Below are 55,036 nucleotides of genomic sequence, written 5' to 3'. Positions count from 1 at the left end.
GGGCCGCATCACCCATGCCACGGTAAACGCCAGGAAGCACTGAAACTCCTCTGAAGCTTCCTGGGCTGACACCGGGTCCCTGCACCCCTCATCCTGTAGCTCCACAGCCCCAGTCACTTCTCCCCCGCTGCTATGGGGCAAAGGAGCCCCCAGCCCTCCCCGCATGGCCCAGCTGAGCCGATGGGAAAGCCCCTGGGACTGGGGTGCGCAAACCTCTGCTCCCCCGCTCCCTGCCGACAGGAAACAGGCGCCGCCGGCCTGGCCCCAGTGCTTCCCCTCCCTGTACCCGGTGATGAGGGATGTGCAGGTCCCAGAGGCTGCGGGACCACATCCTGCCCCGGCCTGGCTGGGGAAGGGTGCTGGGTGACAGCAGGAACCGAGGATCCCAAGCCTCAGAAACCCGAGGAGAGGAGGCTCCTGCCCTGGGGAAGGGCTCAGGCTGCAGGAAGGAGGGAGGCTCGCACCATGCGGAAGGGCAGCTCCTGCCCTGGCACCGTACACATGGGGAGGGACAAACAAACAGCAGTGGTGATGCCAGCGGGGCAGAGGCTGCCCCTGCGCCCAGGGGACACAAACCAAACCCAGAGCTGTAGAAACCAGCACACATTTATCTGGAGAACACAAGCACCGAACGCATGGAGGCTGCAGCAGACGGGGGGCCGGGCCCCACACCCTAGCAGTCAGTTGGGGGTCAGGAGCTGCTGGCGCTGCTGCTCCAGGAGGGCTTCCAGGTGCGTGGCTCGCTGCACAGCCGCCTGCGAGAGAGCAGGGAAAGCTCACAGCACCCAGGGCTGAGCCCCAGCACCGGAGCAGCACCGGCCCCACACTCACCTCGTACTGCCTCCGGAGGCTGCTCACGCTCTCCTCCTTCCTCAGCACCGCTGTCTTCACCCTGAGCAGAGGCACACAGAGGGGCTGAGGAGCCCAGCACCAAGCACGGGCCGGCCCCGTGCCCCACAGGGGTGATTCCAGCACTGGGGAGTGCAACCCCTCTCCTGCAGGCACTGCAGGAAGCCAAAGAGCAGCAGCTTGGGCTATCATGCATTAGAAGCATCCTAATCCCCTTGTAGTTTGGATGGAGTCAGCTATAGGAAGAAGGGGACATCAGCCTCACAAGAGTGAATTAACAGCACCACGGGGAGGGGATTTTAAGTTTGTTCCCATTTCTCAAGGTTGCTGCCTCATGCGTGGACTCTTCCCCACAGCTCCCAGAGCACCAGGCTTTGTTTCAGCCTTTGCCAGGCTGCACACAAGGGATGGAAGCAGAGAGGGGATCCTTGTTATCTCACACTCAAGGTATGAGCTTGGCTCTCAGGGAGTGGGAATCCCTGAGCAGTATCCAGGAAGCCAGCGAGCTCCATGCGCTCTACAACAGCCTCCCTGCTAGAGCAGCTCTGCAGACAGTGCAGGAGGGAGGGCTCTGCACCACGCAGCTCCCGCAGGAGACATCGCACTTCCCCTTCCCATTCTCCTTTCACTTGCAAAATTCCTCCTCCGCAGGCAGACACGAGGGAAGAGGAAGCCTTATGTCAGTGCCTGCCACGGAGCCCGGCTCCCAGCACCATCTCCACACTGAGCACAGGATGGAGCCGAGCCCCACAGCACAGCCCTGCTCCCTACAGCCAACAGCCCCAGTGCACTCTGGGGGTGCCTCAGCACCCCTGAACCTCTGTGGCTGTGTGGTACCCACAGCAGAACCCTGCAGGAGCTGACCATGAGCCTGGCTGCTCGCAGTGCCCCTGCTAAAGAACCACCCCAAAGCTCCTCAGGCACACGAGGGAGCAGCCCTGGGGACAAGGCTGACCCAAGGAGCAGGCAGCTCGGGTGAGACCCATCCTGCCCTGGAAGCCAGGCCTGAGGATGCAGCGCTGCAGCCTCACCTCCTGTGAACCTCCTCCAGCTCTTTGTCCTTCTCCTGCACCAGCCTGTCCAGCTCCAGGCGCTGCCGGCTTCTCATCTCCGCCATCTCCGCCTTGAGCCGCTTGTTCTCCTCCTCCATCCCCACGAGCCTGTCGGTGAATTCCTGCCGGATCACTTCGGCCAGGCCGCCCCGCTCCTGGGCCAGCTCGTCCCTCATCTGCAGCAGGGGCAGAGGGGACGTGGAAGCACCGAGAGGGCAATGCAGGGGGACAGAGCCAGGCCAGGCTCTGCTCCACACTCACCTTGCGCATCTCCTCCACCTCCTGCTCCTTGTGCTTCAGCAGCCCCTGCAGCCGGATGCCGTCCCCCTCCAGCTCTGCCAGCCGCCCCTTCAGCTCATTGCAGCGCTCCTGCAGCTTCCGTTCGGATCTCTCCAGCTCCTGGAGCTCCATCTCGTACTTATCTCGGATCCTCTTAATCCTAATGGGAGGAAAATAGAGGCTCGGCCCGGTGCTGCCAGGAGCACCCCAGGCACCCTCATGGCTCACACCCAGAGCTCACTGGAGAGATGCTGTGGGGACAGGGGAGGGGATCACCCCCCTGAGGAGCTCCCTCTCACCGGTTCTCTGCTGCCCTCTCGCACTCCTCCTTGGCCAAGGACATGTCGGCCTCCAGGCGCTGGATCACCAGCTCGATCTCTTTGTCCCTCTCCTTCTTCACCTCCTCCCGCAGCTCCCGTTCCCGGGAGAGCAGCCAGGCTTCCTGGGAACAGAGATGGCAAACGCTGCCTCTATCCCTCTCAGAGCCCAAGGGTGGCACTGCTGGAGAAGGGCAGCCCTTGCCGTTACCTCCTTCTTCATGTAGCTCGCCTCCCAGGCCTGCTTCTCGATGTCCAGGCGCTCCTTCAGCTCCTTCACTTCTGCCTATGGAGACAAGAACAGCTCAGCCTGGAGCAGCCCCGGCACCATCCTGGGCGGACAGGGGGCTCAGTGGTGCCAGCATGGGTCACCACAGCCATGTGCTGGGGTTGGACTGCTCACACCCAGGCACAGCAACCCAGGGCCCAGAGGTGAGGGGAAGAGCAGACCTGGTGCTGCCTCTCCTGCTCCTCCTTCTCCTTGGCATACTTGTCCTTCAGCGCCCGGGTGAGGGCCGAGCTGCTCGCCTCCAGCTGCTGCCGCAGCTCCTCCACCTCTGCTCTCTGCCTGCCCACACACAGACCCAGCTCCCAGTGCCTGCAGCAGCCCAGCCTCACAGCCCCCTCCTCAGGCTGCTCCCCATGGCCAGCCCTCTTCCCACCAGGATAAAGCCACTCTCTCCATCCCTCTCACCTGGCTGCTTGCTGGCTCAGCCGCTCCTTCTCCTCGGCCACCTCTGCATAGAGCCGGCGGCGCTGCTGCTGCAGGGCCTGCTCCTCCTGCTCCAGCTGCTGCTCACATCTGTGGAGCAGAGCAGCCTCAGGGATGTGCCTGGCTTTGGGCATTCATTCACTCCCCATCTTGTCCCATCCACAGCTGACCCGGAGCTGCTCTGCTGCTGGAGGATGCCCCTGGTTCCTACCTCAGGCTGGTGGGGGAGAAAGGGGCTGCTCCCCTTGGGTATGAACTGCTGCAGAGAGCAGGAACAGGGGTGCTGGACACGGGTGCGATGCTGTGAGCCCCAGGACCCTGCAGGGACTCACCTCTGCCGGGCCCGCTCCCGCTCCCGCTGGCTCTGCTCCTCCTTCTCCCGCTCCAGCAGCCCCCGCAGCTCCTCTGCCTGCCGCCCATAGCGCTGGGCTGCCCGCTGGTCCGACTGCAGCAGCTCGGCCTCGTGCAGCATCTTCAGCTTCCTGATGTCCTGCTTGTGCTTGGCTATGAGCTTCTGGATCTCCGGCTCCAGCCCTGCGGCAGCAGGAGGCACAGTTACTGCTCAGCACTGTCCGGAGGCCCGCACCGGGGCCCTTGGGCAGCTGGGGAGCAGGCTGCAAGCATCAGCTCAGCACAGAGGGGCTGCTGCAAGGGGAGGATGAGCATGCAGGGGTTTCCTTGCCCTCTGCAGACATGGACCAGCACGGGTGTGACTCCGGCAGCAGCCCAGCTCCAGCCACCAAGGGATCGCGCTCGTACCTCTCACAGTGATTTCTTTGATCTTTTTGGTTTTCTCATCAATCCACTTCTCCCTCCTGATCTTCTCGGTTGCGCTCATCAGCTCCTTCAGCTTCTTGATCTCCTGTGGAAGCAAAGCAGAGAACAGCAGTGACAAGCTGGGGGAGGCGAGCCCGGCTGGCGAGGAGGAGGTTGCAGGCAGGAGCAGGCAGCCTGAGCTGTACAGAAGAGCCAGGCAAGTTCTCCCAGTCCAGAGACGCAGCCGTAAGCTCTCCTTATGCCCTCTCCTGTCATGGGATGGAGCTGCTGCTGCCACAGACCTTGAGCATGGGGGAAAAGAGCAAAACCCCTGGGAAAGCAGGGGCTGGCCAGGACATGAGAGCACCTATGGAGAGGAGAACCTGGGGCTGCTGACAGGCTCTGTGTGCAGGGCAGCCTGGCTGTGAGCAGATACTGGATAACGGGTGAAGATGCCTTCTCCTCCAGCCTTCCCTCTCCCTGCCATGGAAGACCCTCTGAGAGCAGAACAGACAGACAGGGACCCCCAGCACCACGGTACCACCACAGACCAAGCTCCTGCATGACCCAAAGGCTGCACAGCTCTGGCTGTCACTTCCTCCTCTGCTGCATGTACCTCCTCCGCTCTCCTCTCCAGCAGCAGAGCTGCAGGCACACTCAAGCCCTGCTGCCCACATTGCTCTTCCCCAGTGTTCCCATCAGCAAAAGCAAAGCACTCAACCACGTATTTCTGTGCTGGGGTTTCTAGTGAGAAAGGCCAATGGAAGCAGCAGCTTGGCTCTGTTTCAGCATGGGCAGTGATGTCTGCATGCAGGACATGGGACACGTCACAGTGCCAGAGGACTGGGTAGCTGGACACCCAGGAGCTGGTTACCTGGCCACTGTGCAGAGAGGAGCAGGAAATGGCAGAGGGGTGCCCATTAGGGGGAAAAAAGGCAGTAAATCAGCACAGGAAGGCTGGGACAGGCTGAAGGCAGCAGCTGAGCATGTGGCCTGGGGAGATGGGGCTCCTGCATGGACTGATCCTGCTGCTGAGTGCGGAGCTCCCAGCTCAGCCCTGCTGCCCGCAGGCACCTGCAGAGCTGCAGGGGGTCAGGGTGTGAGAGCAGAAGCACAAAACCACAGCAAAGACCACATTTACCTGGGAAAAGGGGCCCAAAGTGCGCCAGACCTGGGGAGAAAGAAAGGAGGGGATGGAGAGAGAAGGGGAATCACAGAGCATGAGGGAGAGGGGAGATGGGAGAGAAGCAAAGCCAAGCAGCCGGTGTATGAGAGAGCCACAGGCAAGGTGGATGAGGGGCAGGGAGCCCATGCATGGTCAGGAGCCTGCCCTGGGGACTAGGGGCCCTTACAGGAACAAACATCCCCACCCTAGAGAGGAGGCAGGGAGCCATATGGCAGAGCCAGGAACAGGGACAATGAAGGGGCCACAGAGCAAAGAGGGGTCCTGGGCTGCTCCCAGCGCTGCTGCCCTACTGTGAGTGGGAGTGAATGAGGCACCTCCTCTGCCCCTGCAGGGGCTGCAGAGCCAGCTGCTGCAGCAGAACCAGCCCTGAGCAGCTGTGGGAAGGGGCCCCTTCAGGCATCCAGCACACGGTGCTGCCTTCTAACCCTTGGCTGGGCTCAGCAAGGCCAAGCGAGCCCTGGCTGTGTTTGCACGAATGTGTCTCTGAACAGGCTCAGACCAATGCAAACACTGCAGAGCCACGGGCACGAATTCTGCTGCAAGGCCAAGAGGGAGCAGGATGAGCCCAGGGCTGAACTGGGAGCCAGAGGTGCTGCCTCCCTGCCAGGGCACAGGGCGAGCTGAGCTGTGTCTGTGGGAGCTTTCTGCATGCTCCCCAGTTTGGGAGTGGGTCAGAAAACAGCCTAGCAAACCCAGAGTGCTGTTACTGTTGCTTGTACATCCCATGTTCCCTTATCCTCGTTCAGCTCTGAGAGCATCCCTGTTCCCAGCTAAGGAAGATGTGGACAGAGCTACAGATTCCTTGGTGGAATCGGGTTTGTGCCAGTGCCTGCTTCCACCTCTGCCAAAGCGAGGTGCCCGGAGCAACCCCCAGCCAGGAGGGAGCTCTGCCCACAGCAGGATGGGGGGGAAGGGTCTTCCCAAGCAGAGCCCCTCCTAGCCCCACACATCTGGCATCGGGTGGCAGTGTCAGCAGCCTCCTGGGGAGCCAAGGGAGAGCTCTGTGGGTGACACAGACCTTCTGTGCACAGAGAAAGGCTCTCCAGAACAAGGGGACCCCAACAAGGTGGCCAAGACCACACAGCTCTGGGACAGACCCCGTCTGAGTGAAACCAACCAACGCTGGCCATGGCACATCTCTCCCTGCTCCCCTCCTTCCCCATCCCCTCACCAGCTCGTGCTGCTCCTGCATCTGGGTGATCTTCTTGCTGTACTTCTGGTCCACTTGTTTCAGCTCAGCTACCACGGCCTCACACTTCTCACTCAGCACCTTCTTATCTTCAATGAGCTGCACAGGGTGAAAAGGCATCAGCAGGGGGGCAGGGTAAGAGCCACATGAGCTTCTGGCCCAAGAAGCATGACTCGGAGTTGGGATGAAGGATTACCTGGTCGATGAAGGCCAGGTGCCTCTGGATAGCTGCCTCATACTGCTCCCTCTGCAGCCTGAGCTGGTGGCCAAGCTCCTTCTCGGTCTGTTTGACATGCTGGACAGTGAGTTCCCTCTGCTGAGCCTTTTGGATGCAAGGAAGGGACACAAGACATTAGAAGGAGAAGTTACACCCACCCCATGGGCACAGAAGATATTTCTTGAGCCTGGAAGGCACTGCTGGGCCAAAACAAGGAGGAAGAGAGCTAAATCCAAGTCTGGCACTCACACCTCCTGCCTGCTGTCAGCAGCAGCTCCAGGGGCCAGAGGAGCAGGGAGCTCAGCCCAGGAGCACTGCAGAACTTCACTGGGGACACACAGGGGAAGCCCTGTTCAGAGCCCTGAGCTTGTGCTTGGAAGCCACTGCCCTAGGAAACGTGTGCCGAGGGCTCCGAGCCCTCGCTCGGGGGCAGGCACATGAGGCTCACGCACCAGGGCAGTCTGCAGCAGGCTCATGGCTCGCTTCTTCTCCTCCACTTCCAGCTTCAGCCTCATGATGGAGCTGGTGACCTCTGTGGCAACAGCCGATGCCTGCTCCAGGTGAGCCAGATCCTCCTCGGAGAGGAGGCCCTGCCACAGCCAACAAAGGGATTAAAACAGGGTGGGCACCACCTGGACCAGGACAAGGATGCAGGAGATCCCCCCAGGGTCCTGACCCCATCCAACACAGATGGGCTCTTGCTCCAGTGCTCACCTCCCGCTGAGTGGCCGAGGCAGCCGACCTGGGTCTCTCCTGCTCCGACTTCTCCATCTCATCCAGGAAGCTGATGATGCTTTGGAGCTTGGCCTCCGAGAGCAGGGCCCCGTCCTCCGGGACCCCCGGGGAGTGGTTCAGCTTCCCAAACTTCTCCAGGTTATCCGCAGTCAGGGAATTGGAGCTGGGCTCCTGCAGGGCAGACACAGCTCCGAACGAGCACCCCAGTAACCAGCCCTGCCCTCTGTGCTAACCCCAGTCCCACCACAGCCCTCGCATGGTTCTGCTTCTCCTTGTAAAGACCCAAGCCCCGGCTGCACAAAACCGAACACCTCCAGCACCTCCTCTGGCACTGACCCCACTGTGTCTCCCCCTCCACCACACAGCAGTGCTGGAGGAGGCAGCCCATGGGGAACCTGCCCTCACCGGGCAGCGCTGCTGCCCAAGGCTGGATGTAACCAGGCTGAGCCCTCTGCTCACCCCATCGAGCCAGGCGTATCTGTCCTTCTTGAAGAGCTTCGGTGGGGGCAGCAGCTCGGGCTCCTCCTCCAGCAGCCTGAGCGTGTCCAGCAGCTCCTTGAGAGTGACTCTGGAGTGAGACCTGCTGGCAGCAGCCACCACCATCCCCAGGCCATCAGCACCCATCTCCCTGGAGCTCACATCCTGGGGACAGGACCACACCTGCACTGAGTTTGATAGATCTTTCTAGCAGTCAATGGAGGCTCCAAAGCTGCCCCAGGAGCAAAGGCAAAGCCAGACCCACCTGCAGCTTCTCCTCAGGCCCTGGGTCCTGTGAGGGCACAGAGACAAGGTCTGTGGGGCTGCTTTCTTCTGGCTCTGCAGCTCCTGGATGGAAATTGACCTCTGCAGGAACCAGACTGTTCTCAGGCACGTGCAACACTCAGCCCCTTTGAAGCAGCTCCTGGAGAGCTGCTCCTCCATCCTCTCCCCTCACATCACACACGGCTCCAAAGCATCTGAGACCTGCAGCAGGGACTCACCAGCATTGTTGGCTTTGGTGACACTGCTGGCTGGGCTGATGTTCCTTGCAGAAGCAGGCTTGGCTGCCTTCTTCTTTGCTACCCTTCTGCTCTCCTTCACCAGCGCAAGCTCTTCTTCTGCCAAGCGCTTTGCATCCAAAGCATCTTGGGCCCTTTGCTGGTGCAGCTCCTGCAGGGACACATGAGCCATCAGCATCCTGCCCAGCACAGGCTGTGCTTCCACACACACCTGCACTGCTCCAAGCACCAGCAAGCGAGAAGCAGGAACCCACTCTGCTGCTGTGAAGGGTTAACAAGGACAGCTCTATGGAAGGGAGAGCACAGCAACAGCTCTGCCGGCTCCACATGTGAACAAGGGCTGCTCACAGGCCCCTGTACAGTGACCTCTCCTGCTCCATGGAGCCTCCAGATCCCCAGGGGCAAGCACTGCATGGCCCAGCGCTGCCGCAGGGCCCCCAGGGCTGCCGCAGCCGAGCCTTGGGAAGTGCATCCAGGCACAAGCACGTGTGTGAATGCTGCTGGAGCGCTCTGCTCTCCTCCAGCTGCTCCCCACGGCCCCACTCAAACACCATTCCATTTAGGGCAAAGAGAAACTGGGGTTGAAAACCTCTTGGGCTGTATGAGGAGCCAACAGGGAACAGCCCAGGGGCCGTGCCAGCCCCCATCTGCACCCCGGCAGCACCAGCCCTTCCCTGCCGCAAGGACATGGCGCAGATGGCGAGGGGCTCCCTGCCAACAGCACAGAGCAGCCTCAGCCCACCCCGAGGGACCCTGCTCCCGAGGAGCATCCCTTTCCCAGCCGCTCCAAGGGGCTGCAGTCCCAGTGTCCCTGTTCCACAGAGTCACCCTTTCCCCAGCAGCTGCATGGAAACCAGCAAGCTGCGAAGGAGCTGCCGAGGCTCCGCAGGAGCTGCTCTACAGCACCTCCATCTCCATAGGGAGCACTCCATTTCCAAGGCTGCCTCTACTCCTGCTCTGTGCCCAGCGCACAGGGATGCAGGGCAGAGGCCCTCGCGCTGCCTCACCAACACACAGTCCCCTGCAGCCACAGGGTCCTTGCCTCGTCCCCACCTGGATGGCAGCGCGTCGGGCCAGGCGCGCCTTCTCCTCTCGGATCTTCCGGCGCTCCTCGTCCTTCCTCTGCTGCAGATCCAGGATATTCCCTTCCTCCATGTGCTGCTGCCTTTCCTTCCACACAGGAGGATCACAAACGGTTACTGAGAGCTCTCAGCACCCACCACCATCAGCAGAGGAGTGGGGAAGGGCCCAAAGCACCTGAGGTCACCCCACATCCAGGCTTCCCATCCCCACAACCCCCCCCTCGATGCAGGTGAAGAGCCCTCAGGAAAGCTTTGCTTTAGAGCAGCTTATTTTCTATAGAGTCTAAATGCAATTATTAGTCATCTGGGTCTGAAACTATGGAGGAGACAAGGCCTAAAAATAGACTCTCACATGCAAGAGCTACAGAACTTTTTGGTATTGGGATAAATAATTAAACACAAAGAAACACAAATAGCTGCGGATGTCATCACTCCCGAAGGAGCCAACCGGTTCTGGGTCACTGGGATGAGCCCAGACAGGGCTTCCCTCCTCTGGCCACCAGCATGCCTGAGGCAATAAGAGTTCAGCACATCTGTGCTGCTGGTGCCAAGTACCTGCCTGCTTGTGGCTGAGGGAGCTGCAGAATGGGGCTGTGTGGTGCTGAGCCCGGCCTGAGCTCCCCATGGAGCCAAAGCCAGGCTGGGCCCTAAAGCACCAGCACATCTCTGCAGGGACAGGACCCTCCTGCTCTGGTGTGCAAGGGGCTGGCTACATGCAAAGCCAAACCCCTCATTGGGATGGCTCAGGTCTCTGACAGAGGGACTCAGACCCCCCAGCATGAGGCAAGGGGACAGGGGTGTCAGCAGGATCCATGCATCAGACAGGACTCACCTCCCTTTGGGAAGCCAGCAGCCGCCCCAGCGCCGCGGCTGCCGCCCTGTGCCGCTGCGAGTGGCGCCGGTACCAGCGCTGGATGGTGACAGCAGCCAGGTTCACCTGCTCGATGAACCTGTGGGGAGGAGGAGGCTCAGCACAGCCCCAGGTCCTGCCCGGCATCAGCCCCCATCCTGCTGCAGCACAGCACCGCTGCTCACCCGCTGCACCGGGACTTCGGTCCCGGCTCCACATGGGCTGACGTGGGGGCGGCAGGAATGTGGGCCTTGGATGACAAGGCTCAAGGAGCAGGGGATGGGGAGGGTAAAGCGGCCCCTGCGGCCGCTCTCAGAGGGCCCCTTCCTGAACCTGGAGCCGCACAGGGCACAACCAAACCAGTTCCAGCTGCCCTGGGCTCGCTCTCTGCCTGGCACCGTCCCCTGCCTGCTCCCAGGGCTGCTGCCTCTGCCTCACCTCTCTGCCTCCTCCTCGGTCACCTCCCTCCTCCGGGCCAGGCTGCTGCTGCTGCTGCTGCTGTTGTTGTTGCGGGTCATGATGTTGTTGCTGGAGAAGTTCTTCTGCGACTTCACGAGGCTGCTTTCACCATCCTCATTGGAGGTGGCTTTGACAACATTGCTAAGGCACAACACCAAGTGATGTGGCACCATCCTGCCCCATCCCATGGCACATGAGCAGGGGTCAGCACAGCCTCCCAGCCTGGACCCCCCCACACTTACTTGAGGGAGCTGGGTGCCTGGTTGGAGCTCTTGGGCGCAGGGCCCTTCTCGGTGGTGGAGTAGTTGTTGTGCACCATGGTGGTGACACAGTTGCCCATCGTGCCCTTGTTGCTCCTGTTGTGGGAAGCAGAGGAGGAGCTGGGACTCGCTGGATGCAGAAGGAACATCATGCACTAGCAATGCATGCTTTCTCCACTGTATCCCTCAACCCACCCGTGACCATCTGGAGCATCTCCCATGGTGGGGAGCAGGCTCCCCAGGGCTCACTACTTGGTAGCTGTTACCCGATGCACAGACACAGCCCAAGCTGTGACCTAAGAGCCGGCTCTTTGGGCTCTTTCACACTTCGCCTTGGCTCAAGTCTCTCCTGGCCCCGAAGGGTCCCTCTCTTACCTGTTGTTTGCAGTGAAGTTGGCTGCCAGGAGCATGGTGGCCTCTTTCCTCCTCATGCCCACTGGTGGCTCAGTGCTGCGGGCACCAGAGGGGCCTGGGAACGCTCGTGGTTGATCGTCCTGCATGGAGCCAGCAGGAGGTAAGTGCAGGCAAAGCACCAGCCCCACATCCTCAAACACCTCCTCCCTCACAGCCCACTTTCCCCCCACAAAAACCTCCATTCCAAGCACAGCAGCCTCCAGGCTTCGCCTCCCTCTGCCAGAAGCATGGAGGTGATGGGACAAAGGCCCTGGGGCCCAGCAAGGCCAGCACAGGCTGAAGCAGCAGCTGAGCACTTTGGCCATTCAAACAGTACCAGCTCTGAGCACAGGCTGAGGCAGGACCAGCCTGGCCACCACGGATGCACCACCCCATCCTTGGGTCTGGGGAAACCCCCCCACTCCTCCAGCAACCCAACCCAACCCAAACCAGCTCCCCGGTGAGCAGAGCCGCTGCAGCCACCGTCCTCACCAGGATGTTCCACGTGGTTCTCTTCTCCGGGCCGGTTTTGCTCAGACTCGACCCTTTCCTTCTGCCCCCAGGACTGCCCTCGAGGAAGGGCAGGAGGTCTCCTGCCTGCTCGGAGCTTCAGCACAAACCCAGGGAAGGCAGAGGAGAGAACACAAGTGCTGGAGTTACCACCGCACACACAGAGGGGCAGGACAGGGCTCTCATCCCACACAGGGTCACCCACGGTACCTGCGCGCGCTGTTCCCCCGCTGGTTGACCTGCGTGGTGCTGTTGGACCTCCGAAGGTTGTTCATTGCCCGGGATCCCACATCTTCCTGTGGGGAGAGAGCCGAGCTCAGCAGCGCTGCTGCCAAACGGGGCCTGGGCACCTCCCCTGTGAGTCAGGCACAGCCACAACATGATGCTCCGGTACCCCCAGCTCAGCCGGAGGCAGTGTCCAACACCACCTCGGTAGGGAGCCTGCAGCACCCACCACAAGAGGACCAGGAATTTCCAGAAGGAAATCAGTGCAGGATGGTGGAGGGCAAGGAAGGGAAAAGAGCAAAACCCGATGCTTCCCTGCTTGCTCTTTTGCATGCATTAAGTCATTGAGAAGAAACCCAACAAGCAGCTTATGGTTGAGGGTGACCAGACCGGGGGGGAGCACAGCTCCGCAGCACCCAGAGCTGCAGCTTCACCCTAGAGCAGCACAGTTCTCCTCTCCCAAAGCTCCCCATGAACACACGGGTGTGCTGCACACTTCCAAGGGAAGCCAGGACCCCCATTGCCACCTGCGACCCCCGGCTCAGCCCGGCTGCAGGCAGAACAGGGACCCATGGAGGCCTCTGGGGCCCGAGCAGTACGGGATGAAGGCCTCACCAGAGCGTTCCTCGTGGCTTTGCCGTCGGCAGTGACCGAGATGGAGCGCGCCATGTGCTTGGCGGGGCATGCGCTGCTGGGGCGCCGTGACACCGGCGCGGGGACACCGGTGAGGCTCAGACCCACACCTCCGGCACCAGCGCCATGGGACGAGGAGCTGCTGCGGGCGCTCCTCATGCTGCAGCAGGAAGGAGCCTGGAAGCAAAAGCAGACAGAGGAGTGAAGGTGTGGGGCGAGCTCCCCACTGCTCACATGGAGCTGGAACCGCTTCCCAACGGGACCAACCCCTCCCTGTGCGCTCCCCCCCACCAGAGCCCTGAGCACAGCCTGCGGGTGCTGCCGGTGAGCTCCGCACTGCTCTGACCCAACACCCCCGGCCCATGGCAGTGATGGGCACAAGGACAAGGGCTCCTGCACCCCATGCAGGCCACGGCTGCAGGATCCCGTGAGCCCAGCACATCCTCCCCTGCTGAAGCCGCTGCCCCAGTGCCCTGCACTGCGCAGGATCCTGGAAGCATCATCCTGGGGGATGCTGCCCGCACCGAACAATCCGGTCCGTGCCAAGAGCCCGTCCAGAGGCAGGCACAGGGACAGCGGAGCCCCAGCTCAGGGGCACCACGCTCCTGCCTTCACCCCCTGCCCCTCCGCGGCAGCGCTGACCGGGGGCTGCCACCGCCCCAGGCGAACCCCGCTCCCACCCGGAGGCTGCAGCGGAGCCTCTCCCAGGCCCCCGGCCGCTCTGCCCGCGGCTCCGGTTCCACCCCCCCCGGAGGCCTCGGCAATGCCGCGGCTCCGGCAACCCCGTAAACAAAAGGCTCCCAATGGAAACCAGCGGGAAGCAGGGCCCGGCACAGGGCTCCGGCTCAGGGCTCCGGCTCAGGGCTCCGGCACAGGGCTCCGGCTCAGGGCTCCGGCTCAGGGCCCCGGCTCAGGGCTCCGGCACAGGGCTCCGGCGCAGGGCCCAGCCCCGGGCACGCAGCCCCGCGCCCGGACCCCAAGGATGCAGCCCCCGGGGCCATGCCCAGGCCCCAGGCCGAGGCCCCGGTACCCCCAGTGCCCCGGACCGCAGCTCCCCGGGCCCCACGGGCGAAGGGCTCCAGGGAGGGAACAGGCCCCGGGGCTGCGGCCCGAACCTCACCCGCTCCCGGCTCCGGTACCCTCCGGACCCCGAGCCCAGCACCCGCTCCTGCCGCCGCCACGCGCCCCGCCCCGGCCTTTGGGGGCGGTGGCAGCCAATGGGAAGAGAGGGGCGGGGCGAGGAGGAAAGTGGGGATAGGCTGAGGAGGAAAAGGGGCCGGGAGAAGGTGGGAGGATTGAGGCGTGGCCTAGCGAGAGAGAGCCAATGTGATTGGAGAAGGGGCGGGGCTTATGCAAGAAGGGCGGGGCTTGCCCCTAGGCGCATGGGGGACTGCAGGGCAGGAGCTGTGGGGCAGGGGGCCCATGGGGCACTGCAGGGCAGGAGCTGTGGGGCATGGGCCCATGGGGCAGAAGAAGCTCGGGTCGGGCTCCAGCAACGGCGCAAGAAGAGTCAGGAACTCCCAGACCCACGTGTGGGGTTTATTGGTGGGTCCCGGCCCCACTGCTTCGGTGCCTTCTCCCACCCCAGCCCCACGGCTGCCCGGGCTGGAGCTGGGGGAGGCAGGGGGGCACCCAGGAGCACCCCAGAGGCATCCTGGGGTCCCTAAACCCCCCCCCCCCCGGTGAGGCCCAGTGAGCTCTGGCACATCTCCAGCCCAGTGCCAGCACCATTCCCCTCTGCCAGCCCAAAACGGGGGCTTTTGGCAACAACAGCAGCTCAACAGACATCATAACCTGACCAAAGCCCTGGCCCCCATGGCCATAGCGCACTGTGTGTGTGTCCCCGCAGCCCCTGTCCCTCATTCCTGTGCACAGGGCACACAGGGCTGTGCTTTGCTTCTCCCCAGGGTGCCACGGTGGAATTCGGGGGCTTGAGCCCCCTTCCCACCAATCCCCTAAGGCCATAGCACAAGAGGCCCCACAGGGAGGGAGGGCAAAGCCCCCGCAGCCCCCTGGGAGCCCCACAGCAGCTACATGTTGAGGAAGGCAAAGGCCGACGGCTGCTGCTCACTCCCTTTGTCCATGTGAGGCTGGGACGGTGCCCATGGCTCTGCCGAGGGAGAGTCCTGGTGCAGCACAGCACCGGCACCGGGAGGAGCCACCAGCTCCATGCCAGCAAAGAGGGACAGGCTGCGGGACAGTGCAGGGGCACCCACCACGTCCCCTGGCCCCCTGCTCACCGCCTCCTGCCCGCAGGGCCTGGCTGGCACCGCAGCACTGGGCTGCCCACAGGTCTCTGCTTCCACCCCTGCCTCTCGGCTGCAGGCACCGGGCAGTGGGGCTGCGCTCAGCGGGGTGAGGATGCTCTCACCGGGGACAGGGGGGATGTCGAGCAGCAGATCCCCGGGGCACGGGGCTGAGCCAGCGGGGAGGGCAGAAGGGTCCGAGGTCAGGCGGGTGCCCTTTGGGGAGGGGTGGCCCCTGCAGAGAGCCTCGAACTGCCGCAGGATCTGCAAGGAGAAGAGTGGGATGGGTTGGAGTGAGAATGGCATCGGGAGGAGGATACAGCCCCAGCCCCTTTCCCAGCAGAGACTGATCTGAGGTCCAGACCTGGCTCTTGAGGATCACATCCTCCAGGCTCCCCGCTCCTGGGGGATATGGACAATTCCCACCCCTCTGGGACACACATGGAACCATTCCTGAGGGCTGGGAAAGCCAGGCCCCGGAAGCTGCCCTGGGGAGGGGACATGGGGACACCCCACGAGTCACCTTCATTGCTCGGTTGGCGACAGGGCCGGGGCTGCCCTGGCTGAGCTGCTGCAGCTGCAGCCGCGTCACGGCAAAGATCTGGTCCAGGGAGAGCAGATCCGAGCACATGAGGGAGGAGATGGCACCCATGGACCTCTGCAGGAGGAGAGTGCGGCTGAGCCGGGGTGGGCAGCACCCGGCACCCTGTGGGGCACAGTGGGGCTGCACCATGCTCACCATGCGGACGCTGTCACTGGGGTCCTGCAGTGCCCGGCTCAGCAGCTCCAGCACCACCTCGCAGTTCAGGAGCCCACATCTGGCCATGGTACACGGGTTATGGTTATGGCTGCCCCGGGACCTGTCCCCCTCCTGCATTTCAGCCCCAAGGCCCATGCCAAGGGGGTGAGAAGGGCTCAGGCTGTTCCTGGAAGCCCCTGCAGTGCTCCCCATTCAGCCCCACAGCACCCATGGGCCTCTCGGGGCACTTACTCCTTGACGAAGTGCTGTGCTTCCTCCCTGGTGAGGAAGACTCTGTCGCCGCGGGTCAGTGCTGCCACCAGGCTCACCTCCCGCACGCAGTCACCCAGGCTGTCAGTGTCCACTCTGCACCAGGACATGCCATGGTGGGGACAGGAGCCAGCCCTGCTCCCTCCTGGGGTTCAGTGCAGACCCCCTGTGGGCTGGAACCCCCCAGCACCTCCCCTGCCCCTGGCTCCGCACACGCAAGGATGAGGCCCAACATCCCTGAGGAACAGAGCAGAGCCTCTGCATTGACGGGGTGGAAAATGAGGGCACCGCTCCTGGCGACGAGGGGAGCGCCTCAGAGGGCCCCAGGGAAGGGACCCCCGTGTCCGTGTCCCGCTCCCACCTCTCGGCCGCGTGGCTCAGCTCCCGGATGGCTCCGCAGTGGCCGTCGCTGCCCGATTTGCTGCAGGAGTCTGAGGTGCGGCTCAGGTCCCCGATGCCCTGCGAGGAGTCCTGGGAGCTGTGGCCGCTGTCGGCCTCCTCCCAGCCGCCTCCGGCCAGCCCCGGCTGGTGCCTCGCTGCAGGGACACAGCAGGGAGTGCTGACCCCACACAGCCCCGCACGGGGACACACTGACCCCACACAGCCCCGCACGGGGACACACTGACCCCACACAGCCCCACACGGGGACCCACTGACCCCACACAGCCCCACACGGGGACGCGCTGACCCCACACAGCCCCACACAGGGACCCACTGACCCCACACAGCCCCACACGGGGACCCCGACTGAGCCCCCCAGGAGCTGCCCCAGCCCAGCCGGTACCTACCCCGGGTGCCGTGCGTGGTGGTGGCTGCCGGTGGCTTCCCAGCCTCGGTGGGGCTCCGGGGAGGGGATGGGGCTCTCACGGGCTCATAGGTGTCCTCGTGCAGGTCCCTGTGGGGCGGCCGGTGCCCCCCCGGGGACGGGAGCACAGCGTGGGCCACAGCCTCGGCTGCGCGCTGGATGGTGCTGAGCAGGGCTTCCCCTGCGGAACCTGCGGATGGCCAAGGCCGGGGGTGATTCCCAGGAGCCCAGCATAGCCCCAGGGCACCCAGTACCCTGCAGGGGAGCAGTCCCCCTGGCACAGACCAGACTTGTGGCTGGATATGGAAGGGTGCTACCGGGATGTGCCACAGGGACAAGCCAGTGTCCCAGCACCCTGTCACACCCCCCCAGCAGGGAATGGCACAGCAGAGCCACCCATAACTACCCACCGAGAGCCGGTAACCACACCGGTGTCACCGGATGCTGGGAGCCTGCTCTGAGCCCAGGCAGGACCCAGGGCTGCAGCAGGGCCCGGGCGGGGGACGCACATGGGGCAGCAGCAGGACTTACCAGAGCTTTTCTCCGTGCTGTAGCCAAATCCCTGCAAGGAGCCGCAGGGGCTGGAGCTGGAGCCCATGCCTGGAGGAGCCATAAAGCACATTCAGGGTCACCCTCGGCCACTGTTCCCCCCTTTGGGCAGGAGCTGGTGCAGGGCAGTGCCCCTTTGCTTCCCCACACAGGCTCTGGCCAGAGCTGTGGGACACCCCCAGATGAGGGCTGGGGCACCGTCCTCACCCCAGCAGCCCCCCCGGCCAGGGGCCCTCTGCACACCGGCGGCTCCAGCCAAAGGGACTGTGCCCATGGGGCTGGCAGGGCCGTGGGGCTGCACTCACCCGCGGGATGGGCAGAGGGGGCAGCGGGAGGGGGCAGCGGCGCATCCGAGAACAGGACTGTGGCCAAGTCCTGGCAGGAGAGAGGAGGGAGGGCTGAGGAGTGGCAGGGACCCTGGGGGCAGAGCTGCCCCACAGCCGCAGACAGAGCCCGTGCAGCGCAGCCGGCACACGGGAGCAGGGACCCTGGGGGCAGAGCTGCCCCACAGCCCCGCACAGAGCCCGTGCAGCGCAGCCGGCACACGGGAGCAGGGTGATGCTCACCTGCGCGGCCGCACGGACCTTCTGGTTCAGGCTGTTGCCGTGCAGGGGGTCTGGGGGTCCGGTGAACGCTGCAAGGAGCCGGGGGGCAGCGCTGGGGGTGACCCCGCTCCCGGCACGGGGCATGACCCGGGCCAGGGCTCAGGCTCCGGCCCCCCCTTACCTGCGGCCTCGCGGATGCAGCAGGCGCTGCCCTGCAGCTGCAGCAGGAAGTGTGGGGAGCCGCGGCTGCAGGTGTGCAGCAGGATCCTCAGCACCTGCGGGGACAGCGCGGTCACGGCTGCCCCGGCGGCGCCCCCCGGCCCCGGCCTCAGCACCCCCGCACCTTCAGCTTCACGTGGCAGGAGCCGCTCCGCAGCCGGCCCAGCAGGAACTCCAGCAGACACCGGCTGCTGCCGGCGGACTCGTGCGAGATCTCTGCGCCCGGTGAAGGATCAGCTCCCCACGGCTGACACCACCGCCCCCCGTCCCCCCCCAGACCTCCCGGCCCCCCCCGGCCCCGGCCCGGGCCCCCCGAGCCCCACAAGGATACTCGCGATCTCCTCGAGCAGGTACCCGGGGCACGGCGCGTCCTCGTCCGCGGTGCCCCTGAGCAGCACCGGCAGCTGCGGGAGGAGCGGGAGGGTGAGGGGCGGTGGCACCGGGACCGGAACCCCCCCCGCCCCCCCCCGCCCTGCTCCCGGCCCCGGCCCGTACCCGGCTCAGAAAGCTCAACCGGTCCCGCAGCGGCGACGCCATGACAGCCCCGCCGCCGGTCCCTGCCCGGCCTCGCGGCTCCGCCCCCCGAGGGGCGCCCAACACCAATGAGAGTGCGAGAAGCTGCGGCTCGGACCAATCAGCGGCGAGGAAGGGCAGAGCTCCGGGAGGAAGTGGCTCAGCAGACTGATGCCGGCGGGGAGAGGGCGGGAGATAGGACGTAAACAACCGGCATATGAACCAATCGGGAGCGGCTCGGGAGGCGGGCGCCGCGCTTGACCAATCCGCGCTTGCGGGAAGCCGATCTGTCCAACCCGAGGAGGGCGAGGGGACGACCTTCCCGCAGCACACAATCAGAGATCTAGAGAGCTTTGATTGGCTCACCATTCTCCTATCAGCGAGCTGGAGGGGCGGGCGTTCGTCGTTACCCAATCAGAAAGCTCATCGCTGTGACGAGCAGGTCAAGTAGCCAATCGCTGCTGCACCACTATGGCGGCGCCCAGGCCCTGAGGCGGCGGCGGCGGCAGCCATGTCGGGCCGGGGCGTGTGGCTGCGGGCGCGGGCGCGGCTGCGGCGCTTCCCGGTGCTGCTGTCGGGCTGCGGGGAGCAGGTGGGGCCGGGGGGGGGGCCCGGGGCCGGTCTCGGTGCGGGGGGGGGCCCGGGGCCGGTCTCGGTGAGGGGCCCGGTGAGAGCCGTTCGGTGTCGGTCTCTGCAGGCGGCCGCCTACGGGCGGTGCGTGGCGGCGGCGGCGGCGGGGCCGGCGGAGCTGCGGAGGGACACGTGTCTGGAGGAGTTCCGGGCGCTGCGGGACTGCTTCACGCGGGCGGTGGGTCCGGTCCCGTTCCCTCCCTCCCGCTGCGGGGCTCGGCCCGCTCTGAACCGCGGCTCTTTGCAGGCGAAGGCGACGCCGAAGTGAGGCGGAGCCGCCCCCCCCGCGCACCGGACACAGACCCGGCCCGGTTCTTCCGGCACCGGAGCTGCCGCTCCCCGGAGCCCCTTCGGCTCCAGCCGGGATCCAGCCCCGGTCCCGGCTCCGGGTGAGCGCCGGCTCCACTCAACAGCCACGACCCCCGCGGCCCCCCCCGCTCCCGGCCCCGCCGCTGTTCTCTGGTCAATGAGAGCGTTCAGATCAAACTGTGTCAGCTGACTTTATTACCGGCTCCCCCCCCCCCCGCCCATCCCACGTGAGCGGTTCTTGGGGGTCAGGATCCCATCCGGCTTCGGATGCCCGTGGGAATGTCGGGAGCATCTTTGGTCCTTTGTGTGCACGGCAACAGACACAGCAGCGCTGACCCTCACCCTGCCCACAGGGGCCGATCCGGATCCAGCTCCCCATGGAGCGGCACTGGATGCGGCTGCGTTGCTTGTGCTTTGGGCCAGGGTCACAGAGAAGCAACTTTGTACCACAGGGACAGCCCTGAGGGTTAAGGCCATGGGAGTCACGGGGAAGCAGCCGGGGAGGGACCCCCAAATCTGTGGCTGTTGCCCTGTGGCTCTGTTGTGTTAATGGGAATTAAGACAAGATCCTTCCAGCAACAGGCACGCGGCAGCAGCATTCCCGAGTGCCCAGAGCCGAGCGTCCATAACCCCCCATCCCGGCTCCCTGTGGTCCCATCGGACACAAGTGACTGGACCCAGGACACTTTGAGATGCAGCTATAAAAACCAGCACAGTGATGAGGTCTGTAGGCTCCAGGCTGGGAAATCTCAGCCATTCCAGGGAGAGCTTTGGGATTTGATCTCTTACATTCACAAGTCAGGATGTGAAACCAAACCAAACCTCCCCCACCAAAGGGATGAAGCGCTGTGAGCCTGAACCCAACCGGGGCTCCCAGAGCAGCTCCTCCCTTCCTGGCTCCTCAAACGCATTTCTAGGGGCAGAGCACTGACATCTATGGATGGCAAACAGAGGGGAGGGGCTGGAAGAACGCACAAACCACACTGTGCTGCAGAGAGAAGAGGTAGGTAGGGTTCAGCTGACCCCCGTGGCTGCCCTTCCAAGCCATTTGTTCCCAAACGAGTCATTTCTTGCAGAAAGAGGAAGGGGGAGCAGGAATGTGCAGCCCCCGGGCTGAGCTTCCTAATGCACTTTGGACAGGAGGAGTCAAGCTTGAGAGCAGAGTTGAGCATCTGGGGAGGGGGGAAAGCAAAGCTCTGGGTTATTGCTAGTGTGTGGCCCAGCCGCGTCCCTGGGAGAAGAGGCAGCACAACAGCCGTGTTTGTGCCCGTTTAAGGCAGAGTTCCTACTAAACTGGGTTCCTAAACCACAGCTGTCTCCTACACACACAGGATTAACAGCTCCCGTTTGAGGAGAAACACCGAGGCAATTGGCTGAGCTGGTCCTCACCTTGTGCCTTGGTGCTTCCTCCTCCCCAAGAGGAGCAAGCCCCTGGTTCCCCTCCGCCTGCAGCCCCTGCACTCTGCCCCACAGCCTCGGTGATGGAGCCCAAGCAGGCAGGGGAACCTCACGGATGCCACCTCGGTAACAAAAGGGGAGCTGGGAGCTGGATGGAGAAGGCAATTTGATACGGAGGAGATGCTGACAAGGTCCTTGAGGGCCGGCAGGGAACGGGGTGGACGGCAGGCGCTGAAAGGCAGCAGAGAGCAGCTCTGCTCTCACGGCTGCCGCCTCCTCGGCTGCCTGCAGGAACACACAGGGAGGTGCCACCAGGAAGCCGCCGGTGCTCACAGCTCCAAGGAGACCCCATGGGCTGCATCCGGCAGAGACCAAGCACCGCCAACAGCAGCCAAACCCCACCTGGTTCCCTTGGCCCCCGGAGCTCCAGGCACCCACCGAGCGCAGCTGCCCCTCACGCCGCGTCCGGCCCCGGCACCTGCTGGATCCGGCGGCTGTGCAGCACCTGCGGAGCCCCCTCCACGTGCAGCCGCGTCTCCAGCGCGCTCCGCAGGTCGTTCACCTTCAGGTCGGGCAGCGGGTTCAGGCCGATCAGGACCCCGGCGCCCCGCGCAGCCTCCCCATCCTCCTCCTCCTCCTCGGGAGGCAGCAGCTCCCGGCGCCGACGCCGCAGGTCCAGCTCCGCCTGCAGCTTCAGCTCCCGGTTGGGTTTGATGTCGTGGTCCAGCCTCTGCTCCCCCGGGGCAGCTCCTTGCTCCGGCTTTGGGGCGGGAGCGTTCTCAAGGGCTGCTTTCTTCTCCCCATCATTTGAGGCTCCTGTATCCCCATGCCTCTGCTTGCTCCGCAGCCCATCCTGCGGGTCCTGGGCCGCATCCAACACCTTATCCCGAGGAGCTTCTTCCTGCACGTCCCCTCTGGCAGCTGGGTCCTGCTGCCGCCTGCCACCGCCCTCAGCTCCCGCAGCATGTGCAGCTCTCGGGTGGTGCTGCTCCCTCTCTGCCACACTCCTCTTGCTGGAGGAGTCCTCGGCCTCCACCTGACTCAGTGCTTTGGCTTTAAGGTCTCTTCCTGAGTCTCTTTCCAGACTCTTTCCTGCTGCTCCCTGAACTTTGGCAGCCCCGAGCTGCTCTCTTTGGATCGGAGCTGTCACTACTTCCACGGCTTTCAGGGAATTATTCTTGTTGTGGATGTCTCTTGCAGCTTTGGCTTCGTGTTCTCCTCCCAAATCCTCCACCAACTGCTTCTTTTCTGGGTGGCTTCTGGCTGCTGGGACGTGTTGGGTATCCCTGTGCAGGGGATCCCTGTTCTCCGCAGGATTTTTAGCACCTTTGTCCTTCTCCTGTGGCAGCACCTTCCGCTCCTTGGGAGGCACCTCTGGAATGCCACGGCTCTTCCCAGCCTCCTCCTGCTTCCCCACAGTCCTCCTGTGCTGCTCAGTGGAGTCAGGCTCCCTGCCCGGGCCTGGCGCTGGCTGCTCCGGCAGCTTCTTGCTCAGCACCTTTGCAGCAGGGTCCTGCTTGATGCCGAGGCCCTCGTCCTCCCTGCTCCTGGAGAGGGGCACAGCAAGCTCCTGCTGCGCCTCCGCTGCAGAAGGAAAGGACATGTCCGAGCTTTATCTTACAAGTGTGAGATTCCCACCTCCTGCCACAATGGGACACCATCAATGGCCATGTGGGAGAAGGAGGGGAGCAGGGGGGAAAGCGTTATCCCTGGGCACAGGGGTTGGGAACCCCACCACAGGCATGGGAATGGCTTTTGTGTGACTCTGCCATATGTCAAAGGGATTGGGATTTCTCTTGGTCAGATTGCCTACAAGAAACCTGGAGAGGGGCTTGGGACAAGGGCCTGTAGGGACAGGCCAAGGGGAATGGCTTGAACCTGCCCGAGGGGAGACTGAGCTGAGCTCTTAGGCAGAAGCTATTCCCTGTGAGGGTGCTGAGGCGCTGGCACAGGGTGCCCAGAGAAGCTGTGGCTGCCCCATCCCTGGCAGTGCTCAAGGCCAGGTTGGACACAGGGGCTTGGAGCAGCTGCTCCAGTGGAAGGGGTCCCTGCCTGTGGCAGGGGTTGGAGCTGGAGGAGCTTTAAGGTCCCTCCAACACAAACCAGGCTGGGATTCTGTGATGTTACAGCTGCTTTGAGCAGGGATCCACCCGTGGAGGGGCTGTGTTCTTTGACAATGTCCTTACCTTGCTTTGGCTTCTCCTCTCCTCCCTCCTCCTGCCGTTGCTGGTGGATCTCCTTGTGCTGCTCCTCAATGACAGCCAGCAGCTTTGCCTGGTGGTCAAGCAGCTGCTTGTGCTGTACCTGCTGTTCTTTGATCACCTGCAGCAGCACGGCATGGTCCAGCAGCTTCGCCTGCCCAGCGTCTAGAAAAGGAGGGGAGAAAGATGTAAAGCAAACAGAAGTATTTCCAGCCCACCCCAGGGCCCCTGGAATTCCTTCTCTGCTCCACTGGGTTTTGAAGGGGGTTTGGTCACTCCAAGAGAGCAACTGACTGCTTGAGATGTGTTTATTCTCTGCACTTTGCTCACGATAAGCAAGCAAACAGAAGGCATTCCCACCATCCTGCTCCCGGACACTGCCAGGCCCGGCTCAGCATGGGAATGTTTGGGATGAACACCCAGCAGGCAAAGGTTGAATCCCAAGATCAAAGCATTGCTGCAGAGAGCTCTGCAGACACGTGCACCTCCTGCAGCACCCCTCTTCCCCACACACAACAGGTGATGCTATCTCCCACCTTCTCCTTTGATCCTGGGGAAACAGGCCTCAGCCAGCGCCCTGGCTGGATGTGAATGGGCACTCTTCACCAAACCCATGGGAACCCACTATAAACTCTATGTACCTGAGTTCCTGCGGCCCAGGGCAGCCACAGCAACAGTGGCCCCACTGGGGCAGCTGTCTGCAGAGCACCCATGCAGCACTGTGCCCTCTGCCTTGCTCCTGTGACACCTTCCCAGCCTCTGGGTACAAAGCTTAGCACGGAGCAGAGGAGCAGAACAGGCTCAGGGCATGTCCTTCATGGGAGAGCATCCCCAGCAAGCCCCACATAGACTGAGATGGAAAACCCTACAGGAGCTCAGGTCCCTTCATAGCCCTTGAAACATGATGAGCCCTTGTAGTCCCTATCACCACTAACTTCTTATACTCAGTTTTTAAAGACCCACTGCAACACAGAATAGAAAGGAAAGCAGTGGGAACCCAAGAGGTAACCACCATAAAAGGAGAAGATCGGGATATGTCCCCCAGGAGCAGAGCCTGGCCCATGTGCTACAGCCTGGGCCTGTGGGGTGATGCTCCCCCCACTCCCCACTGTGCTGCCAGCTCCCTCCGCTTCACACCAGCCAAACAGCTTCGTTCCAGTCTCACTTGTGCCGCTGAAGCCGGGAGCAGCTGGGCCCTGGAGCCAGCGTGACTCAGGGCTGCCCCATGGGACACATCCTGCCGGCTGGCACAGGAGGTGACTGCAGCCCAAAGCTATGCGCTGGCAGAGCCAAGAGCAGCGCCGGCTGGCACCGTGCGGCAGAGGAGCCCTGAATCCTGCTCTCCCAGCCCTGGCTCCAGCGCCTTCCCCTCGCTGCACAGCCCAGGGTCACACTCACCCTCCCGCTTGCTCTCCACATTCTCCTGTTGCTTCTGCTCCGTGTTTCGGACCTGCTTTGGCTCCAGCTGATCCGCTCTGTCCGGAGGGGGCAGCTCCTGCTTCTCACCTGCAGACCAACAGACCCTTTGCTGTCAGGAAGGACACTGCAGCAGCAGATGCTCCCTCAAGCGGCTCCGCATCCCGGTGTCCCTCCCTGCCCGAGCCCGCAGGGTTTACATCCAACCCCACAACTGCAAGGGAAGCAATAAAACCTCTTTAACAACGCAGGAGGGTGGCAGGGAGCCAGCCCAGCCACCTCAGCCAATTCAGATGCAAGCACGGTTCTAAGGAGCTTTTCCCCGGACACTCAGCAATGTGTTACCTGTCAAGCTCTCCCAGCTGGGTGTCCCCAGAGCCAGCCTGGCACCTGACACTGCCTGGGCTACAAACAACTGTGACAGATAGCACAGGAGCTGTCAAAGCCGCCAGATTCCCCCTCTCCCCCAGCAGACGGGGGCTGTGCAGCTCACGTGCTAATCCATTGAAACCAGACGGCAGCACTGGGATGGAGGCAGCAATAACCACACTGCCCAGTCTCTGGAGGGGGATTACAGACCAAGAGCAGTTTGTGCAGTGGAAGGTGCTTACCAGGCTCCGTTTCCTTCTCCATGGTCTTTGCGGCCTCCTCTGCTTTCCTGGTGAGCTGGAGCTTTGTTTTCTCGCTGTCACCTGCAGCCTCAGCTTCCTTCTCACCGGCCGGCGCAGCAGCTCGCGCCTTGGCTTCCAGCGCCTGTTTGTCTGCCTCCAGCTCCTCGTATGGCAGCCTGCCACCCGGCGCCACCCCCTCCAGGACGTTCCTTGGATGCTGAGTCCCTCCCTGCAGTTGGTTCCCAGCAATCGCTTCCTTCCCTTGGCTCAGGCCAAGGGCTCCTTCCTGGGGACTGAGCCCTGCTGCCTCCCCCGGCACTGGCTGAGCCGCACGGTCACTGCCTCCTCCAGGAACAGCCTTGTTCTCGTTCGATTCCTCCCGCTCCCGCCCCATGTCCACAACCACTTCATCGTGTGGGATGGGCGGCTCGTGGCGATGGGCTTCCCCCACGGGCAGGGCAATCCCTAGAGTGGGAGACAGGCAGGGTTGGGGGGCTTGAGACCCAGGGGAGACAGTGAGAGGCAGCAGTTCGCAGTACACCCAGAACCCTTTGTCCATCCTTCCTCCTCAAGAGGCTGCATTCCTAATGAGACTCAAGAGCATCAAATACTAAATCACCTTTAGTCCACCAGGCAATGAGGGGAGATCAGGATCTTTAGCTGAAATAGGTGTACAACCCACACCAAAGCTGGCATCACCTCCCCAGGCTCCCCGTTACCTTGATCTGGACGGTCAAGCTGCACTTTCTCCTCCAGCTTTCCTCTCTCCTCCTCCTCTTCTCTCTTGGGTACCTGCATGGGCACCTTGATTTGTGGCTGCTCCATCTCCTCCTTCTCATCCAGCAGCTTGGGTTTATCACGGTCATCCTCTGCCTCCTCCACGGCCGGGTTCTGGTCTGCAGGACAGTTCATTGCCCGTGGTTACACGCACCTGCCTTGTCAGCATGGAGCAGTCGCTTTGCTGCAGCCCCTCCACCGCCACAAGCCGAGCTGCCCGTGTCCCTCCAGCGTTGCTGGGGAAGGGCCGGGGCTTTTGTTCGGGGTTGTTTGTGCTCCCTGTGCTGGGTTTCATGGAGCTGCTGGGGTGGAAGCTCGGGGGCTGGGATGCAGGCGGCTGCCGCTGCCGCCAGATGGTAGCATCCTCCCGGCTGGCCGGACCCCCGAGGATTGCAGGCACCGAGCTGCGGTCCACACCGAGCTGTGGTCCACACCGAGCTCCAAAGCCGCTCAAACCCGCTCTTATTTCTCGTTTTTCCTCCTTTTTTTTTGCCCCCAAGTGTTTCCCAGCCCTCTGAATGCCGCTCAGACAGCGGGGGGAGGAGAGCTGCAGGACCCCGTGTTGAGGAATGGGCTTAAACAGGCGTTAGGGGAACCTCCTGAGGGATGCAGGGGACCCTCCCCATCTCCCTTGGAGATGGGATGTTTCTGAGAGACACATCCCAGTCAAACCAGTTACTGAGTTAGCGCTGGAGGAACCACGTGGAATCCATGGCATGTCCCATGGGCCGGGAACGGCCCTTTCCAACCCCAGGCGGGCAGAGGACAACCCACGCAGCACACACAGGGAGTGAACCTTCCTCAGAGGAGGAGCTCGGGTTGTTTCCCAGCACTGAAGCTGCTCTGCAGACTTCTTTCCGTCCAACAAACTCCGAGAAACAACAACAACAAAAACCTCTCTTCTGTAACCGAAACATTCCCAACTCTTCCCCCCCATCCGCCCTCCCCCAGGCGATTTCCTTTGGGGAATGAATCCCATAAACATCTCTCACTCTCCTCCTCCCCCTCCGCAGGGCTGGTGCGATTTATGACGAGATGAACTCATGGGAAAGAGATTGCCACAGCTTCAGCTGCGTGGGCCTTACCCCAGCGCGGGGGGGACCCAGAGCAACACCAGCACAAGATCCTGGCCCGGGGGGGTCCGTGCCAGAAGGACCCAATGCCTCTCCAGAAACCTGGAGCTCCACACCCCGCTAAGGGGACGTGCGCTGGGGCTGGCACGACTTCAACCTGGGTTTGGGAGGAGAAAAGGGCTTGGATGTTGTGAGAACTGAGCCTGGTACCCACGGGTCCCTTCTCTCCATTGGGGGACTTCCCAGGGTTCAGCAAGTCAGGGCAGGACGCTCCTCCTTGCAGGAACCCGTGCCCAGCCCTGGACGGGGGCCCTGGGAAGCAGGAGGCTGAGGCCGGGGAGGGGAGCGCTGGGCCCGGCTGCGGATGTTCCCAGCTCAATCCTGGCCCCTCTGCAAGGAAACGTTATTGACTCCACTGGAGGAAAGTTCTGTGTTAATTGGTTCATGAAGCTGGGGACGGCTGCGCTTGGAGCCTGTCCCGGCGCTTCTGGAAGCCACAGATCCGGAGAACTGCGGCACAGGCGGTGACATCCCCGATGCAGAAGGGAGCAATGACCCAAAGGGAGACTGAGCAACCTGGGCTAGCGAAGGGTTCGAACTGGATGAGCTTTAAGGTCCAGTTCAAACCATCCCATGACTAGTGCTCAAGAGGGGAAATTAAAGGGAAAATAGGGGGAAGCTTCCCACACAAGTGGGAAATGGGGGAGTTAAAGGCAGAATTACCCCTGTGTGCATGGCAGGGTTTGACCAGGGGACCCTGCAGCAGGTGAACCCCCTCCATGGGCCCAGGACACCCTGAGGGGCTGCGGGAGGCCCCGCTGCTGGGAGAAGCATCAGTTGTAAATCAAGAGGCAGCTGCATGTTCCCCATTCCTGCAAACAATGCAAAGAGGAAGACCAAAACAAACACAGACAAGAGCACAAGTCTCCACGCCATAATAAGACAAAGTTGCCTCGAAGCCATCATTTGCTCAGCAGGAAACAAAATTAAGTTCATCATCAGGGCGTGAATTAACGACCTCTCACGCTGCATGGAAATCTATAAGGGGCTCGATGTGGTTTGCAGAGAACAGTTTTGCTCAGGATGTGTAATAATCGCTCTAAACGGTCTCGTCGCCCTCCAGTCCCTTTGGAGAGCGTTCCAGTAATGCTGCGCCTCTTAATGTTTTATGAGCGGCGTTGGACTTTACAGGCAGAGGCCTGAGAGGCTGTAAAAGCTTTTTGGCTCCCACCCGCAGGCCCTGGGCAGCACCGGAGGCTTCGCTCTGCCCCGGTGCTCCCGGTGCTGTGCGGCAGCTCCGCTCACACGAGGGGAGCTGGGGCTTTGTGCTTGCCCGTGTGTTGTGGTTCACCAGCAGCCTCTCCGGGCTGCAATAAAATGTTGTGATCAACGAGCTAAAAGCTTCCCTCCCTCCTGCTCCTGGTTCCGACAGGAGCAGTGGTCCCAGGAGGGCGTTCAGCCCCTCCTCACACACAGCTTTCCTACGGCTGTCGTCCACCGCAGCAACAGCCGTGGCCACGAGTGGTGTCTGCACACAGAGCTGCTGAGATGGACCCCTGTGCAAGGCCTGAGCTGAGGGTAACCTGGGAAGGCGCAGGGATACATGGGAAGCTCCATGATGCTGAGTGATGCCCAAGCATCATCCGAGGCTGATGAGGGACACAGGGTTCAGGACCTGCTGGTGCTGGTCCAGCTCCGAGCAGTGAAACTGAGCGAGAGCCAAGAGCTCGTGCTAAGGAAAACGAAGCAGAACAAGCAGGGCAGAGGGAAGGGGGCAAAGGCTGCCCCTGACCATGCTGAGTGGGGCAGGGATGAGCCATCCCTGGGGAGCCCCACACAGCCCCCCCGGCCCAGCTGTGCTGCCAAGAGCCCCCCCGTTCCCCTGAACCGGTTACAGATTTCACAAGGTTATCGAATGGCATCACTGAAATTAGTTCACAGTTGTCTCCTGACGCACCCGCAGTAAAAACGAACCCAAATTACAAGAGCTGAGAGTTCCTTTCTGTGTCACAGGCACTATTAAAAGCTCGCTCGCACAAAGCACCAGGGAGAGCGGCTCCTGCAGCTCCAGGCGCGGTGCAGAACCCACGGCTCACACACGCCGGTGGGACACAGCCTGCAGCCACAGAGCTCTTTCTGGGGGCAAACCCGCAGCTCACACAGGGGGGGATGGAGGAGCCCTCAGCACCGGGAGCCAGCCCCAGCCCCGAGTTTCACCCATGGAACACGGAGCACCACTTGGCAGGGCCGGAGCAGGGTCCCCAGCCCATGGGCTCCTCGGAGCACAGGGCAAGGGCACTCTTGCACAAGGAGAGTGAATCGGGTCTTTGTTACCCAACGTTGCACAACACCAGAGTGAGAAAATGCAGCGGCAGCGATGGAGTAAGGAGCTGAAAAATATGAGAGAGTGTGAGTGCAGCCCCGGCCCCGGGGGGTGCTCTCCAACACAGGAATTGCCTCATTAGCTTCTTCCCTTCTTTTTTTTAAATGGATAATTGCCTTCATGAGCTTTCACAGGCAGCTTAGCAACCTTTTAACACAGGCGCACACGCGGCAGGAGCGGCAGAGCCCCTCTGAAAGGGGTTTTATACCTTTCCCGAGGAGCTGCTGACAGTAAACCTCAAGCAATACAAGCAGGGGCTGTAATGGGCACTTGGGTGTCGTTAGTAAAAACACTGCTCCGAGTTTGCTGGTCAATACGTGTTCACATAAAAGGGCAATGTTCTAATATTCATAATCCCAGGGCCCACAGGGCAGGGTTTTAATGAAAGTCTGTACAGTTCTGGTCTGCGCAACATCAAAGAGCCCAATAAAGCTCCTCTCGCATGCTGACAGGCCAAAGGCCCCGCGCAGCCCCCGGCTCTGCCGCGACCGGGGGGGGGAATGGGCACGGAAGCTCCGGCCACCCGGGAGGGGGCATGGAGGCACCAAGGGAGACTCCATGTGCTCCTGGTGGAGCCCCACGGGAGGGATGTGACCCAGATGTGTGGGATGAGGGCACCCAGGTGATGGGGGCAGGCACATCCTGCACACCCTCAATGGCAGGATGCAGCTGCTGCCGTGTTTTCCAGGCTGCAGGCTCCTGCCTCGGCTAAACAAGGCAGTGAGGATGAGGGGGGAGCAGCGGAGCGGGAAGAAGGGCACCATTTAACGCCTCTCATTGCTAGTCAGGCCGACATCCTGCAGAGGCACAGGGAGGCACTGGTCCAAGGCACGGGGCAGCCCCACGTCTACCACCCTGCAGTCATAGAACCCCAGCCTGGTTTGGATTGGGATGAAGGGACCTTAAAGCTCCTCCAGCTCCAACCCCTGCCACTGGAGCAGCTGCTCCAAGCCCCTGTGTCCAACCTGGCCTTGAGCACTGCCAGGGATGGGGCAGCCACAGCTTCTCTGGGCACCCTGTGCCAGCGCCTCAGCACCCTCACAGGGAACAGCTTCTGCCTCAGAGCTCAGCTCAGTCTCCCCTCGGGCAGGTTCAAGCCATTCCCCTTGGCCTGTCCCTACATCCCTTGTCCCAAGCCCCTCTCCAGGTTTCCTGCAGCCCCTTTAGGCACTGGAGCTGCTCTCAGGTCTCCCCTTCTCTTGTCCAGGCTGCCCCAGCCCAGCTCTCAGCCTGGCTCCAGAGCAGAGCTGCTCCAGCCCTCGCAGCATCCCCATGGCCTCCTCTGGACTCATTTTAGGAGGTCCTTGTCCCCCATTCTCTGCCTGACTCCACCACCCCCTGCACCATCCTGCTCCCTGTTCCCAGGGGACATGACACCCAGTCCAGAGCCAGCAGCCCCAGCTACAAAAGGCACCAAAGGCAGCAGACACTGGGCACACGAGGAGCTGCACAGCTCCTCCCTGGGAAGTTTACAACCCAAGAGCACTAAAACCACCTTCCTCCCTTCATCCAGCAGCAAGTCCCAGGCAACAAGGGTAATGCTGACGAGCTCCAGGCGCACACGGTGGGGACGGCAGGGTTGCTGCACCACACGATCATTAGACATTGGCATCCTGCTCTGCCAACCTGGCTCACACGGGGAAGAGATTTAGCAAACTCCAGCGGGCACCATCCTTTATGGGACTCCTTTATCCCCCCCACCACATGTACACGTGTCATTAGTGACTCCTCCTGAAACAAGCAGCTGCTCTTTGGCCATTACTGCTCCAAAATTAACCAAGATGGAAGAATTCAATTGCATCCCTCCTCCCAGCCCTGCTGAGCCTGCTCGATTAAGGGATTGAGAGCATCTTTTGCTCCAGAGTTCACGGGCATCCCAGTGCCTCCGAAGACGCACACGCCTCGTGTAAACCGTGAGCACCAAGGCATAAAAGCCCCTGCAGTGCCAGGGACGGAGCAGCCCAGGAGTGAATGTTATCGGCGGCAGCACCGGTATCTCGGCAGGAGCACAGCCAGCAAGCAGGAGGGAGGATAATCCCCAGGAGAGACGGCCCCTTTCTCCCTTCCGTTCCCAATCACTGCGAGGATATTCCAAGGCCCCCAAAGAACAAAACCAGCAAAAGCAAAGCAGGAGCAGACCCAAAGAACAATGAACTAAAGAGCAGGAGAGAGCCCTGTGCGAGGGGAGAGAGGGGTCAGGAGACACCTGCCAGCAGTGGCCTTGCTGGGAGCCTGCAGCTGGGCAAGGGAGGGATCGCCCATAATTCCATCAATGCTCCCGGCAAACAAACAATAAATAACTGGGACCAGTAAAGAGAGCTGAGGCGCAATCACAGCCCTTGTCAGGGCCAAATTTATATCCTCAGCACCAAAAAACACAGGCACTTCCCATAAATTTACATACCCCTGAGCGCAGTGAGTGGCTGTGATTGGAATGGTGCAGAACGCGCCGGCAGGAAGAGGGAAAGCAGCCCTGGGTGGGCACTCGGAACCAGGGAATGGGTTGGGTTGGAAGGGACCTTGAAGCTCCTCCATCCCCAACCCCTGCCACAGGCAGGGACCCCTTCCACTGGAGCAGCTGCTCCAAGCCCCTGTGTCCAACCTGGCCTTGAGCACTGCCAGGGATGGGGCAGCCACAGCTTCTCTGGGCACCCTGTGCCAGCGCCTCAGCACCCTCACAGGGAACAGCTTCTGCCTCAGAGCTGAATTATTACCCCCAGCAGGGAGATCGATGCTCACCCACAGTGGGGACATCAGCCCCTGCACCCCCCTTTCCCATTCCTAAAGAACAACTCCCACAAGGTACCATGGGAGCCTTCCCAGAAAGCAAAACTGCAGCCATTCTTGGGAAAAGTCCCCAGGATGTTTGAAGATGCACAAAGCTGCCTGGAATTGACCCTGCTTCCATCACGAGCTTTTTTTTATGTATATATATATAAAATATACACATCTAAATTGAAGAGGTGGAGCTGGGAGCAGTGCTGGGAAGCACAACTCAAGCAGACACATACCTGGGATTTTGATCAAATCCTGGTCTATTCCATTCTCCTCTCCATCCAGGTGCTCCAAGCCCATCGCCTCTGTCTTCACAGGGGGGTCCTCTGTGGCAGACAAGGTGGTGTAGGTACTAATAACCAGTATTCCCAGGCCAATCCACAGGATAATCTGCACAATGAGCAGAGCTTTGGTTAACACAGTGACACAACCAGGAGTGCTCTCTGCAGCATTCTACATGCCAGCAGGGTCTCCAAACAGTTCCAAGCTTGATGCAGTTACACACATCAATACAAGGGAGAGGAGGGACAATTAAGAGGCCTACAAGAGAAAACCAGTGGCTTTCAGCTGAGGTTTGTATTTGGATGTGAGGATTTACAAATGGAAGTTTCAGATGCTGGAAGCTGTTGAAAAGGCAACTCCTTTATCAGAGAGGCTCAAAGCAAGCAGGCAGATGTGAGGATGGGCTAATGCATGTGGCAGACACGAGTCCAGCTGCAAAACCTCATTCCCTGGTATTTCCCCATTAGAAGAGCATGAGATCAGGTCTGGCTGAGAACAGAGGTGCCCGACCTGTTTACAGCCCAGAGAGGTTTCCAAGGAGCTGTTTAAAACTTCTCAGCTTTTCAAAGCAAGGCGGAGATGCCCACACACGAGTCCTGGAGCTCAAGAGCAGCAGGAAGGAACTCACTGACTTCCAGAGAGCTGGGACCAGGCAGAAGAGAACAGAATGCCAGGATCTGGGTCCTGCAGGGGGAAGGGCTCCATGAGCAGAGCAACACCCAGAGTGCTGCTGCTCCTGCCTTGGGCTGTCATACCAGGAGAGGACCACAGCCTGGGGGACTCAGCCTCTTCCCCCCAACTCCTTACCCCACAGCGCTTACTCCAGGATGCCCAAACAGCACAACAAAAGGATGCTGCTCAGTGGGAGGAGAAGCAGGAACGGCCACAGGGGAGCATTGCTACAGAGGCTGAAAACAGAAAATAAAGGAGAGAAGTGAAACTGAAAGGAGAATTGTGGAATCACGGAATGGGTTGGGTTGGAAGGGAACCTAAAGCTCATCCAGTTCCACCCCCTGCCATGCGCAGGGACACCTTCCAGGACAGCAGCTTGCTCCAAGGCCTATCCCAGTTAAAACACTGCCACATCCCGGGGCGGAGGAGAGGTGAACGCTCTCCTCTCCTTGCTCCTTTTCATCTCCTTCCCTGTGCTGAGGGAGATCCCCCAGAAGCCAGGTCAGTGCTTTGGGACCAGGAGACCCCATTCCCAGCACAGCCCTGCAGACAGACAGATGCCTCCAGAAGGAAAAGGCAGGCAGGATGTGAAGCAGCTCCGGGCAAGGGGGAGCAGAGGCCGGCCCTTAGGGACGCTGCAGAGGAACCCCAAGTGGAGCGTGGTCCCTGCCTCGCCGTGGGGGTGCACAGAGAGCAGATACCTGCCACCCTCTGGGGCCAGCAGCACGCTCAGCAGGTCCCTGCCACGGCTGCCCTCGCCTTGGAGCTTGGCCACTTCCTCCCCTCACACAGTCCAGAGCCCGGCAGGAACGGGTCTGGGGCTGTTCTGGCCTCTTCCAGCAACAGGAGCGGAGAGGAAGAGTGCTTCCACCAAGAGGATCCATTCTGGTGCCACAGGAACAGGGAGAGAATGGGGCAGAGGAGGGAGCTGAAGGAAATGCCTGAAAACAGTAAATGTCTGAAAGGGTTTGTGTTGCTTCTTGTCCTAGTGAGGAACCCCAGGCTCGAACACCTTCGACTCAACCCCTTGGATTGCTTTACGTTTGGAGCTCATCTCCAAATGGGTATGGGTGGATGTGGCAGGCAGACAGGCTGGGGTGTCCCTGAACCTTCATCCCTACATCAGAACAGCTCCTCCTCACCCACTATCAGCAGCTGACAAGAAGGAGGTCCACAACGTGGCTTAATTTCCTTGAAACACTTATGGAACACCAGGCAGCTGTAATCCAGGGACCACCAAAGCTAAAGGAATGGAAATTGGGCTGCAGGAGGTGGTGGCTCAAGGAGCCGGTGGCAGGCAGAGGAGGCACCTACCCCCAAAGTGTTCAGCTGGAGAGCTGAGAACCCATAGATCTTAGAGCAGCTCCTGAGGGGGCTGCAGGAAACCTGGAGAGGGGCTTGGGACAAGGGATGTAGGGACAGGCCAAGGGGAATGGCTTGAACCTGCCCGAGGGGAGACTGAGCTGAGCTCTGAGGCAGAAGCTGTTCCCTGTGAGGGTGCTGAGGCGCTGGCACAGGGTGCCCAGAGAAGCTGTGGCTGCCCCATCCCTGGCAGTGCTCAAGGCCAGGTTGGACACAGGGGCTTGGAGCAGCTGCTCCAGTGGAAGGGGTCCCTGCCCGTGGCAGGGGTTGGGAATGGAGGAGCTTTAAGGTCCCTTCATCCCAACCCAGGCTGGGATTCTCTCTCGATGCGGACGTGCTGCAGCCTCCCCAGCAGGCAGGGCCGTGTCCCGAGAGGAGCGCTCCGAGCACGGACAGGAACTCAGCAGAGGAAGTTTACGCGGCTGTTTCCTCTGCTGGTTCCTCTCCCTCAGCTCCTCTTCCTCCCGGCAGACAGCTCCAGCTCTGCCCAGCAGCATCCCCAGCTCCCACCGGCCCCGCGGACCACGAACCCTGCAGTAGTGTGGAGTGATGACGCCCTCCAAACTGGGCTGCTTTGGCCTCGGAGCTGGGCTGGACACGGAGTCATGGGGAAGGAATGCAGAGCCCCGGTCACTGCTGGGCTGTCACAGAGGTGCTGTGTTTGAAGGTGCATTGGCCACGGCTCTACCAGCGGAGGGCAGAGGGGAATCACTTTTCCATCCGCACAGGAGCGAGACCCGGGGGTCATTTCCTGACCTGGAGCAGCCTCTCCACAGCTCCTCTTCCCCAACTGGGACAAGAGCCACTCCGGCCTCTCTAGGAGGGGCCTCTCGGACAGCCTTGTGTCAACACTGGGAAGCCAACACCTTCCCGTTGGGAGTTAAACGCTGTTTACAGACCTCGAGGCGACCTTCAGCAGCTCCCTGCCAAACCTCTGTCCCCCCTGCTCGAGGCTCCCGAGGGCAGCAGGACACCAACCGGCACCTTTACGGGAACACACTCTGTGCTTAACCCTAGAAAGGGAATGCTCTCCCCACATTCACAGCACTGCCTGCCTCGCTTCAGCCTTTTTAACTGCTCTGTCACCAGATCATCCTCCCAGAGCAGCAAGACTTTGAACCCAGTCGGCCCCCAGCCTGGCCGCTGCAATGAGTAACCACTGGGGCTGCCCATATCCCTCCCCCTGGAGCCCTTTTCACTACTTTTAGTGCTACTTTCCTGTTTACAGCCCCACCTGCACCACCCTCCCAGCTCGGTAAATCGGAGCTCCCCATCTCACCAGCCCTGTAAGCTGCTCGACACGGGACTTTGCTTTAGCCTGATAAGAGCAGCTGGTTCTCAGAAGCAGCACCATAACAGACAAGATAGTTCAGGCAAGCGTAAAAGCTGGCCTTGAGAAGGTCTGCTGCTTTGCAAAGAGCTAAAGATGATGGAGGGATGGAGGGAGAACACACATGTATGTTGTTTAGAATGGGAAAGGCAGGGAGGGACAGCTATGCCCAGGGCTAGTTTCTTCTCCCCCTTGACTGCCCCGTTTCACAGGAGCACAGCTTGATGGAGTGGAACACCTGATCAAAGCAAAGCAGGAATGAAGGAAGGAGGAGACCAAAGACAGAGCTTCAGGGAAAAAATAAATGAGTCTTTGCTGAAGACCTGGGGGAAAGAGGAGGTGGGTTCTGAATCCAGCTCCGGAGGTGCTGTGCAGCACAGCGTGCTCCCCAAGGCAACTGTGCCCTGGGTGCAGCACTTCAGAGCATCGGCCAGAGCAAGTATGCAAACCTGACAGGCAATGGATCATTCAAGAGAAGGCTGAAGAGCTTGCAGTGCCAGGGTAACATAGGGAGCGATGCTTTAGATAAGCCCTTACCCCTCTGTGGGGCTTCCTGCGGGACAAACATCTTCAGCAGCCTCGTGACAGCCTTCAGGTCACACACACTGAATGCACCAGTGTCCAAGCCCGGGCAGCTGACGGTCGCCTCGGGGTGGTCAGCCCAAGAGCTCAGCACATCCCAATGCAGTTTTCAAGGCACTGCAGAGGAACATTCTGGCTGAGCCGGAATAGAAAGCGCTTCTTGAAAGTGCCCTTTGTTTCCCTGCAAGCTCCAGGCTGGCATTTTGGCTCCGGCCTGGGGGTTCAGTCAAAGAACTTGGGAGCAAAGTGTCAGAATTCCGAGGGAGAGCTGGAAAGTTGGACTCTTTCCTTGTGTCACAGAAAGCATGGGGAAGAGAAAACACACACCCTGCTCCAAACCTGCACCTACGTTTGCAAAGCCACAAGTCATTAAAGACAGAAAAAGCCATTAGCTCCGGAGGACCCACAAGAATGTCCTGCTCTCCCCCTGCTGACTCGGCACTTTGCTGCAAACCTTATTCCCAGCCCAGGGCTGCCGTGCCTGGTAACAGTGCTAAAAGGCAGTGGATTAAGTTATTGTTAGAAACAACAACCCCAAAACACGCTCATTTCAGCCCCACAAAGCACTGCATTTGCAGTAGAAGAGAGAGCAAGCGCAGCAAAGAACCACTTTGTTTCGGTCCCCGAGGAGCCTGACTCGAACTGGAGCAAAAGGCAAAGCTGAATTTCCACCAGGCTCCCAACGAGCCCGATTTTGTACAGATCCTGGAGCAACACCTCCGTGTGTGTTCCCTTTTATTAGCACTTTGGTTCAAAGCAGAGCTGAGGGTCAGCAGCACAAACCGCACCGCTGAGAAGCGGTGTTTGCTTTACCCAGCCCAGGCAGGCTGGGATGTTAAGGCCCGGCAAGGTTTTATAGGCTGCCTGGATTTCCCATTCTGTGGGTACAGAACCTGAAGCCCACCAGAAGCAGCATTTTATGCACCAAATGAATGCTTCACTTTGCTGCTGGAGGGACAAAAAGAGCCGGTGTTTTCAGCACAAGGCACACACACTGGGGCCAGCACCTCCTCTGCTGTCTGCACACCCTCTAGTCCTGGGGGAATGCTTGGACTTGATGATCTTAAAGGCCTTTTCCAACCTAAAGGATTCCATAAGTGACACAGCTGAGAGCAGCTGACCAGAACAGCTCCCACCTGGACTGGGCAGACTGGAGGGGGAGGCTGGAGGAGGTGCTGAGCAGCCAAATTACCTACATTCCCAGGCTCTGCAGAGGGCTGCGGGGGATGGCAAGCAGCATCAGCACTGACCTGTGAACAAAGTGCATTCTTGTGGACCTTCTTGTAAATAAGAGCCGGGCAGATAAAACAAATGAGGCTTCCCATCGTAGCACCCGTCAGGCCCAGGACGGTTTCCACTGGTGAGGAAGAGGAGAAGTCAGCAAAGGTCCCTTCCAGCCCGGCCACCCCAGCAGAAGAGCAGAGAACACAGCCAGCACAACCTGTCCCCAGCTCCTCACTCACCATTCGGGATCATGATGCCTCCTACCATGGTTCCAAACACAACAGCCAGTGTCAGGGCCTTGAACCGCAGGGGGGGCATGTAACCCCCCGCAGCGAAGGTGCCGTCCTTCTGCTGGAAGAGTGCGAGAGGGAAACTGAGTTGAGCTCCTGCATCACAACCCCAGCTCCTACACAGTTACCCCAGCAGCTTCACCACCTCCATGCTGTGGCCTCCACAGAGTGTGTGTGTGGGGCAGGCAGACATGGCTGGGTAGTTTTAACATGCAACTGCACTTGAACCTTCCATATGAGAGTCATGGGGGGCACAGAGCCAAAGCTGCTGCTCCCATCCTGCCCCAGATGTGACCTGTGCAGCTGTATCCCAGTCCCTGTGCCAGTGCCCAGCCTCATCCGGCCACCCCAAGGCCAAGGGCATGAGAAAGCAGCTGAGGAGGCAGGAGGGAGAGCGGTCACAGGGCTTTGCTATGGCAAAGTATCCCCCAGCACCACCACGTCACACCACAGGTACCAGCTTGATGGATGGCAGAGAGGAGGACGGGTGCTGCTGGGGAGCTGCTGATGCCGGAGGGTTTCCAGGTGGCCTGAGCTTCCCATCCCATCCCCACACTCCAAGTGGGAAGTGCAGAGGACCCAGCAAACACAGGCCCTGGGGAACAGGGGGTACCCACTCTCCTGGCTGCACAGATGGGAGAGGAAAGCAGAAGTGACACGTTCAGAGCCCAAGGAGCAAGGAGCTGAACCCAGGCAAGAACCAAATCCTTCCCCAGCATTTCCAATGCTCGCTGCTCTGCACCCACCGGCTTCCATCGATCCAGCTTCCCCCATCCTCAGGCCCTCCTGATGTGAGAAAAGAGCCGGGGGCTTCTCACAGGCAGAAGTGGCAGGATTTAGAGCTATAAATTGCTCAAGTTTTATTTCCTGCCCTAAGAGGTTTCTATTTATGCAGATACACAAAGGCCTCAGAACATTCCCACAATCTCTTACTGTTATTTACTGAATACCATCGGCATGCTTAGTGCCGTACAATACACAGAGGAGAACACGCTACTGCCACAAGGGACTTACAGTCTAAATCAGACAGACCAACTATAGTCACAAAGGCTGTCTGAGGATCTGACCCTGGGAAAGGTGAACGTGTGGGAGAGGGCTGTATTCTATCATCAGCTTCGGCACCAAACAGCCAGGGCAGGCACGGGAGGAAGGGAACACCTGAACCCAGAGGGGAGAAGGATGCTCAGGGGGCTCCTGACAGAGGTGCAAGGATGAGAGTAGTAATTACAGAGCAGAAACGAGCAGGCACACACAGAAGCAAGAAGAAATGAGGCTGGGCTGAGCTCTGAGGCCAGGAACAGAAGCTTAAGCTAAATGCAAAGCAAGATCGAGTTGGCCAGCTAAAGGATGCCAGCTGGAGCAGCAGGAAATAAGGAGGCTCCTCTGTTTCCAAAAGCACATTTCTCCCTCTTTCTGGGAGGGAGAAGCACCTCGGCTCTGAACTGTGTCACATTTCTGCACGAGAGCCAAACCCCCACTGCAGAAGGGAAGCAGCAGCTATGGGACCTGGGGAGCAGCAGAGCAAGAGCAGGCACCAGACTCACAACTCCAGCACTGCTGCCCATGAATTCCACTGCAGAGAGGACAAGGATCTCAAGTACCAGAGATTCACCATTCTGCAGAGCAGGAGTCACACAGTGCCACAGGGCTCCTGCTGCACGGTTACCACACAGCAGGCACCTATGATCTTGGTGTGAGTTGAGGGTTTGTCCCTCTGCACAGCAAGTACCTACCACAAGTCAGACAAGGGCAGTTGTCAGTCTCTCACAGAACCAAAGCACGTTTGTAGCCCAGGTCAGCAGCAGAAGGCAGAGTCACAAAGCAAGTTTCAGAGGTGCACACCAAGCTGCTCCTGGTCAAGCAGGAGGCTCTTACCTGCTGCTCAAAGAGAAGGGTGTTCAGCGCCTGTCTGCACGGCAGGATCATCATGGGAAACCCCACAGCTACCGACATCATGAATCCCACTCGGATCATCTCCGTCACGAGGTTGGAAGGGAAGTTCATTAGGACGTTCCCAGCAATGGCTTCAGTGTAACTCACGTAGCCAAAGAAGCCCACCTGTGTGGCAGGAGGGCAGGTGAGTCAATGGGGTTTGACTCCAAAGCACATTCATATCTGCCCTACCAAGGCTGGAAGACAGTGACATCCCCTAGGTTAGGACCAGCCAGTCAAGGAGGGAGCATGGGGCCACATCCTTGGGCAACCTGCTGCAGCACCCCCAAACAGCTGATGAATGGTGGGGCCTTCCTAAAAGCAGAGGCAAGTTTCTCACCAAATACAGGGGACTTTCACAGAGGATGCTGCAGTGAGGGAGCACTGCTCAGTGGCAGGACAACGAACCAGCCCCCTCCAACAAGGAAGGGGCTGCAATGATTCCCCACAGCCAGCCCAGCTCACCAGGCGAGGCTCTTCTCAGGGATTAACCTCCATTTGATTAACTGGTGCTTTATGAGGCATAACTTCCTTCACATCTTTCTAACTGCAATGGGATGAAAAAGAAGCTCTCCTGAACTCTGGGCAGCACCTCCAGCTCCAGGCTGGAAGGCAGACAATGGACTGATGTCCATGGAGGAGCTGGGTTTCCACTCCACCTCCACTGAAGGAAATGTGCCACGCTGAAAATGTGGAGCCTCCAAATGCCTCCAGCACTGTTTGGTTCCTCATCTCCCATCTAACTTTGCTCTCAGCAAAACAACTTGTCTTTCAGAATAAATACAGATAAGCAGAAACCAGCCCCAACTGAAGATAAATCATCATCCCCATTGCCTCTCCAGAGTGTGACTTCTGGCAAGGAAAGAGAAGGGGAAGGTTCTTACCGCGATGTAAAAGGTGGTGACCACGTTTAGGGAAGAAGCAAAGATGGAGCTCATGATTTTAACAGATGGCTCATCCAAGCTGTCATAGGTAGGCAAGACCTGACTGTAGAAAAGGGTAAATTATTTAAGGAAGCCTTCTGCAGAAAGAGAGAGAAACAAACCCAACTCCAGCACATCCTGCCTCAGCCCAGCAGCAATGAATCCCCGACACCTTCCCCCTATGGAGCATAAACACTCGCTGCTATGCCACAATTTATACTGCTAATGCCAAGAGATTTCAGAACACTCATAACTTTAAGTGTTGCAAAAATACTCCTGCTCTCCCCACCCCACCACGTGGAGCTGAACGTGTGATGTAAACATTTTGCTTCAAAAGTGTTGCACAATGAATGACCGTTTATTCCAGTGAAACACCAGTGGCTCCAGGCCAGGCAGAGCATTGGAGATTATTGTTCTTGGAGCTCTCCAGGCTGATAATTAAAGCAATGCAGTGTTTACAGAGTAAAAGCAGGAAGAAGGTTAGAGCATCACCGTGTCTAAAAGAGAAGTTAAACAAACAGACGGAAATGCTGCGCCTGTCGTGCTTCAGCGCTGCTGCTGCTGCTGCTGCTGGGGCTGCGTTCATAGGAAGATGGAAGCGCCCATCATCCGAGATCTGGGGTGTCCACGTGCTTGGAATGTGCTTTGTGACATCAAGTGTACATTTTAGCAACTCATTAATCTCTTACTACTTTAATTCTAGTTGCTTTGTGTTAGTGAAGGAACTCTGAGGAAGGGGGAGTGCCCAGGTTGACGGGAAGGGGTATCCCCAACTCCAGTGGGCACCAAAGCCATTAACAGAGAGTGGCAAACTGAGGCCAAGCACAAAAATCCTTAAACCTTAATCCCTTCGTGTCAGAGGGTTCTGTACAAAGGAAAACTGCCCTGCAAAGCCTCCTGCAACCACCTGACCATGACCTCGCTCCAGGCAGAGCGAGAGGACAAGTGTGCAACAGGCAGCATGTCCCGGCATGCCCAGGGCTCATTCTTCAGCACAATGACTGCAGGGAAGGATCAGGGATCCCTCCTCCTGTTATCTGCTGCACTGCACCTCCAAGAGGGCACAAGCAGGGAGCAGACAAGTCAGCACAAGTGTTGGAGGCAGCCTGGCTTCAGAGATGACCAGAGCTAACTCAGAGCTGCTGTCCTGCTCCTCCACTGTCAGGCCCGAGGTGTGCAGGCTCCCCGAGCCCAGCACTAACCCAGCCTCCAGGGAACTGATGCTTCAGAACCATGAACAACAGCCGACTTTTATTGTTCAGTGGTTTTGCACCAGAAGAGCCATCTCCAGAAATAAGTTTTCTCCTGGAAAGCTCTAGGATGCCTCCTCTTTCATTAGAGGCATCAGTGGCTTGAGCAAGGTCACACAAGTGGACTGCAGCAGAGGTAACCGTGGAGCCCCCATGTTCCCAGCTCCACAGCAGATTTCCATGCTACATAACTGTAAAAGAGTGACCTACTTTGCAACTTCAGCAACAACAGGATAGCTTTTAAAAGGTATTGTACTCACAAGTAAAGCAGGGTCAAGTTTTTCAAGCTAGAAGCACAGTGCTAGAATCAAATGTATGCTGCGTTTATGTGCTGGAGGAAAAGGGTTCCTGCTTTATGATAGAACTATTCCTCTTTCAAAAAGGTGGTTCAGAGGTTAGCAAAATTAAACCTACCTAGCTGAGAATAACCTGCTTAGAGAGCTTGCCTGGGCTGGGGACACTGTATTGTCACGATGCTTGGAAAAACCATATAGCTTTAGGTCCAGCTTCCCAGAGAAGTGCTGTAGTAGAGCCCGTATGGAGGTAAGTGCACACTGGTCCAGACCTAACTCTTACCCTGCATTTCCAGCTCCCAGCAAAACTGTGCTGGGCACTGTGTGGCTCCCGTCGGGAAAAACAACAGTGGAATTTACAAACTCTAAAATGTTAACAAGGTAAAGCCGCAAATGAACACAATTCCCTTCGCCAGTTGTAATGGAGACATTAAACAGCAAGACTGGAGCGTGTTCGGGTAGGAACCAAGCTGCCAAGAGAGCCAATAAGTGGAAAATGATGATTTGGAACTCGCATGTGGGTGTAAACACAGCAGTCTGAGCAAATTTTATCTGTCACATTCATTTACTGTTGGCAATGCTACCTCTTTGCTAGAGCTACAGGGGGGAGAGCCCAACTCTGCCAGCCTTCCAAACGAGGATGCTCTTTTCCCTGCTCACATTTGGAGTTACTTTTCTATTTCAAGTGTGGCACTGTTCCGGCCAGGCACGGTTTGCTCTCTTGCCATTTTGGGGTGGAAGGTAATGCCTGCTCTGCCACCACAGCCCTCTACCCACCACTGGAAGCCCTCATTAAAAGCAGGTAAGTGGAAACACATGATCAAGTCTCCAAAGTCAACGTCTGTGTGATCTGAGGTCTCTCAGAGACTGGGGGAGCAGAGAGCAGGCAGGAGCACACACTGCCCTGCAGGGACACAGCCCCACTGCCTGGCCTGGTACTAAATCATCGCCTTTGAGGAACAAGGGAAATTCATCCCTTCTGCAGCTGCACCAGAAGCAATGTGTGTTACACCGGGGATCTGCCTCTCAAATACAGTAACTCCCAAGGGAAACATAACTCCCTCCCCATGCAGGTAACACACGGGTAACAACTGAACGAGATGCTGTACCTCAGCGGGCTGTAAGAGATTCTGATTAAAATACAGGAGGAAACCAGATGGTATCAATCCTGGTGCCCCTCTGCCCTCCCAAACCTCAGTGTGCAGGAGCAGGAGCAGCAGGTACTTACGACTGACAGGCAAAGGACATGCCAAAGATGGGGATGCAGCGGAAAATGCCCTCCCAGCGCGTGTAGCTCACTCGCTGCAGCCACTGCCCGCTGAAGAGGCCATGCTTGAAGGATGAGAGCACAATCTGCAGCCAGAGAAGGAAAGGGGGGTAAGAGCCAACCCCAAACCACCTCCCAGCAGTGGTGATGAGGAGCAGCTCACACTGCCCACCACCACACAGCCCCATCCCTGCAGCCAAACTCCCACCCCCCCACAGGCTTAATGAAAGCTCCCAGCAAGCCCCAAGGGCCCCCTGCCACCCAGGGTCCTGCTGGTGGATTTAGGAGATCTATGACATTCCCTGCCTTGTTTGCTGCCGTCAGACATCCCAGCACACACCAGGCTGGGACCATCTCCACAGACACATTTCACTGGGAGAACTGTGTTGCTCCCAGCCCTTTCTTTTGCACTTTATGAAACAAGTTTTTAAATCCTAACGGGAAGTTAAATCCTAACATCTGCCTTGGAGAATCCTGTGCAGAGGAGGGAGACACAGGTCCCTACAACAGAGCCCCACCTGCACACTGTTGCTCCAGAGCTGTTTAACACCAGCAGCTCACCAAAAGCAAGGATAAACTGCAGGAAAAGAGGGGGAGCGAGGCACCCAGGCGAGGCCAGGGCAGCTCCTTTGCCATTGACAGGGAAACTGGCCAGCACCGGGCTGCACAGGAAACAGAAGGTAAATATGTCTGAATGCCTGTTTATAATATCCCCTGAATGGGGGTTTCTAATCCCCAGAGATTACGCTTTCATGCAGCCAACCCTGTTCACAAAGTGCTGTGGTTTTCTGAAAGGCAGCAGTCCTGAACACAGCTCTTGTGTGAACACCCAGCACCACTGCAGCCCCCCCAGGGCAGCGCAGGAGCACGACCCAGCACAACCTGCTAAGGAAAAGTGAAGGGGAAAGGATTTCCACTCCTCCCTTTGCTTCCCTTTGCTGCAGCCATCCCAGTCCTGAAAGCTGGGAGAGACAGGGCTGGGGCTCCACAGGCAAAGCACATGTGCAAGGTGAGGCTTGAAGCCATTAAAAAGCAAATGAGAGTCTCCAGCTCCCAATAAATGCTGCTGTGCAATGGGGCCTGGCCAAGCTAAACGGGGCTGGCTTTGGGTAACATTCACCTTCCCTTACTTAACCTAACTGGTCAAGAATCCTTCACCTCAGCAATAAAACCCTTTTCTAGATGCATCCAAGCACAAGCCTATGCCACGTACCAGACTGCAGGCTTTATGAAGCACTCAGTGCTCAAGAAAGAGAAGTGCTGGTGTCTAACATCAAATTTGCAGCCTGAAAGCCATTAACCATCAGCTGCAAAGAAGCATGCAAAATACACGTTTGAGTCCTTAACAAGAGCTGCCTTCCCCCTAACCATCAGAAGCACTGAGGTTTTCAAGGCCAAACACTAACACATGATGAAAGTCCTTCTGGTTCCAGGCACTCTTCCCCACATCTTCCATCCTTTGATTCCAAGTTCAGAGCCTTAAATTATAAGACACCAACAAGCAGAACAAACCACAACTCAATTTGTGGCTTCTTATTATTTGTGCCACCGCAGTGTAACAGCTTACAGGCCCCCTGGCCAGCTCCTGCAGGCTGCACCTCCCCACCTCCATCACCTCAGGGGCACCCCAATAATCACTTGTGATACCCAGCACCAGCAGCACTCATTATCAGAAAGGACATTTTAAACTTGAGGCTGGCACCTACAGGCTGCTCCAGTGGGAATATCTGTGTTCAAACACCAGGAAAACAGCATTCCCAACGTCAATACTGACCACAAACATGAACACCGTGTAGAAGATGAGAGCCATGGCACTGAAGGACTGTATGGAGGCCATCATGTTCCTTTGGAGGCTCAATGGAAGCACAATGCAGAGGGAGACAGCAAAGAGCAGGATTATCCGGAAACTGCCTGACACCTGGAAAAGGAACCTGTGTGAAGAACTGGGGCACGGGGGACACTCAAAACACCCCCCAAGCCCCAACACGGTTGATCCTTCCGGTGTGAGGAGCAATGCAAAGCCAGGGTGGATTCCAAACGTGAGGTTCTGCTTCTGTAGGTACTGAAAGACTCAGTGCTGCCGTTTCCTTGCTAGGTCTGTGATTAGCTCACACAGTCACTGGGTGCCACTGTTGCTCTGCACAGTGCCTGACAGGTCATTGAATCACACATTGTTTAGGTTGGAAAAGACCTTAAAGAGGCCAACCATTAACCCAGCACTGCCCAGCCCACCACTAACCCATGTACCCAGGCACCACATCTACATCATCTGTTAAATCCCTCCAGGGATGGTGGCTCCAGCACTGGCCCAGGCAGCCTGTTCCAGTGCTTGACAGCCCTTTAGTGAAGATGCTCTTCCCAATCTCCAACCTAAACCTCCCCTGGCACAACCTGAGGCCATTTCCTCTCATCCTATCACTTGTGACGTGGGAGAAGAGACCGACCCAACTGCACTGCAACCTCCTGTCATGTAGTGGCAGAGAACATTAAGGTCTCCCCTAAGCCTCCTTTCCTCCAGGCTGAACAACCCCAGTTTCTTCAGCTGCTCATCACAGGACTTGTGCTCCAGGCCCTGCACCAGCTCTGCTGCCCTTCTCTGGCCCTGCTCCAGCCCCTCAATGTCTCTCTTGTTGTGAGGGGCAAAAAACTGAACACAGGATTTGAGATGTGGCCTCACCAGGGATGAGTACAGGGGACAACCCTGCCCTGGTCCTGATGGCTGCACTATTCCTGGTACAAGCCAGGATGCAGATCCATCCTAAGTGGAAGTGTTTGGGGTGGTGGTGTTTAAATGCTAATCCAGCACAAGCTATTTAGGTATTCCATGCAGTTACTAAAAACTAAACTTAATTGGGATATAGGAGATTGAAGACTTCAAAATTCCAACTCAGAAAATTAATCAAAACCTCACACTGGTATTTATTATAGCAGAACACTCCAAAATGCTTGGAAATGTTTAATACCTCATTTGGCTGCAGCCACAACGCATCTTTTTAACTTCATAGTCCCTTAATCGGAGCTTAGCAGCATCAGGAGGAGCAGATAAGAGCCAAAACCCCTTCCACTTGTCCGTTTGCTTCCCTGCAGGGCTCCGAGTGCTCACACCCTGGCTCGCAGCTCTGCAGGAGCAGCAGCAGAGCCTCCTGCCCAGGAAGAGCCCCTCTTGCTGCTGTGTGTGCTGAGCCAACACCAGGCTTATTTTACCTCAAAGAGAAGCAGGCACAACAGAACAGCAAGGGACAGGACAAGGAATCCCTCCTGAGCCAGAGGGCTGCAAGGGGGTGAGAGCCTGGACAGAGGAGTTGTCTGTTACTGCATGTTGGGGCAGGAATTAGGACAGGAAGCATCATCTCCCCCAGGAATCTGCTCCAGAATTAAGAGAGACAAAGTTAAAAAGAATTCCTTTGCTGGAAGTGCCTCATTGGAGGTTTTACACATCTGATTGCTCACCATATGTCCGGGCTTCCAGAGCTCCAGGCTCTCTGCACAAGGCTCTGCCATTAAAGCTCACCATGTAATGACCCCAACAACACCTCATGGGCTACCAAGGCAGGACACCCTCTGCTGTGTCAAAGGCACACAGAGCTCCATGCAAGAACTGGGATCACTGTCTGCACTGTGGATGCGATCCAGTGAGGATTCACTCACCTGAAATCCAAGCAAGCGAGCGAAGAAGCTGGAGCCCAGATCACCAATGACCACGTAGAAAGCGATGCAGGTTCCCAGCATCAGCCCAATCATGCTGCAAGAGCAACACAACACACACGGGTCAGGAGCTGGAGCAGAACCCTGGCAGGCAGCTCCTGCTCCGGTGTGCATGTCAGCTGCCACATTCCCACTGAATCTGTGCTCTGTGCAGCCCTCATGAGGAGGAGGAGGCTTTGTTAGTGCTAGGGCAACAGAGAGCTGGAGACACTTCCTGGGACAGCTGTAACTGAGCCTGTGATGATGGAACATCCATAAGAATTAACCAGACACAGCTAAAAGGGATCATTTAAAGCAATTTAAATGTGTGCAGTCACTCAGGGTCAGAGGTGCAGCAGCCTCAGCATCCCTCACTCTCAGGTACACCCCCCTCCAACACAAGCCACAGGTTTTGCTGAAGCCACCTTGAAAACACATTTGGTCACCAGCAGTGAAGCAGGGGCTCTGTCTACAGGGATGCAGCTGTAGGAGCAGCCTGTGCATCACTGCTGGGGCTGAAGGGGCCCACGCTTTGATGCTCAGCCTTGTGAGGAGCCACCACTTCTGCTTCAAACCCAGTCCAATAACACCCAGAGAAGCTCCATCCTCCCCAACCATCTTGGTGAGAGACGTAGCTCTGGCAAGAGCCCATGCATGGGGCTATCTGCTGCTTGGAGCCACAGCAAAACAAACCTTGGAGACAGCGAAAATCCCTTTAGTTCTTGGAAAATAAAGCATTTAAAAGAATGAGCGAGGCTCTCAGCCCCACGCCCCACAGCAGCGGCTACCAGGGAAGCCTAAATCCCAGCTCAGCCCTCAAACTTCTTCCCACAAAATGGACCACACTTTAATGAAAAGATTGTCTTAGGAGCTGCCCTCCTCCCATTCGTGATTGCATGGGCCACTTTCCCTCCCACCTCCAATTATAACGTCCCCCTGGCAATTACAGCAATTGCTTGCACGGGCAAGTAACATCTGAGAAGTATTCCATGTATTTTTAGTGCTGTGCAGCAGTTTGCAGCTGGGAAGAGGGAAGGAGCCAGCACCATTCACTGGCCAGGGCTCAAGGCACCTCCAGCACACAGTTCTGAGGATGTCCCAAGGAGCCTGTCCTGAAACAGACAGGATTCCCCCCAGGGCATCCATCATTCCCCAGTGGAAAGCAATCTTGCCTCCACTCAGGAACAGGGTGGGATGTGCTGAAGGTAACACCTGTGAGCTGTGCTGAGGGAACCTCACTTTGCTCTTGTGCAAATTCTGGTGGAAGGAAGGCTTCTGGGACCAGAGGATGCAGGAGGGTACAAAAGGAGAGCACAGCAAAGCCACCGGAAGCTACAGAGCAGCATCATTCATCAAAGAAAACCAAACCATTCACACTTTAAATAAGCAGCAGATTACCTTGTTTCCACCAACATTTTTCCTGCTTTTCCATAGGCATGAAACGCTGGTGTAAGAGGGAACAAAAACAGAGTTGCAGTTAGTCAAAGGTGCAGTTTGATATGAGACAATGAGTGCGTCAGGGCAGCACAGCGGGAGCACACCGCTGTGGGGCCGTGGGGCTGTTCCTCTTGCCTGCCCTCCCACTTGCTGTTTCAGACCGAGAGCTGAAAACCACATAAGACAGGAACAAAGCTGAGGAAAAGATAGAAAGCAGGTTCTTTGGGGATGTGAAAAAAGAGGTGGTGTGAAGTCGCAGTCACACATGGCAACCATTAAAGGCAGCGAAATGTGCCTGGGTAAGAGGCTGTGTGGTGAAACGTTTCTGCAGTGCAAAATCTCAATCAAACTCCCATCTTTATTTTTATCTTCCCACTAAAACTGGACCTCCTGACGCTGCTGGATGGGAGCTCTGAGCTGGTGCCCAGAACGTTCAATCCCATACCCAGAATACCCAGTGCTCACAGCCCACACCAAGGCGCTGCTGCCAAGAGACCTTCTCTTCCCCCCCTCCCCTCCCATACTTGGGTTGTAGCAGAAAATGATCCCTCGGCTTTAAATCATTGTGTTTCTTCTCAAAAAGAAAATGCCAAGAAAGCTCCGCTGGTATTTTTAGATCTAAACTGGGTAGAATGGGAATTGAAACCTCCAGCACACACAGACCACAGTGCCTCATCCTGTCAGCCTCACAACACAGAGGTCCAGCATGAAAACCACCAGCCTGGATCCCCCTTTGTGCTCCCTCAAGGTACAACACACATTCCTGCAGCCACCAGAAAACCAACTTCATTCCCTTCTGGAAGCATCTTCTGCTATTTTAGATATTAACTTACAAACTCTTGATTTCTTTGGACTCTGCTCGAGCTAAACATTAAGGAAACAAGATGTTCTCCCGCAGAATGAGCAAGCAGCATGGCAGGAGACCCACAGCAGGGAAAGAACCCAGAGCTGTGATGTGGGGCAGCACTGAAAATAGCTGATGGCTGGGGGAGCAGGCACACTGCCTGGCTTCACCTCAGCTGCTGAAGGAAAAGGCAACAGCCCTCAAGGGGTTTGGTCACACAGCCAAAGGGGCAGGGATGAGAGAGAGGAACCAGCAAGAGAACATCCCTTGAGGAGAGTGGGTCATCAGTGAGACACCTCATGTGCCTCCAGGTACAGCTACAGCCCTTGCTCACCGAGGCTGGGGAGAATCAGGCTCCTTGGCTGCTCTGAAGGGATGTTCTAATGAGAACAAGCCTCCAAATGTTGCACCACATGTGCCCATCTGGGGATGCTGGAAAAACTGGAGCTTTTACCTTCTCAAGAAGGAAGCAATGAGTGTAAATAAATGGAGCATCTTTGCAAGCTGGGCAGAGCTAACTGCCCAGGAGCGAGAGGAGCCCTTTTACATCAAGTGCGGTTATTAGAATGGGGAACCTGTGGTCCAACCCTCCTCCCTGCAGGGAGCAGGGCAGAGCTGCCCCCGGGGGGGCTGCCAGGGTCAGTGCCCAGCACAGGTATCCTGCAGACACCCAGGCTGCGTTCGGTGGCTTCAGGGGAGGCACCACTTCCTCTCCTGGCTAAACTCTGCCTGGGAAGCACATCCCACTTCCCTTCTCGTCCCCAGATCCGTGCAGAGCCCTTCCCTTCCACGCAGGCCCCCGGCACGCAGGGCTGCCAAGCAGCACGGTGCAGGCCTGGCTCCTGCGGCGCTCCAGGATCCCTCCGTGCCCTCCGGAAGGGGCTGCCTCCCTCAAGTGCATTTGCAAAACTCGGTGCCATCTTTCGAGCGCTGCCAAAACCTCCCACAGCCTCGGCTGCCGGCGCTGCCAGGAGCTCCCGCAGATGGACCCGGGAACAAGCCCACGGTGACAAAGGCTGCCTGTGTGGAGCTGCTCAACCTTGATGCATTAGGATGCATTATAGGAGCGCTGCCTTTCCTCCCAGGGCCGGCCCTCCTGGTGGCACCTCTCCCAGGGCAGAGGGAGGGAGCAGAGGCATTTCTTTCAGCGCCAGCCTTTGCGTGCCAGGAGGTGCCAGGAAGTTTAGAGGCATTACTGGCTCTCTGTGTATTCGAGCCCCTTGGCTTCCGAAGTGCAGAGGATCCCTTCTTCCCGGGAGACGCTCCAAGGTGGAGGGGACTCTCTGTACTTGGGAGAAGCAGCACACAAAGACCTCTTGTGAGGGGGCAGCTGGGCCAGAGTGGTCAGGCCAAGTCAGACGCTACCTGGGGGGCTCCCCCTTCCTTCCAGCATCACAGCACAGCCTCCAAGACCACAGAGCTTCTTGATCTTTTCAGTCTCGAGCAGATACAACTGGGCAGAAGCCAAGCACGCAGCCTGGGAGCATCACATCGGGCTGTCTGAGGATGGAGGAAACCCATCTGTCAGCAACACAGCGAGCCATGTGCCTCTGCAGCACTCTCACCGCGGGCAGCGCCAGCCAGCTCCCTCCTTCCAGAGAGAGAAGGGAAACCGAATGAAAGAAGACTTTTCCCTCTCATTTCACAAGGCAACGAAGAGCCCTGGAACCCCCTCCCCTGCTCCTGTCCCCCCGAGCCACTCAGGATGACCAGAGCGCTCACATGCAGCGCTGCCGCCGAGCTCTGCCCCGAGCCCCACAGCAATCCTGCAGCTGGTTTGTTTCCTTGGCTGCCTGCGCTGGGCTGGGCTGAGGCGGCCCCAGCTCCACGCCAGGCTCTGGGCTGGCAGCACCCGCTGTCCTCGGCAGCACACTGGGTGGGGAAGCTCGTGGTTTTCATGCCCAGGCCAGGAATTTACTCCAGCCCTCGCTCACCAGCTCCCAGAGCTCGGGTTCGCATCAGTCCCGGCTGCCTCTCCTCCCCTGCCCTGCAGTCAAAGCAATTCCGTGCCCATTAACTTCACTGCAAGAGCAGAACAGAGCCCTCGCTCCCTGGGGACACGGGGAGAGGCTGACAGTGGAAACCAAGGCAAATTGAAGGCTACCATCGGGAAACCATGTGCTACTGCAACAGTATCAGTGTGAAGGTCCTGAGTTAGGAGGTCCAAGTAAAACTGCAGTTAAACCCCGAGCCAGACAAGCACCAGGGCTGGGACGCTCACCAAGGCCGGGGTAGGTCCTGCGCTTGCTGAGGTTGGCCGATTTCACCAGGAACATGCAGGACTGATGAGTCATCCAGGAGCAGAAAACCAGGAGCAGGGCTCCCAGGACAATGCCACACTGCAACGGGAGGAGAGGGGGGGATACCAACAGGAGATGGAAAATAAGCCCAAGAGCCGCCCCCCTCCCCTGCATGGATCCCAGCCCTGCTGCTGCCTGGGAGGGAGCTCCCTGTGCCTCGGAGCAGGACGGGTGCCAGCTCCTGTCTGCTCCCTGCACAGCCCGAGGACAACACGGAGCAGCCTCCCGGTCCCCCGGCCTCCGGCTGCACCCACTCCAGCACCGAGGGGTGAACCAGGAGCGTTTATGAAGCGGAACCTCCCCATTCCCTCCCTCCCCCTGCTCTGGGATCTCTCTGCAGGCATCGAGCACAGGGCCCAGTCCTGATCCTGAGGTGCAAACACTGCTGTAAGCTGATTAAACGCGAACCCTTTGGGACGTTAATGAATCACGGAGCTCACCCTCAGCCCTGTCCCACCTCACTGGTTCATGCGTTCACAGCGGGGGGTCTGAAACACCAGACACGTTTAAAGCAGGTGGTTTTAAAGCAGATCTCAAAGCTGCTGCCCTTTCTCCTGCTGTATTTAACCCTGGTGTTTCCATAGGGATGGCAGCAGCTCCAGGAGCAGAGCTCAGGGTAAGCGCAGCTGGTTTGAAAATGCCTCTGAGCCAAACCCCATTTATCAAATGGAGAATCTCCTCTTTTTACTCTTTTACTCCCAAAAAAACAGCGAGAAATCCCAGAACCCCAGCCCGGTTTGGGTTGAAGGGACCTTAAATCTCCTCCAGCTCCAACCCCTGCCAGGGCAGGGACCCCTTCCACTGGAGCAGCTGCTCCAAGCCCCTGTGTCCAACCTGGCCTTGAGCACTGCAGGGCTGGGGCAGCCCCAGCTCTCCGGTGCCAGCGCCGCAGCCCCTCCCGGCCCGGAGCCCCGGGGCACGAGGCCGGTGCTCACCTGCCGGAAGCAGAAGGGCACGGTGAGCACGCTCACCCCCACGATGCTGTTCACCACGTTCATGATGAGGCCCCAGTTGGAGCCGCCCCCCGCCGCCATGGCCGCCGCCTCACCCGCCCGCACCCGCCATGGCGGCACCGGCCACAGCGGCACTTCCGGCTTCCGCTGCTCCGCGGCCGCTTCCGGCGGCGGCCAGAGAGGCGCGCGGGGGAGAGCGGCGCCGGGAGGGGCGCCCCCAGCGGCTTGGAGGACCGAGCGGGCCCTGGAGGACCCGGCGCGGACGGGCAGGGTGCGCGTCCCTGCGTGCACAGGAGCACACGTGATGCACACGCGTGTGGAGGAGCACACGTGATGCACATGCGTGTAGAGGAGCACACGTGATGCACACGCGTGTAGAGGAGCACACGTGATGCACATGCGTGTAGAGGAGCACACGTGATGCACATGCGTGTGGAGGAGCACGTGCGTGCACGTGTGTGTCGAGTCGTGCAGGTGCATGTACAAGCATACAGGTGCATGCACGTGTCTGTAAGGACATGCGTGTAAGGCGTGCACAGGCCTGCAAGGGCATGGAGATGCACGTGAAGGCATGCAAATGCATGTAACTGCATGCAGAGATGTGTGTGTGCATGCAGAAGCATGCATGCATGTGTATGTAAAAGCAGGCAGATGTATGTAAATGTATGCACATGACTATAAAGGCATGTAGATGCATACACATGCATCCAAGGGCATTCATTTGCATTGAAGTGCATTCACATAGAGGAATACCCATGCGTGTAAAGGCATACACATTGCACACATTTGCATGTGCATGCATACATACACACGTACACAGAGGCATGCACATGCACACACATGTACACACATCCCACAGGATCAGCAGGCCCAAGCTCCCCAAGGATCCTCTCCCAGGGCCCAGTGTGTGGGTGCTGCACCCTGAGCCCTGCACCATGGCCGGGTGCCACATGTGCCAAACCCCACTGAGCACCGGCCCAGCCGCACTCCCCCAGCACCGGGGGCTCCTGGAGGAGCAGAGCAGGAGCGCGGTGGGGGTCCGGAGGCTCGCGGGGCCGCGCACGGCAGCACTCAGAGGGCACACGCCAACAGCGCGCTCCCGTCGGGATGGAGCACGCGGTGCTGGGATAATCTGCAGCAATCGCAATGGGAACCGCAGGAATGTTCCCGACAAAAGGTTTGCAGGAGGTGAACACGAGTGGATAATTCCCTCCAGGTGCCGGCTGTGCTCCCGCAGATCGCAGGCACGGGACGGGGAGGGGAGCCCCTGTATCCAGGGACACGCAGTGAGGTCCATGTGTGCCCCATCAAAAGCTGCCACAGGCCCCACATGGGGCATCCCTGTAAGGGGGTGGCCTGCAGCAGTGTGTAAACATGTGCTCACCTCACACGTGTGTAAGTGCACACAGAGACCCACAGATCTGTGCCAATACCCACATGCCCACATGTGCAGGCACCTCCATATGCATGTGCAAACCCACATGCACACAGGCACACACGTGTCCATGGGGCCAGAAGCACCCCACAGCCTTTCACCGTGAGTTGTGGGTGCTGGTGTGGGGCTGGGGCCACTCATCTCCCACCCATGGGTGCTTGAGCACTTACTGGGGATGGCAGAGCTTCAGCCGGGACCCGTGGCAGGACCACCATGCTGGGACAGGAGAGCACCTTGCTGTGGTGCTGGGACATCTGCAGTGAGTTAGAGGGGAATCGTGTTTATCCAATTGACGTTACACAGCCCCCAAACTCAGCACTGGCTGTGAAAGGGCTCAGATGGCGTCTGCCCATGAAAGCCAGTGGCCCAGCAAGCACCAAAAGCCACCAGCTGTGACCCCAGCGTGTGGGAGCAGCACCAGCCCCTGCTCCATCACCCTGCGGCCCCAAGCCTGTCACCAGCACCAGCAAATGAGCTCAGGGACACGGTACAGGGGTGGCACGGTGTCCCCAGCACTCACTGGTGTGGCAGGCACTGACAGGGGTCACCGGTACATGGAGACGCTGACGTGTGTGACTGGGATGGGGCGAGGATGGCTCAGCCTGCCCGGCTCCCCTTGCGTGCCGGGACAATGTGTTTCCAATCGCCGTGTCCCCGGCCCCGCTGTGATCCAAACCACCTGTGGCTGCTCGCCTGCAACCCATCAGCTACCGGATAAACGGATCAGAGGCGGCCCCACGCCACGAGTTGGCCACCACAACAGCGGCACCGATGGGGCGAACCAGGGGCTGGTGCTGCCTGCAGGCCCCTGGGTT

At 59.1% G+C, this 55,036-nt stretch overlaps 4 protein-coding genes across 7 annotated transcripts; 1 reads left to right on the top strand and 3 right to left on the bottom strand.

Moving 5' to 3' along the window:
• Positions 1-588: 588 nt before the first annotated feature.
• On the bottom strand, positions 589-13,915 carry CEP131 (centrosomal protein 131). Of its 2 annotated transcripts, none has more exons than XM_034067402.1 (26): positions 13,823-13,915; positions 12,685-12,879; positions 12,055-12,140; positions 11,827-11,941; positions 11,317-11,435; positions 10,924-11,037; positions 10,661-10,822; positions 10,205-10,322; positions 9,344-9,460; positions 8,273-8,441; positions 8,035-8,135; positions 7,752-7,934; positions 7,272-7,463; positions 7,010-7,147; positions 6,537-6,662; positions 6,323-6,439; positions 3,969-4,071; positions 3,542-3,743; positions 3,192-3,299; positions 2,948-3,065; positions 2,709-2,783; positions 2,480-2,622; positions 2,163-2,340; positions 1,881-2,077; positions 832-892; positions 589-755 (listed from the first exon to the last, which is right to left on the bottom strand). In XM_034067402.1, the coding sequence occupies exons 2-26, from the start codon at positions 12,859-12,861 to the stop codon at positions 681-683; spliced, it is 3,294 nt and encodes a 1,097-aa protein (XP_033923293.1). In that variant the 5' UTR covers positions 12,862-12,879; positions 13,823-13,915; the 3' UTR covers positions 589-680. The 2 variants fall into 2 exon arrangements, with proteins under 2 accessions (XP_033923293.1, XP_033923294.1); XM_034067403.1 differs by having other exon boundaries at positions 8,035-8,117.
• A 244-nt stretch (positions 13,916-14,159) lies between these two features.
• TEPSIN (TEPSIN adaptor related protein complex 4 accessory protein) lies at positions 14,160-19,124 on the bottom strand. The gene is made up of 14 exons (XM_034067404.1): positions 18,999-19,124; positions 18,571-18,906; positions 18,407-18,479; positions 18,200-18,291; positions 18,038-18,131; positions 17,878-17,945; positions 17,617-17,686; positions 17,294-17,362; positions 16,746-16,952; positions 16,319-16,493; positions 15,940-16,053; positions 15,688-15,766; positions 15,472-15,606; positions 14,160-15,212 (listed from the first exon to the last, which is right to left on the bottom strand). The coding sequence occupies exons 2-14, from the start codon at positions 18,610-18,612 to the stop codon at positions 14,733-14,735; spliced, it is 1,698 nt and encodes a 565-aa protein (XP_033923295.1). The 5' UTR covers positions 18,613-18,906; positions 18,999-19,124; the 3' UTR covers positions 14,160-14,732.
• NDUFAF8 (NADH:ubiquinone oxidoreductase complex assembly factor 8) lies at positions 19,085-19,704 on the top strand. 2 transcript variants are annotated; one of them, XM_034067405.1, is made up of 3 exons: positions 19,100-19,180; positions 19,286-19,396; positions 19,466-19,704. In XM_034067405.1, the coding sequence occupies exons 1-3, from the start codon at positions 19,100-19,102 to the stop codon at positions 19,484-19,486; spliced, it is 213 nt and encodes a 70-aa protein (XP_033923296.1). In that variant the 3' UTR covers positions 19,487-19,704. The 2 variants fall into 2 exon arrangements, with proteins under 2 accessions (XP_033923297.1, XP_033923296.1); XM_034067406.1 differs by having other exon boundaries at positions 19,085-19,180; positions 19,286-19,704.
• A 1,159-nt stretch (positions 19,705-20,863) lies between these two features.
• Positions 20,864-52,926, bottom strand: SLC38A10 (solute carrier family 38 member 10). Of its 2 annotated transcripts, none has more exons than XM_034067422.1 (16): positions 52,769-52,926; positions 51,755-51,872; positions 48,651-48,696; positions 47,217-47,310; positions 45,343-45,486; positions 43,530-43,654; positions 40,720-40,822; positions 39,779-39,961; positions 37,853-37,964; positions 37,640-37,746; positions 32,398-32,551; positions 25,873-26,049; positions 25,154-25,618; positions 24,525-24,632; positions 23,112-23,291; positions 20,864-22,509 (listed from the first exon to the last, which is right to left on the bottom strand). In XM_034067422.1, the coding sequence occupies exons 1-16, from the start codon at positions 52,865-52,867 to the stop codon at positions 21,380-21,382; spliced, it is 3,345 nt and encodes a 1,114-aa protein (XP_033923313.1). In that variant the 5' UTR covers positions 52,868-52,926; the 3' UTR covers positions 20,864-21,379. The 2 variants fall into 2 exon arrangements, with proteins under 2 accessions (XP_033923313.1, XP_033923314.1); XM_034067423.1 differs by lacking the exon at positions 52,769-52,926 and adding an exon at positions 50,899-51,033 and having other exon boundaries at positions 51,755-51,876.
• Between the last annotated feature and the right edge of the window lie 2,110 nt (positions 52,927-55,036).

This window comes from Melopsittacus undulatus, chromosome 11 (assembly GCF_012275295.1).
Source record: "Melopsittacus undulatus isolate bMelUnd1 chromosome 11, bMelUnd1.mat.Z, whole genome shotgun sequence".
NCBI lineage: Eukaryota > Metazoa > Chordata > Aves > Psittaciformes > Psittaculidae > Melopsittacus > Melopsittacus undulatus.
Note: the sequence above shows the minus strand (reverse complement) of the source record. Positions and strands in the feature narration are given on the sequence as shown.

Excerpts from the sequence above, each read along its gene's own strand:
- NDUFAF8 (XM_034067406.1), top strand. The coding sequence starts at position 19,100 with ATGTCGGGCCGGGGCGTGTGGCTGCGGGCGCGGGCGCGGCTGCGGCGC. Across the intron at positions 19,181-19,285 it reads TGTCGGGCTGCGGGGAGCAG|GCGGCCGCCTACGGGCGGTG; the intron begins GTGGGGCCGGGG and ends CGGTCTCTGCAG.
- CEP131 (XM_034067402.1), bottom strand. The coding sequence starts at position 12,861 with ATGAGGAGCGCCCGCAGCAGCTCCTCGTCCCATGGCGCTGGTGCCGGA. Across the intron at positions 8,136-8,272 it reads CACCAAAGCCAACAATGCTG|AGGTCAATTTCCATCCAGGA; the intron begins GTGAGTCCCTGC and ends TGGTTCCTGCAG. Across the intron at positions 6,440-6,536 it reads ACCTGGCCTTCATCGACCAG|CTCATTGAAGATAAGAAGGT; the intron begins GTAATCCTTCAT and ends CACCCTGTGCAG.
- SLC38A10 (XM_034067422.1), bottom strand. The coding sequence starts at position 52,867 with ATGGCGGCGGGGGGCGGCTCCAACTGGGGCCTCATCATGAACGTGGTG. Across the intron at positions 48,697-51,754 it reads CAGGACCTACCCCGGCCTTG|CGTTTCATGCCTATGGAAAA; the intron begins GTGAGCGTCCCA and ends CTCTTACACCAG. Across the intron at positions 37,965-39,778 it reads CCCTTCTCTTTGAGCAGCAG|CAGAAGGACGGCACCTTCGC; the intron begins GTAAGAGCCTCC and ends GCACTCTTCCAG.
- TEPSIN (XM_034067404.1), bottom strand. The coding sequence starts at position 18,612 with ATGGCGTCGCCGCTGCGGGACCGGTTGAGCTTTCTGAGCCGG. Across the intron at positions 18,132-18,199 it reads CCTGCCACGTGAAGCTGAAG|GTGCTGAGGATCCTGCTGCA; the intron begins GTGCGGGGGTGC and ends CTGTCCCCGCAG. Across the intron at positions 15,767-15,939 it reads GCACAGCACTTCGTCAAGGA|ATGTGGGCTCCTGAACTGCG; the intron begins GTAAGTGCCCCG and ends TACCATGGCCAG.